General features: G+C 43.7%; 1 protein-coding gene across 1 annotated transcript; it reads right to left on the bottom strand.

The window, feature by feature from the left end:
• Nucleotides 1-25,687: 25,687 nt before the first annotated feature.
• On the bottom strand, nucleotides 25,688-37,227 carry LOC138299472 (glucose-6-phosphatase catalytic subunit 1-like). Its single transcript, XM_069237739.1, has 5 exons — nucleotides 36,934-37,227; nucleotides 30,396-30,505; nucleotides 29,480-29,585; nucleotides 28,176-28,291; nucleotides 25,688-27,987 (listed from the first exon to the last, which is right to left on the bottom strand). The coding sequence occupies exons 1-5, from the start codon at nucleotides 37,161-37,163 to the stop codon at nucleotides 27,476-27,478; spliced, it is 1,074 nt and encodes a 357-aa protein (XP_069093840.1). The 5' UTR covers nucleotides 37,164-37,227; the 3' UTR covers nucleotides 25,688-27,475.
• Between the last annotated feature and the right edge of the window lie 34,862 nt (nucleotides 37,228-72,089).

The following is a 72,089-nucleotide window of genomic DNA, read 5'->3' as shown; positions in this document are numbered from 1 at the left end:
TGGAGGAACACAGCTTTCATGCTCTATACTAGTCAGGCGGGCTCCTGATGAAGCTGAAATGAAGGTTTTACATTTATTAGTGCATAAACGTAGTGCTGCAAAAATCAAGTGTGACTTTAATCGAACTAAATAAGATTGTACGGGGACAAATGTGCCCTCAGAGTAGTTTGCCAACATTTATAAGCGTGCTTCATATAACGTGATGTATTAGAATTGTACTAGTTTGACATAATCGTAAACGTGTGCCATGATTTGCTTGTTAGAAATGCTTTAGCTTAGCATAACTTTAGTGGAGGCTTTGGCCTAACTGCCGTGTCTCACGGTTTAGATGCTTGTATTTTTCCAATGTGCTAATAAACGTGTATTCTTGCTTGAAGCTGTACTTTTCCAGTGAGACCGTTCACATGCTTATCTTTAAGGTTTCGTGCCAGCCTGGCATCTTCTTTTCCACTCCAAGGTCAATCTGCAGGTGCAGACAATGGACGCTCTGAAAGTGAGTTAATTGGTAAAATATGTTGCAACTTACGTTCCCGACTCCAAGGATAATGTATGCTTAAGTAAAAGCTTGAGAACTGTTGTTTTTGATTGGACAATTTGAAGCTAATCTATGAACCCTCCAATGGAAGACCCTACTGGATTTGAACTGTTGTCTATTTAAACCAGGTGCACGAGGAAGAAAACGGCCATTACCTATCGGACATTATTGCCTATCTTCTACGATGCCAATTGATGTTCGACGCCATTTTGAGAGACTTTGATGCTTTCTCTAATCGAGAGAAAGAGACTTTTAGTAATTCTCGCCCTAGAGACTTTAACTTTGATTTGTCCCTTTGCATGAAGTAGTAGTTTTATCTTGCCGCTGTGAGGCAATTGCCCCGTTCACCCTGCCCCTTTACCCCGTCCCATGCTGATCGGAACCGGTACCCATGCTGATCGAAATCGGTACCTGTGAGACGAAGACTTCCTTGAATGCTGATTGAATTTGGTAAATATGAAAGGGAAATTGTACAATTGCATTGTGTTTTCTTTTAGGTAACCAACTGCTGAGATTTTGATAAGAGCCTTAGTTAGGAGTTTTCCAAATTAATGCTGCTAAATTGTTTTTGCATGAAGTCCCACATGCCGATGCTGATTTGAGGTTAGATGAGGATTCATTTGATGCATGATGCAATTTGAGACCTTGTTATGCTGACTAAATGTATGCAATTAGCCCATTACAGATTGTAGTTTTAGTGGTTTGCGTTGCCATCATAGAAGGCATCGTTATTCAAATGCTGCATAGATTGCATCTGTTTCGTCGTTATGGACAGCTATTAATGTTCATTTACATATATCATTTGGTGTTGAGACACATTTACATTGTGCTAGCTTTGTTAATATAGGGAAATAAATTCATTAACTTTGCATAAACTGGTGTGATTATTCATGACCGAAAGGCCATGGTTTCGCCGAAATGTATTCTGGATTAATTGTGAAGTGTTATGTTGATCAGGGTATTGCTTATGTTCGTTATTGATTATTGATTGTTGATTTTGATTGATTACTCCCGAGTAAGGAGAGTCCCACTTGGCCAAAAGATTCATCGACCCAAGAGCGTCCAACTACAGGTAAATTGTTAGGCTGGTAACGCTCTATCAGTAGATGGTAGCAGAGGACGGTTTCGCCCTTTGGGACCCCGTACTTTTAAAATACATGGTGTTGAATTAACGGTTACGCCCTTTGAGACCCCACTCGAGAAGTTGAATTAGATTTTTCTTGGATAAAACAGATTGAGAGAATGATGATGGGCTAAGTCCCCCGCGACTTTCCCGGGATCTCGGAGCTTGCGAATGGAGAGAATGGAAGTGTGGAATCGGCGTTGGTGGTACTAGTGACGGTATGAGAGAAGTTAGGGTTTTGCGCTTGCACAGCTTATTGCCGCAGATTGTGTGAAAAGGTTGCGAGGATCTTAGAGAATAGCGGAGGTGCGACTCCGAGTGTAGAAGTAGGGAAGTCGTCGAACTTCATAGAAATAGCGGAGGTGCGACTCCGAGTGTGAGAGTAGGGAAGTCGTCGAACTTCACGTGTATGTGGCGCTTCGTGCAGAAAAAGGTCCACGTGGTTGTTGTTGTTGAGACGGGCCCTGCGAGGTCAAGAGACTCCGGAGTATGTTGAAAAGTGTATGAGACACTTGATTTATGTTGTGGTCTGGTCGGTTTAGTAGGTTGATCGGGCGTGGTCAACGAGTCGGTACGTGTGTTCAGGGAATGAAAGAAACTTCGACTTCGGGCTTTGACAAATTCTAAGTGCACTAGAATAGATCATTGACAAGTTGAGAGCAGAGTCTGCGGGTCAGATTTGCTTGCGAAAGTGGGGACCGAGAAAGATGGAATAACTGCCGAGGCTAGTGAAAAATCCCTAAGGTCCTGAAGCGACTGTGTTAACCTTCCTGTAGTAAACCGACAGATCTGTTTTATTATTATTTTGGTTGCTCGCGATACATGCTAGAAGTTGTTACGAGAAGAGCTGAGTGAAGGAGGACGAGCCGCGAGGCTTTGTCAGCCGCAGTGTGTGTGAGTGTGACGTCACTAGGAGCCGCGCTGGGATAGGTTGGTTGCAGAGACGGGTCGCGCACGGATTGGACGCAGTCCGTGGGGCTCGATTGGAAGGGGAAAGGCAAGCGAAGAGTATTCCGGGAATTAAAGTCACCCTATTGATTTCAAATTTGTGAAATAAAAGTCGAGAAAATGAAATTCTTTAAAGCATTAAAGAGTGCGATGAAGGGAGAGTCTTACATTAAAGCGAGTGTAGGAGAGGAGACGCCACCTGAAGGTACACCAGCTTACATTGTAATGGAGGAAAAAGGGGTAGCTCCGTGTCTTTGGCTAAAGCAATGGCACAAGCTGACAGAGAAACATGGGAGCGTAGCGTTCCCGATCCATGGGACATTCAATATAAGAATCCTAGAGAATCTGAGATTTGCGATGTACGACATGAAGGTACCTCCAAGGCCAGCACAGTTTGAGGCTCTAGCGATTTGGGAACTAATGGCTAGACAGCAACAGCAAAAGAAGTTCGAGACCAGGATGAGAAAGGTAGAAAAGACACTAGCGGACGCTAGGTGGGACAATGCACAGAAGGTGTGGAGGTCAGATGTATTGCAGGGGATAAAATTGTTCCCCGCAATTGCTAAGGAAGAAGAGGCGACAGGCAAGAAAGCTACCTGTAAGACAAACGGGAGGGGTTCCAAAGATAGAGAAGATTAGTCAGATGATGAGGAGTTCATCATGCAATTGCTGAACGACCGTCCACCGCCTTATGCAGAGAGTGGACAAGGTCCAAGTACCAGTTCTGCCCCTCCGGCACCGGTACAGAATAATGAAACTCCGAATTCAGAAACGCCATCGGGATCTAAGGACCCGAGTTTACTGTTCACCCCGCAGATACCGCAGGTTAGGAGAATATATCCAGATGTGCCTATGTTGAAACCAGCAGAAAATTATCAGCCGCAGGTCCCAAGGTACTACAGCAGTGACAACAGTACGGGAATGATTTTAGATCCAACCGTAATGGGAGTACAGAATGGTTGCAACCCGACATTGGCACAAGCTGAATCAACTCAGTTTTTGATGCCTCAAAAGCAGATGCAGGGGGGAACCGCACATGCTCAGATGACGGGGAGTCAGATGGGCATGCCGGCAATGATGACCCATGGTGTGGGAATGAACATGCCTCAGAACCTGGGGAATGGACAGAACCCAGATGCGATAACCCTACCCATTACTGTAGGTCCTCCGGTACCTTTGTACGTTCAGCCTAACGCAGGTATGAGCGGTCAAGGATCAATGCTGTAGAATGGGACTGAAAGGAGGTGCATAGAAAACACTCCAGAGGCAACTCCGATAGCGGCTCAGCCAACTGGATCTGGGTCCTTGATGGAGTTTAGTCCCATATGTGCTCAGTCAACAGTGGTGAGGTCGAGTCCCCCACTGATAATACCGCTATCATCGAGCACTGAGAAGTTGCCGCAACCATCAATGGCAGTCGATGTGAATGCTACACTAATGGGGTTGAATGCGCAACAGCTAACACAGTGGTTCAACAGTCTGAATTCCACACAAAGCTCAACAAGTGGAAAGGGGGAAGACTACCTGAATAGGGTAAGGTTGAGCATGGAAGCAGAAGAGTTGGTGGAAGGGACTATGGGTGTGAATAGGCTAGAGTCCTACTCGGAAGAAGAGCTGAGGTATCTATGTCCCAGGATTACGAGAGAAGTGAACAAGGTACATAGAAGGTTGCAAGAAATAGCTGACAAAAACGGGATTGAGATAGACAAGACAAAACACTTGAGCAGGAGCTATAGATTGGATTTCGGGACCACAGACTTTGAACACATGAGGTCAGCAGGCATGAAGACGCACCTTAGAGAATTGCTGCAGAGTGCACAAGTGTGGAGGTGCTTAGATAAATGGGAAAGCAGGTGGGCAAAGAAAAAGGAAAAGAAGAAAGACAGTGTCCCAGAGCACAAGGAGAAAGGACCACAGAGTAGTGATGCAGTAACCATGTTACCAATGAGGGAGACAGCAGGGGGAAAATTAATACATGTACCGTGGCACAGAAGCGACATTCATTCTTTTACGGATGATTTTCCCAAACTGAGAGAGAAACCGATTGAATGGTATCAACAGACTGATAGGTTTGTGAAGCTTGCGAAATGTCTTTGGGAAGACCTGAACACCCTTTTTGAGATTGTGGTTCCGGCAGATTTGTGGGAGGAATGCAAAAGGGCTGTAGGTTGGCCGACAAGTGAACCAGAGAGAGACAGGGATACGGGTTCACCATCACCTATGGTAATGAGCTTGTACCACAAGGTGATTGAGCATTTGAAGACGAAGGTCGCCGCGAAAAATGTGGATTGGCAGAAGATTGATCGAACTGCCCAAGAGGCTAAAGAGTCGATTCATGGTTATTATGAGAGGTTGTTGAAGGCGTTCAAGAACTACAGTGGCACGGAAACAATAGAGGCGAAGGACATGCTTCATTTTGTGTTTAGATTTGTGGAAGGGTTGAGACCAGAGATAAGTCAGATAATAAAGACGCATTTGATTTGTTGGCAGTCGAAACCTATTGATGAGGTGTTGACTTATGCGAAATACTGTAGTGACGAGATTGAGGTGAAACAGAAGAGGTTGAAAGAGAAAGTGATGATGATGCAGCTTAAAGCAGCTCAGACAGGTTTGCAAGGGTTGCAAGGGTTCCAACAGCAGATACCGCAGCCGCAGCCGCAGCCGCAGCTGCAGCTGCAGGGAAATATGGTGTTTCAGCCACAGGTGAGAGGCAGAGGCAGAGGAGGTTTTGTGAATAATGGTCCGGATTTGAACACTGTTGTGACTCCGAATGGTATGCAGGCAATGAAAAGGGTGATGCCGTGTCACGTGTGCGGAATAGTCGGACATTGGAAACGCGAGTGCCCAATGGTGATGCAGGAAGGTGCAGGTGTTGGTCAGCAAAACAATGATGTCAATGCATTTCAGACAATGAGGGGACCGAAAATGAGAGGTCCAAACCCAAATTTTCAGACCATAAATCAGCTGCAAGGATTACAGCCTATGCAGCCGCAGCAGATGCAGATGCCCTGTATGCAGATGACGCAAATGCAGCCAATGCAACAGCAGTTACCCATGGTACCTAATCAGCAAATGCAAATACCCTTGGCACCAATGAGTCAGCAGCAAGTGATGGTTCCTCCACAGGTCTCGAGTCAGGTGATGAGTACAAACGGCACAGTACAACAGTTCCCATTACACAGTGAGAGTGGAATAAACAATGTATGGGAGAGTGAAAGTTCAGATGAGGAGGGAAACTGTGTGCTTGCAGCATCCTTGGAAGTTGATCAAAAGGGTCCATATGTGGAGGGAAAAGTTATGGGTCATCGTGTTTCATTTTTGGTGGACACAGGAGCCACACGTTCAACTGTCAGGAGCATTGAAGTCCCAAATTTGCCCCTCTCAGGGAGAACAGTTCAAGTGGTGGGAGTAGCAAACAGGTACCTGACGAACCCAATAACGGATCCAGTACCAATCAGCATTGGTAACTACCAAGGGTTACATAATTTTGTGGTCTGTGACTCAAGCCCGATAGCACTGTTAGGGAGAGACCTATTGTGCAAATTGGGATGTTCGATTATGTGTTCGTACGATGGAATAAGAATTCAGACGAGCAGTGATGGGGAAGAGGAGGACAGTGTAGAAGGGGACGAGATGGAAGTTGTCGATGAAAAATATCCTCTGATTAACCTTCTTCCAGATGTTAACTGAAGAAGATATTCAAGCTGAATTACGGGAAACAGTCGGAAAAGAAGTATGGGATATGACAGGAAAGGAGGTGGGATTGGTGAAAGGAGTGGAACCAGTGAAAGTGACAGTAAAACCCAATGTAACCTTTCCCCAGACCCCACAATACCACATGGCACAAGATACCCTCATGAAAGTCGCCCAACTAATTGACGAGTTCGTAAAACAGGGAGTACTGAAAGAAGTGTTGAGCAGTCCATGTAATTCACCAATCATGGGACTAATAAAGCCGAGTGGAAAGGTCCGAATTGTGCAGGACTTGAGGAAAATAAATGACATCATAGTCAAATGCTGTCCCGTAGTACCGACTCCAGCTGTGATAATGTTCCAAGTCCCTTGCGATGCCGAGTGGTTCTCAGTCATCGACTTGTCACAAGCATTCTTTTCAGTGCCTCTTCATGAGGATAGCCAATTTCTCTTTTGTTTCAAATTCTTAGACAGAGTTTACAGTTGGTGTCGAATTCCTCAAGGGTTTTCTGAGTCACCGTCAATTTTCAATCAGATATTAAAGAAAGACTTGGAAGCGTTAGAATTGTCATTCGAGTCAGTCTTGGTACAGTACATTGATGACTTACTGATTGCAGCTAAGACAGAAAGTGGCTGCACAGCCGATACCATTGCCCTACTGAACCATTTGGGAAGGAATGGACACAAGGTGTCTCCTTCAAAGTTGCAGTTCTGTCAGAAGAAAGTGAAATACTTGGGTCATCAAATAGAGAAAGGGTCACGGAGAATAATGAAGGAAAGAATAACAAGTGTACTTCAAATGAGTCCACCAAAGACAAGGAGGGAGGTGAGGAAGTTTTTGGGGATGGTGAGCTACTGTCGCCAGTGGATTCCCAACTTCTCGACTCTAGCAAAGCCTTTACTGAAACTGACCCAGAAGGATGCCTTGGATGAAATTGAGCTGAAAGGAGATGAGATGGATGCTTTTATTGAATTGAAAGAATGCATGTGTAGGGCTCCAGCTTTAGGTATGCCTGATTACACAAAGCCTTTCACATTGTTTTGTCATGAACGTGATGCATGTTCTCTGTCTGTCTTGACCCAAGCCCATGGTGGCGTAAACAGACCAGTAGCGTATTTTTCAGCTACTTTGGATCCGGTCGCAGCAGCACTTCCAGGGTGTTTGCGCGCCGTAGCAGCAGTTGGTATCAGCCTCACTCAGAGTGAAGGAATAGTGATGGGACATCCATTAACAGTCATGGTCCCTCACTCAGTTGAGATACTTTTGACCCGCTCCCGAACTCAACACATGACTGGAGCCAGACTCACAAGGTATGAAACAATAATTCTGGGCTCACCGAATGTGCAGCTGAAAAGGTGCACTACGTTGAATCCAGCAACCTTGCTTCCCGGTGAAAATGCTGAAATTGAGAACGCTGAAGACGTCGAGCATGACTGCCTTCAGGTGACTGAATTTTGCACAAAACCCCGACCTGACATCAAAGATACTAAGCTTGATGAAAATGACCAAATTATTTTTGTTGATGGGTCATGTTTAAGAGATGCAATGGGAATTTTGAAAGCAGGATATGCTGTGTGTACTGTAACAGGTGTCTTGGAAGCGTCCTGGCTTCAAGGAGTATACTCCGCACAAGTAGCAGAGCTTGTAGCCCTTACCAGAGCATGTCAACTGTCCACATTGATGAAGGTTACCATTTACACTGATAGTCAGTATGGGTTTGGGCAACTATGGTCACAGAGAGGCTTCCTGACTTCTTCAGGGTCCCCAGTGAAAAACGGGGAGAGAATAAGGGAATTGTTACACGCCATTCAAATGCCAGCCGAAATTGCAGTGGTAAAGTGCAGTGCTCATACAAAAGGACAGGACTATGTTTCCTTGGGAAACGCATATGCGGATCAAGTCGCAAGATTTTGTGCCTTGAACTGTATATTGCTCAGGGATGAATGGAATTCAATAAGCGAGCCAGAGCTTGAACCAGCTGAAGCATTTGCTTTAAAGGTCGTGGATACAATGGACGAACTAAAAGCATTACAGAATAGTGTCAGGGAGGATGAAAAGGCTTCCTGGATTAAATCACAATGTACACAGAGACCAGATGAGTTATGGGTTTCAAATGAGGGAAAATATGTTTTACCAAATTGTCTCTTATCGCAGCTAGCGCGGTTCTATCATGGGCAAGCTCACCTAGGGAGAGATGCCATGATAAGATTGTTCAAAACTGATTGGTTTAACCCCAGATTTCGTCAAGCTGCAGAAGCAGTTTGCCATCGTTGTGTCATTTGTCAGCAGCTGAACCCAGGGAAGGGAACGGTTGTGAACGCGAGCCACATTGGCAGGGCGAGTGGCCCGTTCAGCAGGATGCAGATGGACTTTATCGAGATGCCTGTGCATGGAGGTCTGAAGTATGTGTTGGTGATTGTGTGCATTTTTAGTCACTGGATTGAAGCATACCCTACACGTAGAAATGACAGCCTTACAGTTGCAAAACTATTGTTGAGGGAGTTGATACCACGTTTCGGATTCCCGATCTCTTTAGAATCAGATAGGGGAAGTCACTTCAATAACGAGGTGATAAAGTTACTTTGCGCAGCGCTGAACATTGAGCAAAAACTGCATTGTAGCTATCGCCCTGAAGCCTCAGGACTGGTGGAGCAAATGAATGGTACACTGAAATCAAGAATGGCGAAAATATGTGCATCAACAAATTTGAAATGGCCTGACGCATTGCCTTTGGTGTTAATGTCAATGAGAAACACCCCTGACAGAAAGACTGGACTGTCCCCGCACGAGATTCTCATGGGCAGGGCCCTGAGACTTCCTGCAGTTCCCGCAAACGCGCTTTTGAATATTGCAGATGATATGGTGTTAGACTACTGCAAAGGTCTGGCTGACGTGGTTCGCTCTTTCTCTCACCAGGTGGAAGCAACCACCTTGCCACCGATCCAAGGTCCAGGACACACACTGAAAGCAGGTGACTGGGTCGTGATAAAGAAGCACGTGAGGAAGTCGTGTCTGGAACCCCGTTGGAAAGGCCCTTTCCAAGTGATCCTGACGACAACTACCGCTGTGAAGTGTGCGGGGGTTCCAAACTGGATTCACGCCAGTCACACAAAGAAAGTGTTGTGTCCCACAGATGAGGAAGTTGAAGCGCTGAAACTGCCAGTACCTGATAACAAAGTGCCGAGCGCTGAGACAGAGCAAAACAGAACTAGAAGCGAACAGGCAGAAATAGGTGAGAGAGAAATATTCTCTGAGGACGAAACAGATTCACTTGGGGAAGACCAAGGAGAAACCTCAGACAGCGACGAAGCAGCTGAGGGTGACAAAGAGCCTGAAGCAGCTGAGGGTGACAAAGAGCCTGAAGCAGCTGAAGGTAACAAAGAGCCTGAAGCAGCTGAAAGTGACACAGAGCCTGAAGAAAATAACGGTGACAAAGGGCTCGAAAGAAGTGAAGAAGCAGGAGAGCCTGATCAGAAGAGGGCTTTCCCAGAAGCAGACGGTACAGAAAAAGAAAAGCAAAACCTGATTGACTCCCCAGAAGGAGGGGACAAGGCAGAACAAAACGAAACTGTTCAAACTTCTTCAGAAGAGATCGCAGGTCCCTCAAGTGGACACAGTGCAAAGAAAAGACCAAGTATATCACCAGTAAAAGTCAGAGCTAGAGAAAAGTTGAACGACAGTGAAGGGCCAAGAGTGAAAGAGAAAAGAAAGGAAGTGTCTGTCGTGACACCGACATCAAGTGAAGGAAAAGATTTGGCCAAAGAGGAAAGTACCAGTGAGGCAGAGTCAAAGAGAGATGCAAAATTGAAGAGGAAAAGGATACCGAACAGGAGATATTCCGGTCCAGAATGGGCATATGTAGTCCATGACGATTGGACTGACGAATTTGTATCTCTCAGCCTCGAGAACGAAGAAGAAGAGATACCAATAGAAAAGAAAAGTTTTATGGACACTGTTGATTGAAAAGCTGGTAAATGACATTGCTTGCTATAATCTAACGTGATACAACCAGCTGAGACATTGCTAAACCGGATGAGACATTTGCTAACCTGATAAGACTTTTTGAAAACCTGATTGACTCTTAAACACGATTCGAGCCAACTGAAAAAAAAAAAAAAAAAAAAAAAAAGAGAGTGAGTTATTGAACTTTGAAAAAAAAAAAAAATAATAATTTTTGAGTTATTGCCGAATTGAGACTGAGTTATTGCCGAATTGAGACTGAGTTATTGCCGAATTGAGACAAATGCTGCTAACCGATAAGTGACTGGCCTCCTGAAGAAAACTGTGTGAACATTGCGCTCGTTCAGCTTTGTAACTGAATTGCTAAATCATTTCTTTTACAGGTGCTTCTAGCTCTCTGATTCTATACAGATCATGACGCAAAACAGTAGAATGAAATATTGTAAATATGCGTGTATAGGCTTGGTAATTGCATGTGTACTAATAATAATGGCAATAGTGCTTGGAATGCATGGTAAGGGGGAGATTGAGAAAATTGATGCTTCTACTTTTGCTCCTGTTACTGTTACTGAACTAACCGCACTGAAAAGACTAGAATTAGATGAGAGACACTTGCATGATAAAAAGGAGCTTTCGTATAATGTTTTCTATCGCTTGCTAACAGAATATGTTGAGACTATGGATGCGAAAGATTGTTATGTGTGTACACAGATACCGACATCGGTAACGGAAGGGGTGACTTATCATCACATGCCTCTTACATATGGGATTACATGTAGTATAGTAACTTCTAGATTTTATGGTCAAACTAACATACAGTATTTTTACTCAAATTATGATGTTACTTTTGCATATGTTCCTATAATCACGCAGCTTAGCCAGATTGCTAAAGATTGGGATGCTAAAATAATGAGGGAATTTTTCGAGCCAATGCAACCTTTTGAAACAGCTCACGCTCATAGGGAGAACCTTACCTGCTCCCTCTCTGCAGTAGAAATAAGCTTTTTAGATCGCACAGATGATAGAAGGGCACACATGAATGCGAAATTAGAAAAGGAGCTACATAAGAGAACTTCAGTAGACAATTATGCTTTTGCCGCAATAAGAACACAAGGAAGAATAGCTTTAGATGCTTGGCATGTAGGGAAATTTTGTATATATCGAGGTGAATCTTATTATGATAACATTTTCGTAGGAGCGAGTGAGTGCAAACATACGTTTATCTTTAAGGCCAAATGGACATTCATGCTGAACGGACTTGACCCTGTCATACCAGGTGTGTATTACATTTGTGGGCATAATGCCTATTATCGTCTTCCAAAAGGATGGTGGGGGAGATGTTATTTGGGTATAGTGTTCCCAAAGGTTTATCAACTGGATGACCAATCGGTGATTCCAAAGACATCTGGATCTCATCGTATCCAGAAAAGAGAGACCGCAGCTGCTGTGGTAGGAGATATATTTGGAGCCATGATTCCTTCATTAGGAGTTGTGTTGAATTCCATCAAAATAAGAAAGTTGTCTACTATAGTGGATAACATGTTGACAAAGTTTTCAGGTGCTATAATCCTGATAGATGCTGAACTTGCAGCGGAAAGAGCTATGACTCTTCAAAACAGGCTTGCCTTAGACATTCTTTTAGCAAAGGATGGCGGCGTTTGCAAAATGCTTGGTGCACGACACTGTTGCACGTATATTCCAGATAATAGTGTGAAGATTAAAACAATGTTTGCTAATCTAACAAAAGAGAGTGCAGATTTGAAGGAATTGAAAGAACCAGGAGTGTGGGAGAAGGTTGGAAAGGGACTTGCTTCAGTGGGAAATTGGCTTGGTGGCATTTGGAATGGAATCTTGCTAAAAATAATACAGGGAATTCTAATAGTCCTAATTTGCATATTTGGAATTTGGGGAATAAAAAGGGGAATAATAATGATAATGGAAAGAATTAAAAGAAGGAAGGAAGAGAAAATGATGAAAAGAATGGCAGAAGAATACAAAGCAAGAACAAGGGGAACTAAAAGGCAGAGAGAACTGACAGAATTTTAATGGAATAAAATTTGTGGGAATGGTTTTGTGTGATGACAAGTAGTCATCAGAGGAGGGATTGATGAAGCTGAAATGAAGGTTTTACATTTATTAGTGCATAAACGTAGTGCTGCAATAATCAAGTGTGACTTTAATCGAACTAAATAAGATTGTACGGGGACAAATGTGCCCTCAGAGTAGTTTGCCAACATTTATAAGCGTGCTTCATATAACGTGAATGATTAGAATTGTACTAGTTTGACATAATCGTAAACGTGTGCCATGATTTGCTTGTTAGAAATGCTTTAGCTTAGCATATCTTTAGTGGAGGCTTTGGCCTAGCTGCCGTGTCTCACGGTTTAGATGCTCGTATTTTTCCAATGTGCTAATAAACGTGTATTCTTGCTTGAAGCTGTACTTTTCCAGTGAGACCGTTCACATGCTTATCTTTAAGGTTTCGTGCCAGCCTGGCATCTTCTTTTCCACTCCAAGGTCAATCTGCAGGTGCAGACAATGGACGCTCTGAAAGTGAGTTAATTGGTAAAATATGTTGCAACTTACGTTCCCGACTCCAAGGATAATGTATGCTTAAGTAAAAGCTTGAGAACTGTTGTTTTTGATTGGACAATTTGAAGCTAACCTATGAACCCTCCAATGGAAGACCCTAGTGGATTTGAACTGTTGTCTATTTAAACCAGGTGCACGAGGAAGAAAACGGCCATTACCTATCGGACATTATTGCCTATCTTCTACGATGCCAATTGATGTTCGACGCCATTTTGAGAGACTTTGATGCTTTCTCTAATCGAGAGAAAGAGACTTTTAGTAATTCTCGCCCTAGAGACTTTGACTTTGATTTGTCCCTTTGCATGAAGTAGTAGTTTTATCTTGCCGCTGTGAGGCAATTGCCCCGTTCACCCTGCCCCTTTACCCCGTCCCATGCTGATCGGAACCGGTACCCATGCTGATCGAAATCGGTACCTGTGAGACGAAGACTTCCTTGAATGCTGATTGAATTTGGTAAATATGAAAGGGAAATTGTACAATTGCATTGTGTTTTCTTTTAGGTAACCAACTGCTGAGATTTTGATAAGAGCCTTAGTTAGGAGTTTTCCAAATTAATGTTGCTAAATTGTTTTTGCATGAAGTCCCACATGCCGATGCTGATTTGAGGTTAGATGAGGATTCATTTGATGCACGATGCAATTTGAGACCTTGTTATGCTGACTAAATGTATGCAATTAGCCCATTACAGATTGTAGTTTTAGTGGTTTGCGTTGCCATCATAGAAGGCATCGTTATTCAAATGCTGCATAGATTGCATCTGTTTCGTCGTTATGGACAGCTATTAATGTTCATTTACATATATCATTTGGTGTTGAGACACATTTACATTGTGCTAGCTTTGTTAATATAGGGAAATAAATTCATTAACTTTGCATAAACTGGTGTGATTATTCATGACCGAAAGGCCATGGTTTCGCCGAAATGTATTCTGGATTAATTGTGAAGTGTTATGTTGATCAGGGTATTGCTTATGTTCGTTATTGATTATTGATTGTTGATTTTGATTGATTACTCCCGAGTAAGGAGAGTCCCACTTGGCCAAAAGATTCATCGACCCAAGAGCGTCCAACTACAGGTAAATTGTTAGGCTGGTAACGCTCTATCACTCCCAATGGCCAGAACCTGTTGCCTCTTTCCCCATCACATGCGTGTACTGTAGTAACCTCGTGCTCGGGAACAACACAGCACCCCGTGCTGATATCCCAGGACGAAAACACAGGAACTGCTCCAATGAATCTCGTATTGTTCTTACACAATAGGCTTCCTGCAATCAGGCCTGCGACCTTTGTTTTACAGTTATATTCTCACAGCTGAGCTGTTCCTCTGCTCCCAGGCTGCTGCCTTCGTTATGGTGCGGCTTCGGGTTTATCGCTTGGTTTATCGCTTTATTGCTGACAGTCCTTCTTGCTCTCCTGACCTAGCCTTTGCATTTTCATGAGGTTGCTCTCATGTTTTTATGTTGTTTGAACTATGTTCTCTCCAGGAATGGCCTCCTTGAAGTGTTCCGTCACTTCTTCTCCATCTGCAAAACAAACTTGAAGAGGTACCTGTGAGAGAACAGGGCTTATTGCAGAGGCCCCCTAACTTTTTGTCCCCATTTTCTACTTTTTGCTGGTGTTTTCCTGACTCTGATGGTGCCCTGGGTACTGATAACCAGTCCCAGGGCCTGTGCTCTGTGTAAAATCAGTATGCAAATTAGGCTAATAATAATTGGCTAAGTCAACCTACCTATATGTCCCTAGTATATGGTAGGGCATGTAGGTTTAGGGACCCCAGCATAGGTAGCGCACCCATAGGTGCGCTGCTGAGGTGTCCAGTGTCATTTTAAAGGCAGGCCTGCCTTGCTGGCTGCTTTTAAATTAAAGTTGTATGCAAATTCGACTTTGGAATTAAAAGTAGTTCCAAAGTCTTAAACTACCTTATTTTTACATATAAGTCACCCCTATGATGTGCCCTATGTGCCCCTAGGACTGGGTACCATGTAACTATAAGCAGGGACCTTATAAAAATAGTTTTATAAGCCCTGGTGAGGTAAAAACTGCCAAATTAGTTTTTCCCTCATTGTAGTGATTGGCCTTCATAGACTTGAATGGGGAGACTTTTTTTTAATTTTAAAAGTCCCCTTAAGTGACAGATACAAGAGTTTGGTATCAAATTAATTGTTATAATAAATCCTACAACTTCCAGTTGTTGGATTTAATAGAACTTGTTCAGGTTAAGAGTTTTAAACTTTACCTGAAAAGTTGCCAATTTCAGCCCTGCATTGTTTTTGCTGCTGTGCTCTGATGATTGGCCAGCCTCTGGCAGCCTGGCCAGGCTGCCTTGATGAGGTGTGAAGTGGCCTGGCTTCACACAAAGAGATGTGCCTGTGGGAGTGAATCTCCCCTCAGCAGATGGTGAGGCAGGAAGGGGGAGGGCTGCCAAACTGGTCTTCAAAGGCAGAGAAGGACATTTGGAGCAACCCAGCAACACCCCCACATCCTGCAACCCCAGACAACTAGGTGCCCCCTTGATTAGATTAGGAGAGGGCAGGAGAGGGGTGTGCTTATGATTTTTAGCCACACCAGTGGGTGGGCTCAGCCAGATGTAACCTCCAAAAATCATTTTCAGCCATGATGGATTTTTGAAGAATGTTGCCTCCTGGGATTTATTTTTGCCACACTTCCTAGTAAGTGGTCATCACAGGGGGGAGGACCCTGCACCTGATTAGAGAATCAGGACCCCCCTCTTTTTCACACAGGAGCCAGGATAAAACTGGCAGACCTGCACCCACACCTCAGTTCCTTACCAGATCGCTATCAGATTCCAACAAGGAAGAACTACAGGAGAAGAAGGACTGCTCTGCTGGACCCCTGACCTGCACCTGGACACTGCACTCTGGAGGACTTCACCAGCTGCACACTTGGGCTTCACCACTAAAAGGACTTTACCTGTCTTCTAACCCTTCAAGAATGGACTCCCTGTTTGCTACAGGTACAAAGGAGCTACCCAGAGTCCCCTGCATCAAGTCCTGCAAGCAGAGCCCAGCTGACCAGCGTCCAGTGGCCATTTGAGGATTGTGACCAGGTGCATTCTGGGAATTGTAGTCCCAACTCCCAAGGAGCAACTCAGAGCTTCTGAAACCTTGGATCAAGTTGTGGACACTTCAAGGACACAAAAAGGACCTCTGGAAGAAGATCCAGAAGTGTGAAGACGTTTAGAGCAACTCCATAAGTTGAAGAGGTCCATTGTGGGAGTTGTAGTCCCAGACTCCAAGAGGCACACCAGAGCCTCTGAACCCTTGGCTGGTGCTGTGGACCGCTTTCCTGAATCAAACACTTCTGAAAGTAAGTGTGACAGTGTTACCTTGTGGGTGGCCTAAACTCTGGACTTTGTTCCTTTCCAGTGTAACCTTTTTTAACCCTTTGAGAGCTAGTTGCTTCTATGCACTAGAAAGCATTAATTCTTTATAAATTCATATCTCCGGTTCCCCTTATCTGATTTTATTAGTTTTTGTGTTGCTTTAAAGCTAAATATATTTCCTATTTTATTCTGGATTTTAAACTGTTTCCTGCATTTTATTTAATTACTGTTTTGTGATATGTGAATGCTTTACACTCTGGCCCTCATTCTGACCCTGGCGGTGTCTCGCCCGCCGCCCGCCGAGGTCGGAATGACCCCCTCTGTCTCATAAGTTAAGCCTTGCCGCTCGTTGCCAAGCTACCAAGGGTTGAGCTGGGTTTAATTTACTGAGACCTAACTGGACCTAAGTGGAGGTTAGTGGCCTATTGCTAAGTGTAGGTGCCTACCTGCCCTTACCAATAACCCATTTTCCAACAGTACCTCTATACCACACTCTTCCTCTTCGTCTCCCCCATATTTATGGAAAAGTGGTGCAGTGCAGCGCCCCAAGTCACCTTGCTGCATTGCACTGTGTCACTGGAGAAAGGGCAGCCGTGTGCCATATATATAAGGCATACTGCGAATTCCTGCCCTTTCCTCCGTGTGCTGGTGCACAATCGGCTGCCTAGCGCCAATGCAGGCACCCTTGCAGCGGGGTGCAAGGGTGCCTGTGTTGCAAGCAGGATTGCTTTCGTGCACCTTCCTGCACAAAAACAGTCCTTAAAGGCATATGTATTCGTCTATCTATGTGTGCTGCCTAATGAAGCCCACATAGAAAGTAAAAGTAAAGAAGAAGATATTCCTCCTTTATACCTCTACTGGTGAGGCATATCTTTTTGGTGCATTCCAAGGTTTACTAGGTTTGGTAAATCTGAGAATGCGTCAAAAACCATGGGACTTGCATGGGACCATCCACGCAACACTTATGGAGCACCTCTCTTGCACAGAGTAATGGAATGCAGTGATTTGCGCTGCATTGCTTTGCTCCAGATTTTTTAATCCATTCAAAGCCGCACAAAGTGGCTTTACATGACTTCAAAAAATTGACTTAGATGGTTGTGTGACAAATGTACCAAGTTGCAGGGTGCAAGCCTGATGCAAAGCTCTCATAAATATACCCCTGGGTTTCTACCTCCTTCTAGAAGCCCTTGGTGTGGACCTTCTCTGGACACTGCAGAATGCTAAGCACTGGTGCTCCAGGCCGACTGGATCCACATTGACATCAGTCCTTTGCTGGCCTGTTCAGGAACCTGAGAATCTTCTGCATCCTGGCTCTCAACTCTTGCATGTACCAGGAGAGATGCAGAAGGAAACAAGGGACACAGATCACCTTCCACCTCTGCTGTACTGTCTGCAGCCCTTACGTCCTTCACTTCCTTCATTCACCAATGAAAGTGGTGCTGTTGTTCTAAGTTTTGTTTTGCAAAACTCATCAGTGACGCTAGGTGTGACATGGATAATCTATTGCTGTGTGTCTTAGATTTTAACCACCAGGGCAAGGAAGCTTTTGTAAGAAGCATTTTAAGTGTACTCAGTCCTGCTAGAAACCTGCCTGTGCACTGCTTCATGGAGTCTTCCGGCAAAGTGAAAAACTGGGGAACAGGTCCTGTCCTGAAGACAAAGAATATCAGTAGTTTCCATGGATGCCTTTACCATGCATGCCTTTACCACACATGTAGTAGAAAGCGTTGTCAGTTTTAGGGATGGGTCATCTGTTTCCATATGTGTTTTTTTTTTCATTATCAGTTGGCTTTTTGTCAGACCTGTTATAAAGTGTTTCTTTCCTGCCAGCTGCTCAAAGGGCATGATCTCTCCTGTCTGGTATTAGGGTCTTGGAGTAGATCACTCTCTCCACAAGACCCCTTTGTCATTCCCGCATGTAGTTCTTTCTTTTACTCTCTCCTGACCCCACTTTCTTACTCAATGGAGACTGTAGAGTGATATACTATGGAAATCAGCAGTGTAACGTAAGATAGCAAGACATTAAAACCACCTACTTCACCCTTTCTCGTACCAACAATTCGTAATTTCTCAGCATTGAAACCTTTTTAAAGAAGAAAACATCAATCTATCTGCCCTTTTCACTCAGGAACTCTGCCATCACCTCTCCAAAAACCTCAACAATGTCATAATTACAGGGTGTACTACATTTGTGTACATTTGCTTTCATGTAATTACGCAAAGTTACATTAAATTAATTGCAATTATCCGAAATACAAATCTGTCATCCTGCCCCACATTTTAGTGCGAAATGCATCCTCGTTTCAATTTTTCTCGTGAGGACACATTAAATTAAAAGTCCCATGAACATCAGCCTCTTGCCTTCAGTTGATCTTTGGTGTCACCAATAAATGTCAACCATGATCTCCACCATTTGCTGTACATTTAATTTTACAGGGAATTGCACATAATTACGCAAAGTGGTGTAACAGCTTAATTTCGGGAATTTCATGTGGAATGTCTAATTTAAAATTTCCGAAAGTAGGTGAACTATGTCAGTGTGATTTAATTTTTATCCAGGTATAGTCAAAATCAACAAAGTGTTTGCATTATTAAATAGTCCCACAGCTTGCCAACATTCATTCAATCCTCCCACAAATTTGTTCCCTGCTAGACAAACATTCACTTTCACCTAATTTTTGTCCTGCATCCATCCCTCCTGATTGTGTGAAATCCTTGCTTGAATAACTCTGTATCTGATATGGTTGTTGTTCAGAATATCGAGCTCAAGGAAAATTGATTTAAACCAAAATATCGAGGAGGTAAGTGAATGTAGTTAAGTATACATTTACTCTTCCTAACTCCACATCTACTTATCTGGAAGAGATGTATCTCTTGAAAGCCCATATTAAGGATGTGGGAAATTAGTGTAACTATGAAACATTTCAGCAAAATTAAATGATCTACATGCGTAATGCAAACCCATCATTGTGTTCTATATTTCATAAAGAATTGTGTCCTTATGTCAATTTGTAACGCTAGAATGCATTTTTCGGAAAAACATATAGAACAAAAAAGCAAAAAGGTCTGCTTACAACAGCTGTTCGCATTCTATTCCTCTTCTTGTGGATTCGTTGTAAATTGTTAACTGCTAACGGCACGTAATTAAACAAAATGGTATAGTGGTATAATTGTTTTAATTCCCCAAAACTACACCAATTATGTCAGTGTAATTTAAATTTCGATAAGGCCTACTACAGTACTCTACTTAACATTTAGTACCTACTCCATCTGTAAACTCCTCCAATTGCTTGAATGTGCGCCATAGCTCTCAAATGTTCTGTACTAATTCTCTGCCTTAATAATCTCTTTGGGAAGTGCTGTTGTATAACTATTCTCCTGCACCTAACAGATTCATATCAGATTCATACCCTGAGCAAAAATGGGATCAAAAGCCCTCTTACCCATCAGAGAGCATCAACTGTAATGACTTTAGACTGATAATGATGCATTTTTGGTGTTCTTTAGTTAAATTTTACTTTCGGATTTTGCCTTTAAAAAAGTAAAAACTTTTTTGAAGTTTGACAGGCGGCCATGTCTGCTGACGACCACCGTGACAATGGGTCCTGTCAATACCTAGAGATGTCCAAAGGGCTGGTGGATATATCCAGGGGTGGTGAAGGAGCATCTCCCCACTGGGTGAGCTAGAAGTAAAAAAATAAAACAATAGTTTATTATCATTTTATTTTCTGCTTCTGGCACAGCCAGCAGTGCAGGGAGGGGCGGTCTAGGCCACAGGAGGTGAGGGGGGGAGGGGAGAGTTCACCTAAGTACACGTGTATTTGGCTGGCCGTCTGAGGCCGGCTAAGCACACATACGCACTTAGGTTTCTCCAGCCTGGCTGTGTTTAACAGCTGGGTTGGAGAAACTGCACAGACCACAGGGCTGTGTCTGAGGGGCAGTCCGAGCTGCTTAGACCAATCCTGGTGTTGCTTTCATGCTAAGTCTAGCATGAAAGAAGCACCAGGATTGCTGTGGAGCCTGTGCTGGTGTCCCAGCAGTGAATGCTGGGATACCACAAGAGGAGCAACGACTGAGGGGGCAGGGACGAAGGCAAGGTAAGTGTGTTTAAAAAATATATATATTTTAAATTCGACTCTGTCACCTGCCCCTTTAGTTATGCGGCCGCCACCGCTGGATATATCTAACTGTGGAGGATGGGTACTCGGCACACCAGATCGGGCCTGTTCCCTTTCCATCACCCCTATCTCTCTTTCCCCCTAAGCCTGCTGTAATAAACACCGGGGATCTGGAGAGAGTGATGAAGGCAGCCCTAGGCCTTCAGAAACAGGCTCTAGCCCCTTTAGCCCCTTCCTGGGGAAATGCCAGTTGAGATAAATGACCAGTCCACACCTGCTACTACACACAGGAGTGGAGAGTCTGCCCTTATCTCATCAGGAATACCCAGCATCTCTCAGCAGTCCAGCAAAAGGGCCGGCATTAGCGTAACTTAGACAAAGCAAACTTGATCAGCTGAGCAAGGCAAGCACAAAGTAACCCTGATTGGTGTTAACACATAAAGCAATCAGCTGAGAACATACATAATGATGACAAAGGTCAGAACACTTCCTGCGAAGTTGTTTTATAAGCAGAAAAAATACCCCTGGGTGGTTCCACATATCGGGATATCTATACCAAGATACCTCAAGGCGATGACCCAATGGACACTATAGCACAATCCATTAATGGTTTTATAAGTATAGAAATATGAGTCAATTTATGTTTAAAGTGTCTAACTGGGCGGTCAGCTACAGAATTACTATAATGATTGTAGCTATCGGGCTTCAAACTGCCCCCTAACGCCCCTCTCCCCACTGAGTATGTTAGATTGGCTTCTTTGCTGCTGGGAAAGAGGAGGGTCATACTACTTACTTGTCTCCATGAATGATCTAGGGGGGAACAGGAACTGCTAGGAAAAGTGGCATAAGAAAGACCCCCGCAGCCCCGGCTGAGTGGGAGGGGGGCAGCTCCAGGGGGCCCCCTCAGCACAGTTCACTGGCTTGAGAGCTCCTGAGTGATGTACTTTGCAGGGGGCTACCTCAATTTTCATTACGCCACTGGCTAAGAATAGTTCAACTAAACATAGATACTTAGATTCGTAGACAGAGAAGGTGGGTGTTTCGAAGGCAGTGATGGGAAAACTGCAAACATGTAAAAGTAAAACAATACAAACTTAAGGGAGAGACGAAGTCCAAATGCTTCACTTTGATTGGTGTAAAATCATCAGAGTGACAGGAGTTCATGGGTCTGGCATACCATAGAGATGGGGCAGGAACAGAGTACATCATGGGGGAAAGGTCTACGTCAAAGCAATGATGATCAGCAACACAAATTCCTCGCTGGCCCCAACACATATCACCACAAAGCTTTTCTTCCTGTAGTAAACGCAATCAAGTACAATCCTGGGTAGAGAGGAAATCAGATGCAAAGCTCTTCTTGTAGAAATAAGGGTTACCAAGGAAAATAATTATCAAATCAAGATGGAGATACTGTCCGAGCAAGGGAGATGACCCATCTTGTAATGAAGGCCTCAGAACTCTTCATAAATAAAAATGGTACAGTGTACATTAAAAATAACAGGTCTCTTTACTGAGTCCTGCAGTACCAACATTCGTCAACAATAGGCATTCTAGAATGTTCTTTGTTTTGATGATGGCACCTTGGGGTTTGAGATACATTGTGACAAAACGCCATATTTATAGATTGGCGTATGATGGGTTACTCCGTCACAGAAGTGATGGATATACCATCTACCTTGGTATGAGTGCCATAGGATATAATTCACTTGTAATAAGGCAGACGGGATATCAGTCACATTGGTGACAGAGTAACCTGTCCCCTGAACTCTAAATCAGGCCCAAAATTCTCCAAATGGCCTTTTTAAACTGCTGTTGACTTGGTGCCAGTGAATAAAATATTATTCAGTATGCTTTCTGCCAGAGCCGCTGAAATTGCCTTTCTTGAAGCCCTTCGTGGTAGACACAATTTATTATGCCCCTCCAAAATAACACCTCGTGGACTTATCTTAAATGTTTATGCTCACAAACAGTGTCCAGAATCTTGGTTAAATTGGTTTCTTTCCTTACACTGAACCTGAGAGCATCATTAATTGTAAATGCCCAGGTAACAGCTGGAGGATAAATAAGAATCATTTTGTCCCAAGTCTATAAGCCAGGACTAAAGTTCCTGCCACTAACTGGGATGCATTATAAGCTGTAACTATTTCCATTATGGCTTATCATAATAAGGTAGTCAAAATGTCAGCACTCATTCAGTGACTACTCTCACAGAGCTAATGGCTGTTAGGATTAAGTACAATACGATTTTCAATGCAAGCAAGGGGTATCAGGCAGTAAAACATGTAATGTGAAGCCAACAAGATGGCCAAGATGTTGGTGCTTCTTTAAGGTCAGAAAAGGACAGGATAAAGGTTCAATTACTCAGTAGCGAGCACATTGGATTGAAGGTGAGTCACTGAACTAGCAGATGAATTTACAGCTCCCATGTTGAGCTTTTTGAATCCCAAACCCCTTCTCAGAGGCAGTGATCTCAACACTCTATTCAAAGTTGAGAAAGACACTATTAATGTGAGAAAGACATAGCTTAGGGGCCAGAGTTGCAAAAAGGCATCTGTTCCTAAAGCCTCTGGATCTGGCCTCCAGCTGTGAAAGATTGGGAGTCGGGTATTGAGTCTGGATGCAGAGAGGCCTATTTTGAAGGGGCCGCAAGAGGGTTCGATTTACTGAAACACTGGGACACATGACTGGATCTCTAGTCTGCACTATGTTATGGATGTCAGAAATGTAGTCTGCTCTTACTGGTGGATGACGTTGAAGGCAAAATTCCCAGGACTCTTTTGGTAAGTTCTGCAAGAATCTTGAACTATGTCCTTTCCAAGTGATTGAGAACCTCGCTGTGAGGCATTTCATTCTTGCAAGAACTCAGAAGTGTAGATGTTCTTTAGTAAAGGGCTGAACTGTAGAGTTGAGAAACAGGTAGAAAAAGTGTGCCTGCATTCTGTACTCTTTCAGAAACCACACACGGCTAGTGGAACACTCTAATTGGAAATCTGGGAGAGAACTGAAAATTGTTCTGTTCTTCCTGCCTGAAAGTGATAGAAACACCAGAAATCTTCTACTTTTGTACCTGTATTTCAAGCAATCACAAACTAATATATAATATATTTCCTAAAATGGCAAATCTTTGATCTCCAAAGATGTTGATAGTGGAGTAGAGCTGGAAACATCACTTGAATAAACTATGCCAATAGGCCTCTTATACTGGCCAATTGCCTGAGGGACGTTTGAGTTAGTGAGGAATTGTTCAAGATCCGTCCTGATTAGTGACATTCCACTATAAAATTCTAGACTTTTTGTGCAAGAATTAATGTTGATTTGCAGTTTCAGATTTTTCAGAAGGCAGACAGTTGTTTGCTAATGAGAGACCAGAAAGTCACAATTATGAGTCATTAATAAAATGTCAACCAGATACATTACTAAGCAAGTGTCTTGTGCTGGTGTGCTATAGCGCAAGGGTAAACCAAGGTGCTGAAACATAGAAGCAGGCAGCTAGACATCTTTGAGATCCACAGTAACCATCCAGTCTTCTGCACCATAAAATGTGGATAGAGGACAAAAGAGTTGAAATATCTATAATGCATAACTGGTCTCACTTTTTGTTCTTTGTTTTTGATCAGCAACATGCCAATAAATCACTGAGGATGCAGAGAAGAGACATCTACGATGAACTTTGAAAGGAGATCGGCATCTGGAAGAAATATGCCTGCTGTAGCATCTTCATGGTGGAAAGAACATTAGTCTGATTGATTCATTGATTGATTGAGAAAATAGTGCTGCAGATTCGAGAAATGTTGAGACTGGCTGTTTTAGCAATTACTAGGAGAACCACTGCTCCTAACCATCCTACCAGAATCATGGAGGTATCGAAACTTTCTACTGAGGTGAAAGCTGTGACATATTTCAACGTTTCTTTCACGATATTTTCTACAAATAAAATGTCTTGTGCGCTGGTCCAATTTCAATGGAAACTAGAGCATCTGGCTTGCTGTCAATCTTTATTATTAACCCTTTTTTTATTTCAAGTGACAGTGTGGCCCGGCACACTCAGATTTCATTCTATTTCTGAATGCTCTTTCTTAGAGGGCTCATATTCTGACTCTGATATATTTGGAGATGTGAGGCCTGGATGACCGCTCAAAGGAATGAGGGTGCCAAATTAAACATAGATCACCTAAACCTTCTAAAATTTCAAAATTCGATTTTCATCTATACTTTCACTAAGATCTATATTTTTTCTAGTTGGGTAGAAACCAATGTAGATGTATGGCACCATCTGTGTCTGTAAGGTTATCTGGGATACATTATAAATTATCGAATTCAGGTCTATCTTATATTCCACCACCACCAATTTGGCTCTTTTTCTTGCATGAATTCCTTCCTCATGGTGGGATAGTCTCTGCAGTTTATTCCTCTGCTTTACAGTTGTTCTCACTGTCTTCTTTTTTTTTTTAAGTTCATAATATTAAGCAAAAAGTGAAGCATAATTGACACTTTGATCTTGCCATAAAATTGCTCTTTTAGCGCCCTCGCCCGAAAATGCTTTCTGAACACAATAGTAAAGGTACACACAGAATTATGGAATGTGCCCTTCCCCTGCACAAAGTGCCCCCTACATTCACTTTGGTCCACCACAATTACTACTTCTAAGTATGGCTCATTTAACCAAAAATTCTGAAGATATATTGCCATAATGAGTTGTTTCACCCAGCACTACACTAGACTTCTTTCTAAAAACAAAGTAAATTGCCTAATCCCTAAATTGCTAATGCATTCTTTGGGGCAGCTGTTGGAACTATGACAACAGGTTCTGAACCAAAGCATGAGCGTACCAGTCCGGAAACTGTAAGAGTCCCTTGTGACATAAAACAATGAACAATGTGTCAAAGAAACACAACATGGCTGTCATGTCCAACTGAAGTAAGGGATTGCCATCCGAGTAATTTCTCTGCCTCAATGAGACCCCAATTTGTTCTTTGTTGAGCCAATGAGAATAATTAACTTAAGGATGTTGAAAGTATAATTTCATTGGTCAAGGTACCACATGTTATGAGATTCTGTAATTTGGTACCTTTTTGAAACTTTGTCTAGTGGAACAATATCCAAATAATACTTTTTGCAGAGGAATTCTTAAGCTGCAGCCTTGGGGTGGGGTGCCTAAAAAGCTACGTTTTCCAGGGTTTTCTCCTTTCTTTTTTAATCCCAGCAGTAACTGTCCGAAGTTGGCAAAGTTGGTAGATGTCAAGCAAAAACAAATGAGAAGTTGGAAAAAACACCTGTACACATTATGCACACCTCATAATTAGCTATAATAGTAGGAATCATTCTACATTCTTTCAACAATCAGTTTTGGTATTAAGGGAGGCACACAGAGATGATATTTTTAAAGTTTTTTATTACAAAAATATTCTTTTTCAAGAAAATAATACTTTGGTGCACATGTTGTAATGAACTTCTTCTTCAAGATGGGTTGTGCATCCATTCAACAAAATAAATAACATTACAATTTATGCTAACAATCCTACAAGTATGTTTCACAAACTTTTTGTGAGACAAACATCAAAAAGTGTCATTTAGCTGTTGAAAACATGGTGAGTGTTAATACAATTGTAGAAAAGATTGCAGCAACATCAACTAGAGCATGTATCCATTTGTTCTTATCAAAACTATCAAGAGTGGAAACATATTAGCTGGGGTTTTTTCAATTATTCCTCAAATCCTAGACATTCACCTCTTTTTAATACTAGTGGGTTGCTGCATGCATTTGAACAGGAAAACGTTGTTTTCTGTAATGTTTAGAACTGTCATACTAGAGGCTCATTGTAATGAGGACTGATCTACCCAACTCCACATTATTTCAATGTTTTAATTTAAAGTTGGAATGTAGGAATTAAGTAAAGCCCATCCTTCACTAGGGTGACCTGAAGTTTATCACTTCACAGTGCTAAATCACAAAGCACTGGGATGGTTATTGAAACACCATTGCTAACAGCCCATACCACTGACCTTCTCGGAAGGTCAGACTGATCGAATAATACGTGTAGGGTAATTCCAATGTAGTAGCTAGCACATGGAGTGAAAGAAGACTAATGCCAGATAACTTGAGTGGCAAAGACTGTCTAGGCAAATGAGAACAGAAATATCAACACATCTACTAAGAATTCCTGATTCACTTGACTCAGAAGCGTCCAATTCCTAGAGTCATTACAGCACCTTCTCCATGTCTATTTTTCCTATGAGGGTGTATGCTGGTGGTGCTACACATTCACAATGCATCTTCTGGCATACTTTCATGCGAGGTTCTAAAATAACTCACTCTTGATCTATTTTGTTCACAATTGCTGGCATTTGGATCTGTCAATGTTAAGGTTATCACAGTAGTCTTTCATTGATTATTGTTTTGTGAAGAAGAGGTGTGCTGTTGTTTCCTTACAGACCCTCATTCATCTTTTTAACAGACAAAATTCACCTGAGACACTAATTATTGCTGTGTGTCCTCTACTAAGAGTGAGGAACAATTCCAGGGGGGCCCATCCTGTCAACAACAGAAATGGGCTCTCTATCATTTTGTTTCGTTGTCGAAAATAAGTCACTGTTCACTGATAGAATGCATTTGAGTAGACATGTTCAGTCTAAGCTTTGTAAATGACAATAAACCTAAATATGTAAAGGTCTATATCCCATATTGAGAAAAAGGTATAAATATATCCTTAACTTTTACCTTGAGAGTCCAATGAGAGGCTGACCTAAACTTGGCTTCAGAACGCTTAGATTGGCCTGTAGAGTTTACCTCTTGGGAGGAGTCACATTTTGCTTGGGGCAGCATGAACATGTCTGTTGCAAGAGATATAAGCAAAGATGACGTCTTAGACTGAGAGACATGAATACCGATTACATCCAGAGCCTTTGACTTTGGGACTTTACTTATTTGTTTTCACCAGTACCATGTCCAAGACCCCTAATGGACTGCCAGTGTTGTCGATCCCACTCATCACTGGTGCAAGATTAATGGATGGTCTGGATGCACAAAGTTTCCGGTGTCATTAGAATCTGTCAGTGGTCTGTGGCATGCAGTGATAGGATGACTTAGAATAGAGGGCCTGCTCTCAAGTATTTTAAAGTAGTTAGCCCCAGCAAGAATGCACAAGTAAAATTCTGACAACCTCCTATAAAGCTTTCTTGTCCTGGTGGTTCAGAACCTGTGACACACAATAAGGGATGATCCCAACGGCAGCCAGCGGCACAGCAGCACTTTTGCAGAAGGACAACAAATAGAATAGCAGCTCCACCTTCGTTGGTGGCTTGAAGGAATCGAAGAGATGGAGAACGATGAGGGAGAAAATGATACAGCACAAACGGAAATTGAACTGTGCCCCTTTTTTGCCCTGGCAGCTTTCCTGGTACATGCGAGAGTTGAGAGCCAGGCCAAGTCCACAGAAGATTCCCAGATTCCTGAGCAGGCCGGCAAAGGGGGTGGTGTCAATGTGGATCCATTCGGGCTTGGAGCACCAGCGCTTGGCTTTCTCCAGGGTCCAGAGAAGGTCCACACCCAGGGCATTCAGAATAAGATAGAACCCCAGCGCAAAGACAAAGAGGAAGAGGGTGGTGTAGAGGTATCTCTTCAGGCTTGTCCTGTAGATAGAGGGGATGTGGTGGAAAGCTTCAGCAACAGCAATGCCTGGAAATGTCACATAATGAGAGAAACATTAGAGCCTTGGAGAAACTTCACGAAAACCTAAACTCTAAATGTAATCTGAACATAATGCGCGATCTGGGAAAGTTATTACAAAAATAGAAAAACAAATCAGGAAAAAATGTTTATAATAACGATGTATGGAAGGAGGAAAGATTCTTCCTGATACTGACCTGAAATGACCCCACTGATAACTTGGTGCGGAAAGTGAGCCGCGAGGAATACCCGGGACAAACAGACACAGATCTGGACCATCCAGAATCCTGCCCAGAGGACCCCACGCAGGCACCTGGAAGACAAACATAGTTTGAAAGATTGGTATTAATAGAGCGAAATAATTCCGTATTTTGTTTAAAGAGAAGCATAAACTGTTAGAAACTCCCAACTACAATGCCGGGTGTTCTCTGGTTGCTCTAGCTTTCAAGAGGCCGGTGTTTATGTTGAAACAATTGTGTGCAATTTATACTGCTACAAGTCTTATCCAGCCAGATAGGTCTGGTTTAATGTTAGAGTGTGAAGCTAGGCTTTTCCCTTACAACTCCCAAATCCAGGCAAGAACACAGTGAAATGAAATGCATAGCAAAGTAAATTACTGGGACTCAGAGAAGCAAAAATAAATCTTGTGATTCACACGATCTCATCAGGTGATATTTGAACCCATAAGCTAGCCAATAAATGATCTAATTAACCAATGTAATGTAACAATTCATTTCAAGCTATGCATATTTGCTACTTTATATTAAGTTTGGCTAACAAAGTACACACAACCACAACTCATAATGCAGTGAATGGCAAAGAGCAGTTAGATATTCTGGGCTTTTCTGAACCCACCTGCTCAGTGCTCATTGCACTGCACTGTCAAGGAGCCAGGAAGACCATCAGCACCTTCACAGAATTGGAAGTATCACCCAGAATAGGGCACATTGAGACTTCCTGGTGTGCATTAAAATCAAGAACGTCACCTGAGAAGCAAGTTAGCCTTCAGGAAGTCAGCAAGATGGCTCGCTGAAATGCATGTTCACCACTGACATCTGTTGTGACCAGAACCTCACAAGTTGGATCCCAGCGAGGCCAACTCAGTGAAGAGGGTAATTGAGGCACCTGTTATTTACAGCCTCCAGGCTGCAAAAAACTGCATTTTGAAGTGCCACATGGGTTACAAATATTAACCCCAGACAGCACTGCTAATAGTCAAAGAATGGCTCCTGCTGTCCACACACAACAAGCTCAGTCGATGAGCCCCTCACGGTCTCCTAAATACCAGCCTGACCAGCCAAAAAAAGCTCACTCACTTCCAAGTGTGCCCCTGTATGAAATAAAAGGAAGCCCTGGTGAAACTTGTCTAAATGCATGTTATACTAGTTTTGCCAACTCTCTAATGCTACCTCTACAGTTAAGGCCCAAAACACTGTGCTCTAACATAATATCCACAGTTAGACTTTTTGAATGTCACCCTTTGGGGTCACCTATTGCTTACCAGTTCTTTAACGTAGGTGGATTCCGCTTGAGCAAAATGGAGAGAACAGCTGTCACCATCACGTAGTAAACTCCAGCAGCTCCCATAGCGTGACCAGAAGGACTTCCTATGGGAATGAGAAAGGAAATGCCATAAGTGATGGGCTTCCTGGAAGTCATTTATTGAAATGTAACAAGAGCCAACGAAATCACTTGACAGAGCACACAAAATGTTGAAGCATGTGTACCACAAAGTCACCGTTCTGGCTCCCATAGTGTGCCTGCATTAATGCATGACTGGTATTTAAATAAATGCAAAAGGGTGACTCTAAACATATTTCTTGAAAGAAGGGATACTATACTAAGTTGTCAAACTAGCAGCCTCGAGTCCTAATCCTTTCCAATTTGGCCACACATGTTTTTCTCTTTATGCCTCAGTTTCCTTGAGTGGCAGATTGGGGAGTGCTTGGAAACAGCCTCACTAGGTGTCAGTGGATAGCAGTGGGGAAAATATATTTATTTACATTCATCTGGAATATAGTAACAGCTTACTTCAGGTTTCAAAAACAAAACTTTGTCAAATGTTTGTGGGTTATATGTCACAAACTAAAAGGGATCCACCTTTGCTTTCGTGGATATGAATAAATGCGGCTCAATAGGCCACCTTTGGTTTACAATGTTAACAGATGCCTTCTAGGAGCGAACGCTATCTCAGATAGGTGCTGCTTTTGGAGATCTAGGCGGTTGACTAGTTAATTAAGTCATTTTGAGGGGAAAAAAATCTGATTAAAAAAAATATGTGGACTTGAGGTTTTGGAGTGTGGGACTCTGCATGGATCAACTCGGCCTCCAGTGTCTAGAGCGTCTTGGCAGGAGTGTGTACCTAAGAGACAACTAGTCTTCTGAGTCAATGAACACATGAAAAGTCAGATTCTCACCTGGGCCAGTCTCGCAAGTGACTGGATATTGTTCGATGACCGGTGCAGACGTGTTACTGTAGTAATCTGTATCATGGACCCACCAATATGGCCGCTGACCAAATAGGATCCTGCAATTAAGAATAAAAGGGTTATTATCAAATGAAGCACACATGTACTGTACACTTGGCTCCTAAGCCAATCAACATTATAATAAAATACCAATCACTGTTCAGTGTAATACCAGTGTTTCTTCTCATTGGTAATGTGCGCCTTTGCATGCTTACGCTAAAAGGAAATGTCTTCCAAACATATGGGCAGGGTCGGACTGGCCTATAGGGCAATCAGGCAGTGCCCGATGGGCTGGTCTAAAGAGATAGTGGGCGGACGGTTGTTTGGCTATTTGTGGGCCTGTTTCATGGTCTACTGAGCTGCTTCTTACTGTCGATTTCCCTGACACTAAAACAAAATATTGCCTGCAGGAGGCTCAAATCCATGCAGTCTTCAATGCCTTGAAAAACACTTATACCGAGAGCCTTAAAAGTTCAAAACTGCTCCATTTTGCAAGCATGGGCCAATTTGTTTCACTATGTAGTTCACTATTGAGGGCCACTCTTATTTTGGTGCCCGGGGCTGTTTTCTGTCCCATTTCGACCATGCACATGGGTTAGGCCTTCAGCCAGGTTTGCCAGTGGACTGTGCTGGGGTCACCTGATGGGGTCAGGAGCACACACTATGTGATGTTATGCATATTATTTAGTGCTTACTATCCTTTGTATGGTCCTATAGCACTATCAGAATCTTGGAACAGTTTATGGCCTGTGGTACAGGTGGACCGGAGTCACAGTGGTCTGTTGACCTGGTATTTAATTGCGTTTCTTATTGTTGCAAAATGTTTCATAGTGGACTGTGGCCAAGAAGAGAGTAGAATACATCCATGAATTGTTTAATGGCTGATTATATTCATAACTAATTTAAGAGCTTACACAATGGGAAATTTTGGGTCATGTCACGGTCAAATATGGGAAACTGAGATAATGTTTGAGAAATTCTGCACAAACTATTTTAGGGCAGATGCTGAACATTTTAAATTGTGGGGGTTTCCTTATTTTATATGATAACTATGATGTTTCAAGTAGAAAAATCTGTGAAAGTAGTCCGGGAAGAAGTGAATTGGGAGACAGCAAATGACAATTGAAAAGCATTTTTTAATTTTCAGTTTGGTTGACGTAAGTGTACAAGTGTTTATCTGAACAAGAAAACACCTAAACCAGACATGTTTGAGGGCACGCTCTCTGATGCTTACTCAGGAATCCCCAGTACTTAATTTGAGCCGGTGGTTGCAGGTGCGGCCCACAGGCAATAAAGGGGCATGGAGTGTCCGGTAGTGGATGGAATAGGTATAAGGGGGAATCAACACTGTGCAGTTGTGGTATCAGCACCCCCGATGTACGTGCCACTGGCCACAGGCTTCGGAGCAAATCTTTGGACCCTGGTACTTACAGTTTTACAAATTAAATACTGGGGTCTCCATAATTGACAAGAAATTAAGTCTAGCCTTACCCATATTACAGATCCTCTGCCGGAGAAACGTGCAACAGCAATGGTTTTTATGCCCCAGTGCATAGGAATTATTGATCATGTATTGATATAAAGATTATGCTATTCGCATCATCAGTATGTCTCCTTATGGGCAATGTTTTTTATGCCCAGTGCATAGGAATTATTGATCATGTATTGATATATAGATTATGCAATTCGCATCATCAGTATGTCTGCTTATGAGCAATGTTTTTTATGCCCAGTGCATAGGAATTATTGATCATGTATTGATATGTAGATTATGCAAATCGCATACGCAATATGTCTGCTTATGGGAAACAGAAATATTGCCAATGCCTTCAAAAACAGTTACTTTTTGAGTGTGAAACTCGAAGGAGAGATGGGGTCGGAGGGTAATAAGAAACAGAACTTTTTATACAATTCAAAACAACATTTTGGATTAAACTGAAATTATTTGAAACTTGTATACACACAGAGACACACACAAGCACACCCAAACACATAATAAATTCAAACAGAGGATAAAAGGAAACAAATTTATAACACATATCTGGAAATATTTTTCTAAACTGTAGTTGAAATCAATGGAATTTTAAAATAATTATGGGAGCACGTTGGCCAAAAATATCAATTGAGCATTAGAGCGGCTGCCCATGCCCAGTACGGAATAGCTGACTGTGGCGGTCATTCCAACCGCGGCGGGCGGCGGTAGCCAGCCGCCTGGCGGGAACCGCCGAATGACCGCACCGCGGTCCAAAGACCGCGTCGGCCATTCTGGCTTTCCCGCTGGGCCGGCGGGCGACCGCCAAAAGGCCGCCCGCCGGCCCAGCGGGAAAGACCCAGCAACGATGAAGCCGGCTCCGAATAGAGCCGGCGGAGTTGCTGGGGTGCGACGGGTGCAGTGGCACCCGTCGCGATTTTCAGTGTCTGCAAAGCAGACACTGAAAATCATTATGGGGCCCTGTTAGGGGGCCCCTGCACTGCCCATGCCAGTGGCATGGGCAGTGCAGGGGCCCCCAGGGGCCCCACGACACCCGTTCCTGCCATCCTGTTCCTGGCGGTAACAACCACCAGGAACGGGATGGCGGGAAGGGGGTCGGTATCCCCATGGTGGCGCTGCAAGCTGCGCCGCCATGGCGGATTCCCTGGGCCAGGGGAAAACCGTCAGGAAACCGCCGGTTCCCCTTTTCTTACCGCGGCTTTACCGCCCCGGTCAGAATGGCCCAGGAAGCACCGCCAGCCTGTTGGCGGTGCTTCCGCGGTCGTTGGCCCTGGCGGTCGGTGACCGCCAGGATCAGAATGACCCCCTGTGTGTACTGAGCAGCCAGCCACCAATTAGACCACACTGCACATCACAAAGGGTGAAAAGGCAGCAAGAAACATATGGTCTTTAGACAAAAAAAACTGTTGGGAGATTAGCTAACTTTCAAATTAAATATTTTCTTTTTTTTTAAATTGACCCAAAGTATCCTGTGGAAAAGATATTCCCAATCAATAGCTTTCAATTAAAATATCTTATGACAACACATTTAAATACATCATGAAGACAGATCGAGCCACAGAGGAAACGTTTCATATAGGGCACACCGTACTCTCTCGCTTCCAGTCACTTGGCTTTAATCAGATAGTATCAGTGTCAGATGTGGGCGACTTCACCCAAGTGTCAGTTTCGCGTATTTTATAAATAAAGTGATATTTCACTTTCTTTATGCCGCTGTCCAGCCCTGCTCCCATATACAAGCACCATGTCATTGTAAATCATTAAAGGGTTAGGAAGAACGTGTAACCCGAGATAGGTTCGTCCGGCTCACGCCATCAGCCGTTCATGTGTCCTAGTGCTCAGGAAAGGCGACAGACTGGGGATGCAGGAGCCAGGAGAGTTTCACGGCAGTGCAATACCTGTCACTGTTGTTCTGTGTGACTAATGCACCTTACACGGTCTGCCTGTCCACCTGCGCGACCCTCTGACAATGTCTGTCCATGTAGCCCATATCACCCCCCACACTGACTGTCCACGTGCTCAAACGTCGGCTATTGTCTGTCAATACGATCCTCTCCCTCAGACTCTGTCCACGTGCCCAGGCTTCTTCTGCGTGTCTCTACAGCGCAAGTTCCTCACACTGTCTGTGCACGTGCTCAGCCTTCTGATACTGTATGTCCTAGTGACCAGACGTCTCGGGTTTCAGGGGACTGTCCCGGTGCCCTGACGCTTTCCCTAATTTTAAATAAATATCCCAGTTTTTGAAAGAAACGTCTGGTCATTCTGCTAAGCATAATTGAAAGCTAAGCATTCCTTCCCGCAAGCGCTGCTAAGATATAACATTATTTAAGTAATGTTTATGCCAGGCAACACAGCAGGATCCTGCTCCCAGCAGAAAGACAGAGTGGGGAGGAGTGGTGGAGGGCGCAGGTTCTGCCATTGCTGTTAATGTAGTCTTGTAAGAGTGTGTGTGTGTGTACGTATATGTACTTGTAAATGTGTGTACATATGCAAACATTTGCAAGATTTACGTGCGCGCGCGCGCGCACACACACACATTTACACGGCTACGCAAAGAACGGGACAGGCCAGATATAGAAGTAAGGCTAAAGGTTTTAGTCCTACTTTTATGTCTGACCTGTCCTGGTTTTTGCTTATCAAAATCTGGTCACCCTCTCTCCATGCTGGCATCTTTCTCACATGGTTCGATCACATGCCCAACCTTTTGTCTGTCCAGGCAGCCCATCTCACTGTCTGTCCGTGTGCCCATCCTTCTGTATGTGCCTGCAGCCATCTTCCTCACACTGCCCACGCGCCCAGCCATCCTGTGTGTCCAGGCAGCCCATCTCACTGTCTGTCCATGCGCCCAACCTTCTGTCTGTCCCAGCAGCCCATCTCCCTCACACTATCCATGTGCCTGATTTTCTGTCTGTCTCTGCAGCCAGTCTTCCTCACAATGGCTGTCCACGTGCCCAGCCTTATTACTCAGTATAGCCTTATCTTATGTGGTCTGTACAGGGAGACCACGCTCACACAGCCAACACAATCTGTAAGCATGCACAATACTCCCCACAGTGCCTAGGTTACACTTGTTCTTTACATTATTTCTGATGTTCCTCAAGCTCCTCACACTGTGCATCTACTAACCTCTCACAGACCACACCTGTTCCCAAAGCTCCTCACGCTACCTACCAACCTCTGACAGAATGCACCTGTGCCCCAAGCTTCTCATTCTGGCCATCTACTAACCTCTCACAGATCACGCCTGTGCTCCAAGGTCCTCAGTCTGTCCACCTACCAACCTCTCACAGATCACACCTGTACCTCAAGCTCCTCTTCCTGTCAATCTACTAACCTCTCACCGATCACACTTGCGCCCCAAGCTCATCGTGCTGTCCACCTACCAACCTCTCACAGATAACACCTGTGCTCCAAGCTCCTCACACTGTCCATCTGTTAAACTCTCACAGATCACATCTGTGCCCCAAGTTCTTCACACTGTGCATCTACTAAACTCTCACAGACCACACCTGTGCTCCAAGCTCCTCATGCTGTCCACCTACCAACCTCTCACAGATCACACCTGCGCCCCAAGCTCCTCACACTGTGCATCTACTAAGCTCTCACAGACCACACCTGTTCCCCAAGCTCCTCACACTGTCCACCTACCAACCCCTGACAGATTGCACCTGTGCCCCAAGCTTCTCATGCTGCCCATCTAATAACCTCTCACAGATCACGCCTGTGCTCCAAGGTCCTCAGTCTGTCCACCTACCAACCTCTCACAGATCACACCTGTACCTCAAGCTCCTCTTCCTGTCAATCTACTAACCTCTCACCGATCACAATTGCGCCCCAAGCTCCTCGTGCTGTCCACCTACCAACCTCTCACAGATAACACCTGTGCTCCAAGCTCCTCACACTGTCCATCTGTTAAACTCTCACAGATCACATCTGTGCCCCAAGTTCTTCACACTGTGCATCTACTAAACTCTCACAGACCACACCTGTGCTCCAAGGTCCTCATGCTGTCCACCTACCAACCTCTCACAGATCACACCTGCGCCCCAAGCTCCTCACACTGTGCATCTACTAAGCTCTCACAGACCACACCTGTTCCCCAAGCTCCTCACACTGTCCACCTACCAACCCCTGACAGATTGCACCTGTGCCCCAAGCTTCTCATGCTTCCCATCTACTAACCTCTCACAGATCACGCTTGTGCTCCAAGGTCCTCAGTCTGTCCACCTACCAACCTATCACAGATAACACCTGTGCTCCAAGCTCCTCACGCTGTCCATCTGCTAAACTCTCACAGATCACATCTGTGCCCCAAGTTCTTCACTCTGTGCATCTACCAAACTCTCACAGATCACACCTGTGCCCCAAGCTCCTCATTCTGTCCACCTACCAACCTCTCACAGATCACCCCTGCGCCCCAAGCTCTTCACACTGTGCACCTACTAACCTCTCACAGATCACACCTGCGCCCCAAGCGCCTCACGCTGTCCACCTACCAACCTCTCACAGATCACACCTGTGCCCCAAGCCTCTTACACTGTCCATTTGCTAACCTCTCAAATGACACTGGTGCCCCAACTTCTTCAACAAAGCAGCCCTAGTACTCCAGCTCGCTTGGTCAGGTATCTATAAGGGCTTTGTGTTGGGAAATGGAAACATCCCTACCCTTCCCTTCTTGGGGGAAGAGTACTGGAAGCCGGCCCATTCTATCCCGCCCAGGAGAGAACAGTGAAATACATCCTACTCTACACAGCCAACAAGAGAGCAGTGGAACCATGTTACTATCCCTCCCGAGGAAGGAGCAATAGAAGCCACACTGCCCAATAGCTGAATCACCAGAATGTGTAAAATTGTACAGCGTGCACTGTCCCCCAGATGTTTTCCATCACACAGATGCCAGTCTACAGGCAGACTCCAAGCTACTTCTTGGTTTCCCCAGGTGAGAGATGCACCATAAATTGCCCTTCTCTGCAGTAACATTGCTGCCACACTCACCATTTGAAGACAAGGTTGAGCCAGTCTCCGATCACGGCCACCCAGATGAGCTTGATGCCCACCGCCTCGTACAGGTGGAACCAGATGGGGAAGAAGACGAAGAAGGTGTTGCGGAGGTCAGCGGCAAAGGAGACGAACATGAACCAGTCCTGGGAGCTCTTGTAGTTCACCTGGAGGTACTGCACCATCTGGGCCCCGGAGTCGTGGAGGAGGTCCATGCTGGTCGCCATGTTGGTGCTACTGCAGAGTTTGTGGACCTCCCGTGTGATCAGTCTGTGTCTCTCTACCGTTCTGCCTCCGCTCACCTTGCACTGTTCCTGCTCTGCTGCTCCTTTTATATCACACTGACCTCTTGTTTGCTGCTCAGTGATGTCACGGCCAATGATCTTTGGACCCAAAAAATCACTTTAAACAGAATGAAAAAAACAGTCAAACACTGGAACATCGACGTAGGCGACGGGCACGTTCAAAGAAGAGCTTGCGTAAAAAAACACCCTGCTCTGCCACACAATGCACCTGTGGGCCATTAACCCTTTGTGATGGATTTTATTATGTGCATATTTAACAATATTGTAGACTCTAGAGCCCTTAATTAAACAAGTGTTACGCAAAGTGTGATTGCTCTACTGAAGAGGCTCTTGTGCACTCTGGTGTTGCCAATGAACATAATTCCTGTTGAAGATACTTCGCAAATAAATAACTGTAAGTTGTTTATCGCCTTTTTAGGATGCAATTTCTAGTCTAGCCTAGCACATGAAGGTATTTTTTTTTTACAAAGTTCCATACATGCCCTAGTTCCATAAATTGTGGAGCTTTCGACAAAATGCACTTACTCTCTGACATGCAATATGAATGAATTGCCATACGTGAATGTGAATAATATGTATGTCAATCTGTGGGTATTCATAGCTAAACATTCCAGGCTCATTCCAAACTCGAGGATACTCATCAAACCGAACACAGACCAAGGAAAGTCAGACCTGATGCCATTATGATATACAACTTACATGCTCATTAGTGATATAAAGATGTCATTCACTGATGGCGTCGTGGACTTTTATAAGGGTAAGTAAATTGATGGAACACTTTGCAGCACTCTGTGCCATGAGCCAACTCAAAATCCTAGTAAATAAGCCCTTACGTTTGCTAAGTTCAGTCTTTTAGAGTCAACATTTGAGGAAAACCGAAATGTATCAAAAGGTCATTCTGAGACCCTATTGCTAACTATATACGTGATCGACAGGCAAGGTGATATGTATTTTCCACTTCCGGAAACATCATAAGGCAGAGGAGCAGATTGGCTGCAGCTGGGCACAGCTGGTAGTTGCTGTCTTTACCAGGACACAGACAGTTTACAATCTGCAGAGGTTCCTTGTGATACATTGCAGGAACCAGCTATGGCCTTACGTTTGCGGACAGAGGCATGTCCCATGCACTGCTATACATCAAGGACTGTAAATATGTGTGACTGATTCTGCAGAAGTAAACGTGGGATTGGGCATCACTACTAGTCTTTATCTAGCGTTATCATTCACTTTGTGGACCACTTGCCATTGGCCGGCAGACGCAGGGGCATGAACCATCACGGATACTGCTCAGTAACAACTGACTGCACCAAGACTCAGAAGACAGACATCACTGGGGAAGTCCATGATTGGTCTGTCGTGAAATGCTGAAGGTAGGAATGGCGCCCTTAAGTGGGCACCATTTTAGTGAGTGTTTGTCTATATGTTTCCTGACCCTGAACTTCAGGGTCCACACATAATAAAGATCATCTTTTTTTCCTTTGACATGTACCTACAATAGTCTTTTATTAATATCTTTTATAGCACTTCTCAACACAGTTTAGGGTGTCAGAGCCCTTCATAATTTACAGTTGGCATGCATGGTACAAAAAGGTAGCATGAGAATTACAGATTGTGTACCCATCATACAAGAGCTGAAGGAACATGCAAAGCAGACATGGAACAGGAATGATAATATAAGAACAAGTGCAATGTACAAATCGTATACCAGCAATGAGGTATGCAAGAGCCAAGTAAGGCATGTGTTGGTCTGGAGAGGGAGTTTTCCAATAATGTGGACAGATTTCTAGAGAACCCAGAGCAGGCGCGAGTATGCTAAAGATCTAGGTCAGGGTGCCCATCTACCCAGAGAGCTGAGTAGGAACCTTCTCATTTCATTTCTGAGCTGGTAGAAGGCTGGGGCTTTCTGTAGGCTGGCAGAGAGTGAGTTCCGAATTTAAGGGGCATTCCCAGAGAAATCCTGATCCCAGTTGTGATCCCATGATACACAGGGAGGGGCACACCATGAACATCATTTGGGACTATCCCTAAGATATAAGGACCCAGGATAGAATGGGAAGTACCCGGAGGATGGTAATAGAGTAGAGTACAACTGGGGACAAACTTTAGTGGCAGCCATCAGCACTGTGACCACAGAGTCCTTCTACATAGACAATAAATTTCACTGGCAGCCATCAACGCTGATAGCAGAGTCCTTCTGCTGAGACATTGATACCAAACCTCGCTGGCAGCCATCAGTATTGGGACTGGAGAGTCCTTCTACATAGACACAGACTCCAAATTTCACAGGCAGCCATCAGTCCAGAGATCAGAGAGTCCTACGTAGACACCAAACCTCACAGGCAGCCATCACTACTGACACCGGAGAGTCATTCTACGTAGACACTGACACCAAACCTCACCTGCAGCAATCAGTCCTGAAAACTATACTCTGAGGCTATTTTCCCAAATGTTATGACATTGGAAGTCTTTCATTATAGGCACACAATGGAGTTTTTTCATTTTCACTGATCATAAATATCAGCACACCTGGCAATGGTGACTATCCGTGCCATTTGCCGCTACCCTCCACCCCTCAAATGTCAATAGGAGTTGCACAGTACTGTTTTTTTCATCTTCTGGAATCACCAAACAGACACTTTCTAATGTAAATTATTGATCCTGGGCACCCTTGTCTAAGGGATTTGAGCCAACACTTCAGTTGGGATCCTGTGTAACCCAGCATTCTTCTTCAGTGGGGGACCATACCCAGCACTTCTTAACTGATGGGCCTCTATCCCACAGTCAAGAAAGAGGCAACCCATGGTACTGACCTCCTTTTGACATCCTTCTCCCAGTAGGGAATCAAGCAGTGTCAACAAAGTCCTTGTTGGATGATCCTTCTGGGTGATGCTTTAGTTCAGTGCACTAAGACTATTTTTCCATGTAGTAAAACATCTTCATTCATTTTCATTCATTTTTCAATTAATTCATGCACCCACCCCTTATACATTCAACTGCTTATCCATTCACTGTGCCAAGCAGCCAAGTTTCCAGGCTCCTTTAATCCATTCAGTGTTTGGGCAAGATTTTATAATGAAAAAAACTGTTACACACCAGTTGAGCCAAACCTTCTAGTACACCAACACAGAATCTCTCAAATCACCCCAAGACCAGATCTTGCTGTATTTAGTTGGGTTTTTCATCATACATACCTGTAACGAGTTATATTCCACCAGCTTCTACTGGGTTTTCCACTGGGTGCTACTACCTCCTCTATATATAACAGGAGTGTACTGTATGCCTTTATTATTTATTTTGCCTTTAAATGAAAATAAAAATTACTTGAACCAAAAAATGTTGCAAAACGCTCCAGTTCAGCATTTTTTTAGAAAATGTATTTGGGGAGAAACTCCCAAATCCCCATCTGTAGTGCTAATTCTTGGTTACTGCTCGCTCACTGTGTGCAATATGAGGGTTGATCAAAGAAACTTCACCAGGGCTGTTTTTGGAACCCAGTCCAGCCCTAGATGCCATCAGCACCACCTGCTTTGACCTGTTGTAAATATTGTGGGCTTTTAACCACGCCCATCACTTTCACTTGTTTGTGGGCTTGCCTTTCAAAAAACCTTTGTTATCATTGGTAAATTCCTTACATGTGAGATGCCTTGCAGGGGTTTGGACACCGACCCTGTTACATGGATAATTGCAACATTGCCAATATGCTTGACTGTCGGCAAACTTATTTTTCCTTTTGTGTCTCTCCTTCACATTCATTCTCTTGGCATCCATGACTCTTTAAATCAGCTCACTTATGTCAACTATTTTACTTTTCATTTTCAATTTATGTGGCAAGAAAAGTCTAGTTAGGAATTTACAACACCAATAGCTCTAACTGAAAATATGCAAGACCCATTACATTGCAAATGCTTGTTTCATATTGCCTCTATATTTTACAGGATCCAAGGGCTGAGGGTTCTTAAATACAGAATGAAGGGACCCACAAATGAAAAATGTTGCAGTGCTATAACAAAAGATAATACCATCATAACATTCCATGACATAACATAAAATACACATAGCTTAACACAGCCTCATATACAATACTACTGATTTTAACTCATCCATAAGGAGAACATATCGTTGGCCCAAGATCAAACTTTGGAGCGAGTTGTGCGCTGGGATTCGAAGAGCGATTTGCTGACTGTGCGCCAGAGTCTGAGGTATTTCATCAGACGGTGCTGCACGCTTCTTGTCAACAGGTGCGAGGTGTTTTTCAGTAAACACAACCACCAGATAAGAGCACATTTATGGCCACAATAAGAAATAATCATTGACAAGATAGTGGAGCACTTGCCCAATTGTGTGAAGACATGCTCCAACCACGCGGGGCACATGCCATGCTCGGGTCTCGTTAAGAAGTGGACTTTTGCACACTGCATGTCCCTTCAATCACGTCAACGTAATTCTACCAGGCAGCATTTTCTTATCAAATATTGACAAAGCAAATCGTCAAATAATCATCAGGGCAATGCGTGCTACGGTTGGATGGATGGTACATAGAATGCTGTACTCTACAGATCTATGTGCTGAGAGGCGGGTAGGGCTGGGGCAAAGTCAGTCATGCATTGTAGGACGGTGAATTGTAATCTCACCCACCCAGACTGGCATTAGGATTGGTCTAGCCCATTCAGAGCAGATGGTTTCCTCTTTGATAATTTAGAACCTCCCTTTTGGCCTGAGCCAGGAGTTTGTGTTGGCTCTAAGACCCAAGCCATCCAAGGATTAGACAAGTTAAATCAGACAAGTGGCATGTAAAAATATATGCAAGGGAACCTTAGCAAACAAAGGCACACAACACATTTTACCTTAGATATCTACCCGTTTTTCCAATGTTTTTAGTCATGCTGTACATCATCCCCTGAGCTGTGCAGCAGGGCTAAAAAAGAGAACAAAAGCCTATGATTTTGTAGGCATGCACAGAAGGCAAAATAGGTGTACTGCAACTAAAGTGAATGGTGTGATATGGTTATGATGTCACTTCCGATTAAGCCACTTCTGATGTAAGTCGTAAAACACTGAGACTGCTAAGTAGACCCCCATTTATTAATTTTTATCCTTAGGCACTTTATACATGTGCATGAAATCGGAGACTTATGGAATTCATAAACTAAAAGATCTGAACTCTCACTTTTTGCTGTTAATTCAGAGTGGAACCGTAGTTTCAGTTCTATTTTGCTTGGAGTCTCCATGCTGCTTAGTGCTCTGCACATGGCCTATTTTTGACAAAGAACAGTAACTTTCAGTTTGAAAGGCTCTGATAATGGCACAAAGTGCTGCCATTTTTTGCTGGGCAAGGCTTCTAGTGTGATTTTTATGATTAAGAGAGAACCCAAAAAGGCTGACCAACCTGCAATCAGTCAGTTCCCTTCACATGACTTTATGGATGGACGGGTATGAACACAGCAGTATCCAAAGGTGAGTCGAGGAATTACAGAAGCTACATTTCCCACCCCTTAGCACTCTCCATCCCCAGAACCTTCTTGAAGGTAGGACTACCCTATTCCTCAGTGTCACCACCGATATAGAGCCACAGCCCTAATCTTTTATTCAAAACCAAATGTATTTTGGGATTCAACTTGGTGTGCTCTAATTAAACCACTGGGACAGGTGGACCAGATCAAAATGGTGCAGTAGTGTCTTTGGTGAATGTAGAAGAGTGAGTTTCAGTCAGTTCTGATTCTTCAACAACAATAGGCATGCTGGGGCTTGTAGTTTCAGAATTCTGATTACACTTCCCATCATGTACATTGCTGTTGAACATACAGACAAGACTGGAAAGCCCTACTCGGCCTAGCTTGCAGCTATTTTGCTGACATGCAGGCATGTCAGGGGCATACTGGGAAGAGGCCTGGTGGGATACCAGTTGAGCAGCCTATCGGAATATTTCTAGGGATAGGGATAACACAAGTAATTTTGTATAGTGTGATCATATGGAATTACCAAAAAAATCTGCAAAAGTACTGGGAATTTTGCGAGAAGAGTAATTCTGCATTTAGTGATATTTTCTTTGTGCTCACTAAATGTGCAATTGTGGTATGATCTTTTTTTTCCCCAAACTGCTCTTAATTACGTGAGCAGGCTCAATCACATTATTATCAGTAATTCTGTGTCAAAGAGTAACCCGGAATTACCAAAATTACTACGATTTCTCTGGTGCAATTCAAATTCTGCTGAAGCCCTAGATATTTCACGCATCCCCAGAGGGGTGTCCAGCCCAAGGTCCTACACTTTGTAGTTATAAGCAGTGCTTTAAATGGGCCGGTACTCTCCGGTACTGAGTACCGGCACTTTTTTATTTTGAGAGGGAGAGTACCGGCATATCTCACGAAAAACGGAGAGTACCGGCACTTCTCAGAAACAAGCAGGTACTCTGGTACAGAGTACCTGCACTTCTAGTTTTCCATTTAAAGCACTGGTTATAAGGCCTGTCAAACTTTTGTTTATGGTAAATGAGGAGTTAAGATGCATCAGATAAAGAAAAGGCGATTTGCTACATGCGCTTCAGAAACTCTTCTGCAACTTCAGTGCATAGCAAATGTGCCATGAACCTCAATGCAAGCAAAGAAAACGTCTTCCTATGTCCCCAACTATGACACAATTGGGGTGCAGAAGGCGCCTCTCACTCCCCTGAACCGTAGTGCCATTGTACTGCCGCACTAGTGATAGCTACGCGCCTGTGTAGGCGAGGACTGTGAGGCTGAATACTAACCCTGAAGTGGACCAGAAACGGCAGCTAAGCCTTTAAAACAGTCGGCACTTCCGGTACTAGCCAGATTGACTTGATTAGTCCGATGCTGAGGGTCACTCTCCTTGCGAGAAAATGACCCGAGGCTTTTCGAGTTGAAGAAAAGTCAGCAAGTTTTCTAAAAATATTATTAACAAAGTGCATTCACTATAACACTTGCTGTTTGTCAACTTGCTATGGTCCCTGACTTAAACGGAACCCGTGCGGCGTTTCCGTTCTGAAATGGAGCCGGTGACGTCCTGTTTACTACGGAGTCACTGATTCGAGCGTTAAACTTTTATGAAAGGACAAAGATAGGCGCGCGGTTCAGAGAAAGCAACGGTGAAAACATGTTGATGTCTCAGAGAGAGGGAAAATGAGGAAAACAGGGCGAGCGACTGGATTAATGATTCGCAGGCCGGGGAATACTGTCTGACTTATCTGTGAAAGTTTAGAGCGAGGTCCTTGAACCCACACAGGCCCATGGCACTGTGTGACATGTGTCCCTGCATCACGTTGCCGCACTGATAGGAGGCGGGGGCTGCTGTTCTCTCTCGTACCACGGTGGCAGAGATCCTAAACAATGATCAAGCATTTATGTCTCAGAGTCAATTTTTGAAAGTTCTCGCAGCTCAAACTACAAAAGCAACAAATGTATTGGAAAAAATATTAAAATGAATTGGAGTATTTTCCCAAATGTATTTACCTGTGATTATTACAAAGCGCTGTGTCTCCTACTTCAAAGCGCTGTAACGTCTATAAGATGGTGGGAGGGGGTCAGGTAGAGTTTATTTTTGGAACATGTATGCAAATCCATGCACATTCTGAAAAAAACTTGTGGTTGATAGTTCAAATTGGTCCCTCATCGCCTTCCTGTGTTTTTTTCCAGCAATGGGCAATGTTCATTCACCCGATACTTGCAAAATGATCTGTCTCACCATCAACCACAATCTGACAAGTGCTATCTGTAGACATTACAGGGGGAAGTTTACTTGATGATTCCGTTCAGTGCTCCAGTCCTTGGCTTTTCTTTCACAAATGATAGCTTTCATGAGTGAGTTAATTTGCAGTAACTGAAATGAAGGAGAACTGGAACTGTCAAAATGGATGAGGTTGTTAAACAAAGGCACCCAACACAAGAGCAACGCATCCCTGGTGAAACAGAGTCATCTGAGAGCCATAACCAGAGAGCTTTGAGTAGCAGGCCCTCTGGCAATATAAATCAGCAGAAACCTGTACTGTTTTTGTGAAAGACCTCCAGATAGCCACCCAACAACCATTCTATTTTTGTGGCTTTTGGCAGTGCGTACTTTTGCTCTGGTGTAACCTTCTGCTTCTTGAAAGATGGACCAAAGTACAAAAAGCACTCCATTTTATATGCATTCTTCACCAATCCACATGTGTATTGCACAGTCTCTCACACCACTACTTTGCCAACTGAAGTTAACAACTAATGATGGTGGAGTGCAATGGAGTTGAACCTCCTTGGAAACGTAGCCCATCCGAAGTCGTGCCTTGCTACTAGCATATGTGGATGTTCCTTCAGAATATCTGAAGCTGTTGTGGGGTTGAGGGCAAACACTTTTGTGGGGCTCCCCTTACGAGGAGCAGCTCATAACTTAAAAGTCATACTCCATACGTCTATAGACCTGATTCAGACAGGACACTCCCAATTTTCGAAGCCAGAAATAGCTTTATTTTAGGTGCCTTTCGCCTAAAATTGCCCCTGCCTCAATACAAGCCAATGGAGAAAATATATTCCACCGACTTTTTTTTCAAAACTTACCACTTCCCAGTTGAAAGTGTTGCCAAGTATGATTTTCTTTGGTGAAAGCTAAAATACAGTATTTGGTGCCACCTACTGATTATGCCATGTTAGCTGCATTAACAAGGAATATAGTCAGACCATCTATCTATTAGAATTTAAAATAGGTTGTAACAGGAGAGCGAGCTCCAAAAGACAAAGGGACCAAGGTAAAGATCTCCAGCCACCCTCCTCTACTGATGGCCCTGCCTGCAGGCTTAAACCATGTAGCTTAAATTATTAAATTATGCGTTTTTAGAAACCCCTTCTTCATTTAAAAAAAACAGTGGTTTGGATGGCTTAGGTGAGGTTGAGCTGACTAGAGTTCTATCTAGATATCCTCAATAATTTTAGTCACCTCAAAGCTCATTGGGTCCTGCTTCATTGCCCTAATTGATACTTTTTTCCCAGCTTCCACATTTCCCTTTGTAGAAAATCATACAATTGTGGGTGTTTGCAGATAGCAAATCAATGGACGCAGTTTAAAGTTTTGTGAAAATGACTGGTTCACAACACACACGTCTGAATACACAACAAAGTAAGGATGTGTGAAAGTGTAGGAATTGCCTTTGCAACATCTGAGACGAGATCTAGGATTTGTTTGCAAACTTCATTAAATGTTATGAAATGCCCAAAGCTTATATTTAAATAATGGAAGTAGACAAACATTGCAGGAGACAGAATTTGCAGGTGAAAGAATTGGTGAACTGTAATTCTCCAGATTTTCTTCAGCTACGTACATCAGTACTCCTCAAAGATTTTTAACTTGTTAAGTTGACAGAAAAACAAGAAATGTACTTTTTGTGGGGACAAAAGCAATTAATAATTTTGCACTTTAATGAAAGTGCAATATTATGAATTTCACACTCCTACAAGGCCCACATCCTTATCCCATATAATTCAAAGAAGTTAGCCTAATATGACAGCTAAAACATAGAATGTCTCTTCAACTTTCAAACAGTAATGCCATACACTCAATGGTTTAATGAAACCCACTCCAAAGAAACAAGAGGCTCTCCAGAAAACAAACGGTTTCATGCAGTTACCCAGGCCTTGTTTGACTTGGAGTAGGAGCATCGTTAGTAGCATGAAGATATGCCTCCTCAATATCTGATGTACTCGTTGTAATTCTTGTAAATTGTACAAATTACTCAGGAGGTTCTTTGTGCTGAAGAACATGATCATATGACACGAAGCCATAAAAGGCAACAATAGTGGAAAGAAAGACTAAGCAAAATAGAACAAATCTGCATTGGCCTGGAGTATAAAGAAGATTTCTGCATTGTATTTTGCTCCTAGATGCCCTTATTCAGTTTCTGTTGTTTAAGCAGGCATAGTGAATGTGGCTGGAGCGTGAGTTGTGTGAACGCCTTTCACAAGGACATGGTAATGACAGGGAGATCACAACAGTGAGTGGTTCATATCTGATGGCCTCGCGGTGACACTCGTTACACAAGCAGATGGGATCTGCGCACTATGCAGCAGATGGATCAGACATCTCCCGTGCCCAATTAGACAGTGTAACACATACCATGAACACAGAAATAAGAAACTGAAGAGATGTAAATCTGGGTGAGGAAGGATAGTACTGAAAGAGGGAAGGGCACAGCCAGAATTCCTATAATCCAAAGAGAACACTGATGTATTGAAAAGCATGGATAAGCAGATTTGCAGCCATCCGCTGCAGAGAAGTATTGTGAAACACTGGGAGTGGACTGTGATGGGGCTGGATGGTATGTGGATGGAGAAGTAATATTCGAAGATGAGGCTTTTGAAAGGGACTTTAAGATGGTAAGTGTGTGCCCTGTGTAAATAAGAGCATATTTGGCTTTTCCTAGCCTTTAACCTAATAGAACACTGAGGCCCTCATTTTTACCCTGGTGATCTGAAGACCGCCAGGCCCGTGGTGGCAGTCTCACTACCAACGGGCCGGCGGTGAAGACCGCCACAATATGAGTGTGGCAGGTTGGCCTCTGCCAACTGGCACATCCCTGCTTGTACCGCCAGGGCAGTTGGACAGCTGGGCCAGAGATCAGTATCTCCGACCTGCGATACACTGAAGACCGCCAGTAGCATCACAAGTCAGCTTTCCGCAAGGGTTTTCGCAGCAGTAGCTCAGCCTTGAAAACCTTGGTGAAATGGCTACCGGTGACAGTAAGTTTCTTTCCTGTAACCGGCAGACAACTCCCCCAACCCCCCTGCAATCCCAATACCCCCACCCCACTTCCATACCAGTACCCACACCCTCCACCTCACCCTTCCACACCAGCACCCCCAGCCCCCATCCCCCTTCCAGAACAGCACCCCCTCTCCCCGCATTCACGCACACACACCCCGCATACACTCCGCATACACTCATTCATCAACACTAACATACACGCATTCACTTACACGCATCCATACACGCCTCCACACACATGCATCCATACATGCATTCACACAAACATTCCACACAAACATTCCAACACGCACCCACTTCAACAATCATACACGCATTCAAACACTCATACACACATGCATTCAAACACCCATACACATGCATACACACATGCATTCAAACATGCATTCAAACACCCATACACACACGCAGCCGCACACGCATTCAAACACCCATACACACACGCAGCCACACATGCATTCAAACACGCATTCAAACACCCATAAACACATGCATACACACTTGCATATACCCTTACATTCATACATTCTGGCAACACCCACTCACACACACACACACAACACCCCCCACCATCCCACCCCCTCCCCTTTCAGACGATGGACTTACCATGTCTGGCGAGGAGCTTGTCCGGCAGGGAACGGGAACAGGTGCTTCCACCGCCAGCAGCGCCCCGTCATCAGAACACTGCCAGTAATATGGTTGTCGGAATACCGCCAGCACTGGCAGTCTTATGGTGCCTGTGGCTTTGGTGCTCTTGTGAAAAGACTGCCGAAGTCATAATGAAGGCCTGAATGTTGTGGCCTGCAGGCAAAGACATACAATTCTAAAGATAAAACTAAAAATTTTAAAATCCAGAGACATGTTAGCCACATTGACAGGGCAGGCAGAATGTGCTCCTTAAAACATGGGAGTAGTTGGCAATACTTGAAGACAAGGGTCTGACCGATGATGTAAGTGGTTTCATTGATGAGAAACGTGTGATTACATGGGCTTTATAGTATTTGTCAGGAATCAGAGATCTAGTAATCAGGCCTCACACACACACACACGGAGGACAAGAGACATGAACATGATTATAACCAGGAGGATAGATATAGGGCTCAGAATAAAAGAAGAAGGTCACTAATGCATTTCTCAAGAAGATCAGTCAGAAGTAGACTGGGACCTGGGGATTGACAGCTTTGGGGAACAGGCACATGGCACTTGGAGATTGACTAAGACATTGACGTTCCAGGTCATCTAAGAAACTTAGGTCACACAGTAGTTCAAGGTCATGCTATGTAGTAGCAGAATAAAGAACTTGAGACTTTGACCCTGGTGGTTGACAGCACTGAGTTTGGATTCTTGTGGCTCTTGCTACTTATTATAGGTCACCCTTTTCGTTTGTTCACCTTCTTTGTTTTGTTCCTTCTTCGATTCCTTACGCTTCCAGCTTCCCAGCTTTAATCTGTTCCTAATTTACTCATTGTTGGCTGCTTTTTTGTGTGCTGTGTTTATCGCCATCCTTGCAGGAGTGCTCTTGTGATGCACAGAATCAAGGTGGTACCCTGATATTCCAAGGGGTTCATCACAGCCTAACCTTAGCGAACACTGGTAAGTGAATTCATGTCATTGAAAACATTTTTTCATTATTGACCATCAGTGCAATATATCAAAGTCTCCTTGTAAGCTCGAGGATGTACCCATTACCAGTTGAGAGACAGTGAAGGCCTGACTTGATTTAAGAACATACAACATCCTGTAGCAGTCGCTTACAAAGTGTGCCTTCCCTCGCTTTCCTTGTTTTATTCCCTCCTGTTTTCTGGGGTCTACTGTAGTGAGCCGTCAGGTGCTTCAGAATTAGCCTCAATTGGAAGGACAGGGTTTATGCTAAATCTGCCTTCAGTTTCACCCAGGCCTTCCACCTTCCCTTCACACTATGGGGCTTACATTTCACAGTTAAAATGAGGGATCTAATATTTTACTTGGAGTCAGTGGTTCCACCCATTACTAGTACAGACAAAATCCATTGACAAAGTGTTGTTTGACAGTAAACTTTCTTAGTGGTCAGAATCTTCGCTCAGCCAAAGTGAATGGTCATTCAGTCCCAACCAAGGCTTTTCCAGCATATACCGTAGAAGCTTGGAGTACTGGAGTCATCCTTAAAAGCAGTGGCTTCTCTGCTGCTCCTCAACAAATAGATATTTTGTAATAATGTCCTCTCTGTACTACCATAAGTGCTCTGGCGAGGATCCAAATTGTTTTACAAATATACCACATAATCAATGAATAAATAAATAAGCCTAGGGCTTCCCCACTGATACAACAAAAAGTGAAATGATACATTCCAGAAATCTCAGTGATGTCATTCGCAGGAAGTGCGAGCTATTTGCTGAGCAGCAGTTTATTGGCTCTGGGTAATGTTCAAGCTATCGCCAGTGAAAATAAACATTATGATGATAACGTGCAGCAATGTTTTCTTTCCTGCTCCTTTGGTTGGGACCCTTCCCGCAAAACTTCATCAACAGAAGCTGCGCTCAAAAACGGTTCGTGGATTATCAGAGCCACGGACAACAATGCATGTGTCGCTTTGTCTCTTCTCCAGGTTCAGCAGAGGGTCCGATTTTCAGCTCTTTAGTGCACTTTGAGCCACAGATCCTGACATCTCCTTCTAAATCAGTCGGGTTCATCATTGTAGTTATCACTTGTGCCGTAAAGGCAGTGCCCTTGTTACAAGGGGCCCACTATACCCCAATTATGACTGTTTTTCATTACTTAACCGGGGTCAAGGAGCCAATTTACTTTGCTCGCATGACGGCTCATGGCACCTTTGCCACGTCACTAGTCAGCTTAATCACTTTCCGAGGGGTTCTGTTGGCCAATGTCATCTGACCACCATGCTGGAAGGCTGAGGGTCGAGGGCAAAGGGCAAACGACTTCCGCAGACAAACACGTCGCGTGACGCAGTCAGGACAGGGTCATGGCGTCTGCCCGCCTGAAGATTCAATCGAGTTCAGCGCTTCCTGTGTCCCGCCGAGCTACTTATTAATTCCAGCGCCTATATTTGTACATTGTCTGATGTTAAGAAAGTTCACGTTTTTATTTACCACTCAGCTTATCATTGAAACTGCCTCCTGGACAGAAAACGTTATGTTTCTACAGTCTGTTCAGTCAAGGACATTGAGCGACAACATTTCTCATCTACCTCTACCATACCTCTCACTTAACCCTCATTTGGAGGTTGCCACTGATAGAGCGGTCCGTACTAATAATTTACCTGTATTTGGACGCTCTTTAGGCCGATGAATCTTTTGGCTAAGTGGGACCCTCGGCACCCTTAATCAGTCAATTTCATTAAATCAATAATCAATAACGAACATAAGCAATGCCCTGATCCACATAACATTTAACAATCAATCCAGAATACATTTCGGCGAACCCTGACCTTCCAGTCAGGAATAACCACACCAGTTTATTCAAAGTTAGTGAATTTATTTCCCTATATTAACAAAGCTAGCACGATATAGATGTGTCTCAACACCAAATGATAAACATATATGAACATTAATAGCTGTCCATAACGGCGAAACAAGTGCAATCTATGTAGCATTTGAATAACGAGGCATTCAATAATAGCAATGCAAATCACTAATACGATAATCTGTAATGAACTAATTGCATACATTTAGTCAGCATAACAAGATCTCAAATTGCATCGTGCGACAAAAGGAATCCTCGTCTAACCTCAAATTAGCATCGGCATGTGGGGCTTCATGCAAAAACAATTTAGCAACATTAATTTAGAAAACTCCTAACTAGGGCTCTTATAAAAATCAGCAGTTGGTTACCTAAAAGAGACACAATGCAATTGTACAATTTCTTTTCATATTTACCAATTACGATCAGCATTCAAGGAAGTCTTCGTCTCACAGGTACCGTTTCTCGATCAGCATGGGACGGGGCAAAGGGGCAGGGGTGGACGGGGCAGTTGCCTCACGGCGGCAAGATAAACTACTACTTCATGCAAAGGGACAAATCAAAGTTAAAGTCTCTAGGGTAAGAATCATTTAAGTCTCTTTCTCTCGATTAGAGAAAGCATCAAAGTCTCTCAAAATGGCGTCGCAGCAAAGTGGGCCATAATAGCTGCAATGTCCTGTAAAATGGCGGGTATCGGGCGAAGTCCAATAAAATGGCTGCTTTCCTCTCGTGCACCTGGTTTAAATAGACAACAGTTCAAATCCAGTAGGGTCTTCCATTGGAGGGTTCATAGGTTAGCTTCAAATTGTCCAATCAAAAACAACAGTTCTCAAGCTTTTACTTAAGCATACATTATCCTTGGAGACGGGTACGCAAGTTGCAACATTTTATACCAATTAACTCACTTTCAGAGCTTCCATTGTCCGCACCTGAAGATCGACCTTGGAGTAAAAAGAAAATATGCCAGGCTGGCACGAAACCTTAAGATAAGCATGTGAACGATCTCAGTGGAAAAATACAGCTTCTAGCAGAAATACACGTTTAATAGCACATTGGAAAAATACGAGCATCTAAACCCGTGAGACCAGGCAACTAGGCCGAAGCCTGCACTAAAGTAATGCTAAGCTAAAGCATTTCAAACAAGCAAATCATAGCACACGTTTACGATTATGTCGGATTAGTGCAATTCTAATACATCACGTTATATAAGCACGCTTATAAATGTTGGCAAACTACTCTGAGGGCACATTTGTCCCCGTACAATCTTTATTAGTTCGGTTAAAGTCACACATGATTATTTCACACTACGTTTATGCGTTAATAAATGTAAAACCTTCATTTCAGCTTCATCACCACCATCCTTCTACATAACTTCGCCCTCCAACGAAACATAACACATAAGGGGTTATTCATCAAGTATTGCGTGCATGTTTGTGTAGCACTCTGTGATTTTGGGCCAGATGTACCATCACGGCCCATTGCGATTCGGTAATAGCGATTTTTAAGAAATCGCTATTACCGACTCGCAAAGGGCCATGTATCACATTTGCGAATCGGTAATAGCGATTTCTTAAAAATCGCAAAAGCTATTACCGAACCGCAAATTGCGATACCGGCCCCATTCGCAGCTATGGGCCTGTTGGCCCATAGCTGCGAATTTTTTGCATTTCCAAAATTGCGATTTCTGAACCAGAAAGCGCAATTTTGGAAATGCAAAAGGCCAGGGTGCTGGGGGCCTAAGGCCCCCTCTCCTGCACCCCTAAACCTTTTTTTTTTAACATGTAAGGTACACACATGCCAAAAGGGCATGTGTGCTTTACATGTTAAATTTAAAAATGCAGTTTAACTGCATTTTTAAATTTTGCACCAGGTTACCACCTGGTTGCAGATCATGGTATTATGCATGTGCAAAATGGCATTCAGCGAAAAATCGCAATTTGCTATTTTTTGCAGCATTGCCTTGCGACCTGGATTTTGCGAATCGCAAATTGCGATTCGCAAAATCCAGGTCGCAATTTTAGCGATTTCTACTTTGTGGTCTGCGAATGCCTTTCATGCATTGCAGAACACTATTATGCACTCGCAAACGGCCGATTTTACCGTTTGCGAGTGCAAAATATTTTCATACATCTGGCCCTTTGTTCTGTGCTTTCATGCTTTTCAAATAGTAAATCTAAGTGAAGCTTTGTGTAACTTTGCACATCTTCGTGCTGATTTACAACATAAGCAAAACCTCAGCAATTAATAGAATCAAATTGTCGCCCTACCTGTCTTCCACTCATTCATAAAAATGTTCATTTCTATTACTTTCAGTGAATGGTTTCTCGCCCTTGAGAACCAGTACATCTCACCCTCCTTGGAGACACAAATGGTCGAGAGGTACATTTAACCCCAACATCTCACTGTCAAAGAGTCTGAAATGTGGGAAACCTACTCTAGACTGTTGTTTATTGTGACCCTCTCCCACACAATAGTTATCCCATGTGCTCAGTCGCTACTCCTAGAGCACGTGAGTCAAACATTGGTGCACTGGGCAAGTTTTCCGAAGGTCCCGTTTAAATTCACTGTATTTTTTCAAGTGGATTTCCTGAAAACCGGATTTTGCCACAGCCCTTGTGCAGGGGCGTAGGAGACGATAAATTTCTGGGGGGGACAGGGACAGCCTTAGGGACTTTCAATCAACCCTATACAAATCGCTTGTTGTTTGCGAACTGCAGGCTCCGATAAATATACACAATCATATACATTGGAAGTGAAATAGGGAGAAAGGAAGGCATGTTTTTACAGTCTGAAAGTATCTTTTATTGTTATTTACATTCACAAAGTAATTAGCTCAAATGTGAAAATAACATGTTGATTAACCTTGCATCTTCATGCACCAAGAAATAAAGGTAGGAGGGTAAAAAGGAAGAACATACCCTTTGTGCCCCACACCCATCATGCCCTTCGCCTCATGCTAATTGGAACCGCACTGGAGATATCGAAAGCGATTAGGTACAACAGTTGTAAACTGTGCTCAGAAACCATAGTTCTAATAACACTTCTACTCCTGTGTGTGACCTTGGGCAGCTCAGCTCCACATCAGTCATAACTAGAAGCATTTCAACTGAAGGCATCAGAAAATGACTATGATAGGGTTATTACAGTCGAGTTCTGACATTACAATGCCTTCTGCCAAAGCTAGCAGCCAAGGTGAAAGGCAGATCAGGTCACAGAGCATAATTAATGCAGGTGTTTAAAGCAAAAAATGGAATGTTGCTTTTCTTTCTTCTGCTCTACTTTAATAGCTTGGAATGACAGAAGCTATGCACTAAGGTTTTAAGTGGTTTGTGGGAAAGCTGGAGGTGTGACCATGTATTATATGGGGTAAAATACCCCCTGCGTACATAAGGATATTGCAAGTCACCTTGAAGTTCATACCTTATAAACCAGCATTGGCAACGCCAATAGGTCTCGCCTATGCAAGTTCTATTGCCTTTGCCAATGTGTTTTAGCCATGCTGTACACTAGTAAGACTACATAAAGGAAAATGATGTGTCATCGACGGGTGTGGCGTAGTGTCATGGAGTAAGTAGAATGTCCTAGAATGGAGCAGTAAACTAACTTTAAAGAAACAGGGGTCCCTTGAATAAAATGCAACACCACTCCCATAAACAATGATATTAAAGTAGTATGCAAATGGAATGTTTCATGCATTTATTCAATCAAAATATAAATGACCAAATGTAGTGAGCAAACATCAACATGGGAAATTGAGAAAGACTAGTATTCGGGCATTACACAAATTATCTGGATGACGCAAAGTCACCAATTACAAGAAAAATAGTACAGTGGTTTGGAGGAGGCTGGCCTGGTTTGTAGTGGGTACCTATGGTACTTATACCTTATACCAGGTCCAGTTATCCCTTATTAGTGAAATGTAGGCAGTTTCTAGAAGCCAGGCTCTCTAGGGGCAGCTGTAGCCAAGGCTTATCTAGGAGACATGCAAAGCTCATGCAATACCACTGTAGTCACACAGTACACACACACATGAAAGAAAATACTCAGTGTTACAAAAATAAAGGTACTTTATTTTAGTGATACAAATGCCAAAAATACCATAGAGACTATACTCCCTTAGGAGCTAAGTAATATAGCAATTTAATACACTAGTATGCAGCAATAGCAATAAAAACAGTTAGAAAACAGTGCAATTAGTGAAAATCACAATGGTTAGAAATGGGCGTGGGGGAAACACAAACCATATACAAAGAAAGTGGAATGCGAATGTCAGTTTCCCACCTAGGCAAGTGTGGTGTGTAGAGGGGCGCTGGGAGTGTTAGAAAACACCAAAGCTAAGTAATAGAACCCACCTCAGAGCCTAGGAAAGCAGGAGTAAATCACAGTAACTTTCCTAGAACACACAAGAACACGAGAAAGAAGATAATACAAGAACCAGAAGAGACTTCAAGACACAAAGGGTGGATTCCTGGACCTAAAGACCTGTGGAAGAATGGGACTAAGTCCAAAAAGCACAGAAGAGTCCAGGGAGGACAGGAGCCCCTGCTAACCTGAATCAAGGTGCAAAAGAAGAACCACTGGTGAAGAACAACAGTCTGCACTGCACGCAAGAAGATGAATGCCGGTTACTGGTTGGTGCAGATGATATCCCACACCAGATGGATGATTGCAGTCCGGTTTGCGTCGCTGGATTCCGCTAGCAAGCCTTGGCACACGCAAAGCTCACGGTTAGCAGAAAATGGCACTGCCCGGGACCAGGAGGGACCTGGTGGACTCTACCCAGGAGGGGAAGTAAGAGGGGGCTCTCAGCAACTCAGAGGGCCCACAGAAGACCAGGCAGCACACACAGAAGTCCCCCAGCACAGGGACAAAGGAGTTGCAAAAAGAGGCCCACGCAGCACAAAAACATAGGATCCCACGCCGCCAGAGAACCACTCAGGAAGCTGTGCATCGCAGGAAGGAGTGCTGGGGACCGGAGCTACATTGTGCACAAAGAATTTCGTAGAAGGATGTCAACAAGCCTTGGCAACTGAAAAACACGTGGTGCACAGGGGTACTGTCTTGGGTGGGAAGGCAAGCTCTTACCTCCACCAAAGTTGGACAGTAGGACGTCAGGACCATCGGGACCACTTCAGTCCACCACTTGTGATGCAGGATCCATGCAACTCATCAGGAGAGGGGACCCACGCAGATGGCCGTCATTGCAGAGAGGTGCCTGCTGAAGCAGGGGAGTGACTCCTTCACTCCAAGGGAGATTCCTTCATTCTTCTGGTGCAGGCTGAAGACAGGTTGTCCTCTGAGGATGCACGACTGGGAAACAGTTGCATTTGCTGGCAAGAGCTGAAGATACAATGTTGCAGAAGTCGTCTTTTCTTCCTTGTTACAGTTTGTGGAGTTCCTGGAGGGTCCAGATGCAATTTCTTCAGTGAGAAGGTGAAGTTAAGGATGCAGAGGATTCCTACTGGAGTCTTGCAATCCGAATCTGATGAACCTCCCAAAGGAGAGACCCTAAATAGCCCTGAAAGGGGGATTGGTCAGCTAAACAGGTAAGCACCTATCAGGGGATGGCTCTGACACCACCTGCTGGCACTGGCCACTCAGATGCTCCCTGCCAACTTGGAATCCAAGATGGCAAAACCCAGGGACCCTCTGGAGGAGCTCTGAGCACCACACCTGGGGTGGTGATGGACAGGGGAGTGGTCACTCCCCTTTCCTTTGTCCAGTTTCGAGCAGGGACTTGGGGGTACCTGAACCGGTGTAGACTGGATTATGCAAGGAGGGCACCAAATGTGCCCTTCAAAGCATTTCCAGTGGCCTGGGGAAGGAAGCTACCCCTCCCAAGCCTGGAACATTTATTTCCAAAGAGAGAAGGTGTAACACCCCTCTCCCAAAGGAAATCCTTTGTTCTGCCTTCCTGGGCTTGAGCTTCTCAAGCAACAGTAGGGCAGAAACCTGTCTGAGAGGTGGCAGCAGCTGGGGCTGCCTGGAAAACCTCAGAAGGCTGGAATGGCAATACTAGGGGTCCTCTAAGGAGCCCCCAGAGTGCATGAAATCATGCAACCAATGTTTGCAAAAGCCTTGGGGTATGATTCCAACATGTTTGATACCAAACATACCTATGTTCGGAGTTACCATTATGTAGCTGGGCATAGGTAGTGACCTATTTCCAGTACACGTGTAAAATGGCATCCCTGCACTCACAAAGTCTGGTAAAATAGTCCTGGAGGTCAAGGGGGCACCTCTACTAGTGCAGGGGTGCCCTCACACACAGGTGCTCTGCACCCTGCCCTCAGGGCTAGAGTGCCTGCTATAGGGGTGACTTATAAGTGACCTGGTGCAGTGTGACTGGCAGTGAAAGTGTGCATGCACCTTTTCACGCGGGCTGCAATGGCAGTCCTGCAGAAGGCTTTGCATGGGCTCCCTATGGGTGGCAAAAGAAATGCTGCAGCCCATCGGGATCTCCTGGAACCCCAATGCCCTGGGTACCTAAGTACCACATACTAGGGACTTATAAGGGGGCACCAGTATGCCAATTTTGGGTGAAATACTGGGTTACCAGTATGCAACAACCATATTTTAAGGGAGAGAGCATAAATACCGGGGTCCTGATTAGCAGGATCTCAGTAGACACACTAGAACACACTGGCAAACAGACCAAAAGTGGGGGTAACCAAGCTAGAAAGAGGCTACTTTCCTACAAGGTTAGCATCCACAATAATGATTTACAAGCTTTTATACACCGACTTTTACATGAATGACTCAAATAGTGAATCACGAGGTCATTAGCTCATAGTACCTATGCTTATGCCAACTTATGTACAATATCACAAATTCAAGTTAAGGTACTTTGGCTGACAATATTTCAATACCCTAGACAAGTATCAGGATCATTGTAAGCCTTCGTTAAGCTTGAGTTAAAAGGGTTACAGAGCGCTTGTAACCAAAACGGCGAAGATAAATCTGACTCACACCTCATATGAGTGAGAAGGCAATCAATGGAGATCTGAATCTCTAATCAAGCGCCAATGTCATAAAGTAGTAGTGTAGTGGAGTAGTGTCACAGTGTAATAGAGTGTCACAGAGTGGAGTGGCAGAGTGTCGTAGAGTGGAAAGGCATAAAGAAGAGTGAACTGGAGTAGAGTGAAGTAAAGTAACGTGAAGTGGCATAGAGAAAGTTGGGTAGAGTGTTACAGTGAGCATAGTACATTGTTGTATAGGGGAGTGGCATAGAGGGTTGTGCATAGGCGTTGAGTAGAGTATCGTAGATTGAAGTGGCATAGAGTGGTGTGGAGTGGCATAGAGTGGAGTAAAGTGGAATGGAGTGGCGTATAGGGAGTTGTGTAGGGAGTTACAGAGTGGAGAAAGTGTTAGAACTTAATGGAATAGAGTGTCAGAGTCTAGTATCATGGAGTGTAATGTCAGAGTGAAGTGTCATAGAGTGGAGTTGGGTGGTCTAGAGTGAAGTGGCATAGAGTACAGTTGTGCAAAGTAGATTGGTGTAGAGTGTAGTGGTATAGAGTGCATTGGTTTTGAGTAAAGTGGTGTAGAGTGCATTGGCGAAGACTGCACTGTTTAGTGTACAGTGCAGTAGCGTAGAGTGGTGAAGAGTAGAGGGGAGCAGAGTGGAGTGGCACAGCATAGATTACAGTGGTTCAGAGTGCTGTGTCATAGAGTGATGCGTTGCGTGGTAGAGTGGAGTGGTGCAAGGTAGAGTAGACTGGTGTAGAGTACAGTGGTGGAGTGCAGTGATGCAGAGTAGAGTGACATCGAGTGTAGTGGCACATAGTACATTGGTGTAGAGTGCAGTGGAGTGGCATATAGTTGAATGGTGCAGAGTAGAGTGCCGTGGTGCAGAGTAGAGAGGAGTATAGTTCAGTGGCAGAGTGCAGTGTTGCAGAGTAGAGTGTCATAAAGGGCAGTGGTGTAGAGTAGGGTGGCACAGAATACACTGGTGTAGAGTGCAGTGATGTAGAGTGATGCAGAGTAGAGAAGAGTGGCTTAGAGTACAGTGGTGCAGAGTAGATTAGAGTTGCATAGAGTGCCGTGGCATAGAGTAGATTGCTGCAGAGTACAGTATAGTGGTGAAGAGTAGATTGTTGCAGAGTGGAGCATAGTGATGTAGAGTGCAGTAGCATAGAGCAGTGCAGAGCAGATTGGAGTGGCACAGGGTACATTGGAGTGGTACAGGGTAGATTGGACTGGCACAACATAGAGTGGAGTTGCGTAGATTATAGTGGCATAGAGGAGATGATTTCAAAGTAGAGTGAAGCTCCCTACAGTGGAGTGGTGTAGAGTAGATTAGAGTGCAGTGGTGCAGAAAAGAGTGCAGTGGGACAGAGTACAGTGGCATTGAGTGCAGTGGTGCAGAGTAGAGTGGCGTGGAGCTCAGTGGCAGAGAGTGCAAAGTTGCAGATTAGAGGGTCGCAGAGTACAGTGGTCTATTGTATAGTGGCATAGAGTGCTGTGGCATAGAGTGCTGTGACGCAGAGTACAGTGGCACTGAAAGCAGTAGAATAGAGTGCTGTGGTGCAGAGTAGATTGGCATAGAGTATAGTGGCATAGAGTGCATTGGTTGTGAGTAAAGTGGTGAAGAGTGCAATGGCAGAGTGCAGGGGTGTAGTGTGCAATGGTTAGAGTAGAATAGCAGAGATTGCAGTGGCATAGTGTAGAGTGCTGAAGAGTAGTGTGGAGTGGTACAGCATAGATTGCAATGGCGTAGAGTAGCACAGAGTGGAGAAAAGGGGTGTAGGGTGCAGTGGCATAGGGTAGATTGTTTCAGAGTAGAGTGAAGAAAAGATAGAGAAAAGATAATACACTTCAATATGCTTAAGTATGTAACGATAACAACAACATAAATAATAACACTAGGCACAATGGCCCAAAATGAAATATGGCTTCTCCCTGTTAGCCACGCTGTAATCAAGCCCTTCATTACCTAGATAACAAAACATTAAACATAAATGTTAGAACAATATACCCTTCTAATAGCTAAATTGTTGTGTGAAAAGGTAAAATCTGGGCTCAATCTCGACTTCACTGTTTCACCAACTGGTGTGATCTTAGTCAAATACAAATATTGTGTTTCACAGAGTCTCCTTTCTAGCCTGGGGGCATCAGGTTGAGTGGGATTCTGTTTCCTCTTTAGATCTTCCTCATTGTCTTGCAGCTCCTCTTGAAGGCGTCCTGCAGTGCTCCTCTTCAAGGGGGCAGGTGACGCCAACAGTAATCATCCAAAACTCTTTTCTCCTCCTCGTGCCCTTTGTCCTTATGAGCACCCATAATGCCCACAGCTGTGAACAGGACAAACAAAAGGGCAGAGAGCGCAGGGGGCCTCCGGACTCACCTTCATTCTGTTCCCATCAGATTGGAGGATGGTCGGTACATGGCTATTATAAGTAGGGCTTTTGCGCGCTAATGGCCCTCTGAATAATAGATGTCAGAGGGGAAATTATTTTGTTCACTTGTCCCCCCCACTATCTTCCCCGTGTCCCCCACCATCCAAAATCTAGGGGAATACATCCCCTGCGTCCCCCACACTTCCTACGCCCATGCCCTTGTGGACCAATGTTAGCCCACTCTACAAACACAACCACCCTCCCGCCAGCTGAACCATAGACCTCCTTGTTTCTTTTTATTCCGACCATATTTTGATTGTTATTTACAGCAATAGAAATTAAACATTTTACTGTGGTATCACATAGATAAGGGGCAGCAAAAAGAACTGGAGTCACCAGGAGCAGGGGCATGATGGGAAGAGTCACGTGGAGCAGGGCCTCTGAACGAGAGACTATGCATTATTTTTAGACAAATTATACCCACAAACAATTGGCAGCATTGAAAATGTAGGAGCAACTCTTTCACTTATTTGGGCACAAACAATCCTCATGTTAAGATAGCCTGCAGGGTCAAGCAATGCCTTATTGAAGTGGGTGGGAAAAGGTGGGGCTCTCTAAAGGGTGTTTCAACAAAGAATAATAACTAAGAATAGTTTTTAAGAGAGGTGGACTCAGTAACTCTGTAACATTGGACCTCGAGTCCCACTTCCTTCTTCCTTTCTCCATTTGGCCCTTCTCTGTCTGGTGCTCATCCATCTCATGGCCTTTCTGCTGTTCTTCATCAATCTCTTCCTGGGTATTCCGCTGTTTTAGTTGTCTTCCTCCTCCTTCTGGTCCTGCCTTTTCTCCTGATCTGCTCCCCCCTACTCCTGCTGGTTCTCCTCATCATCTTGGCTTTCTTCTTGGTGCACCACCTGGCCCTAGTCTTCAGTGGGGACCTGACCATGTCCCTCTCCCCTTTTTTTCTGACTGCCTTCATAATCCTGGTCCTCTTCTGGACCCTAATCTTGTTCCTCCCAGTCCAGATATTCATTCTCCGTGTTCTACCCATCCTCTGTACCTCTATGCTCATCTCATTCCTCCTTGTGATACTCCTGCTCCTCCCTTCCTGGACCTACTCCTAAGCATCATTGTCCTGCACTGGCTCTCCAGATCATCCTGCTCCTCTTGGCCTTGATCACACAGGGCCAGGCCCGCCTGATCCTGATTCTCCCTCTTTTCTTGTCCCTGGTCCTTCTGGCATTTGCCTCTTTTAAGTCCTGCTCCTTTTTGGTCCTGCTTCTTTCTCCTGGGACTGGGTCTTCCTGGTTCCTCTTGATCTCGTCCACATGGTCCATTGTTTCTCTTGGCCCTTCTTATGGTTGGTTCTCCAGTCCCTCCTTGCCCTTCGGGTTCCATCAGTCCAATTACTTATAATCACCTGGTCCCAGTACTCCAGGATTCCCTGTCCCTCCTAGTCTTGATTCTCCTGGGTGCTGATTTTCTCCAGGACTTGGTCTTGCTTCAGACCTCCTGCACTCCACTTTGCTGTCTCTCCCCTGTGTTTCTCCCTTGCACTTGACTCCAGGCGATGCTGAGGATATTTGTATCTGCTTTTCCAGGGAGCAAAAGACCTGCATGACGTTTTGATCAACTTTGCTGAGGAAATAATAACTGCACCGCCACACCTAAAGGGATGTGATGGCACCAAGAGCCTGAGACCTACAAGCAGAGCCTGGGAGTTACAGTCAAGGAAGTCTGGTCCTCGTCTGTGTTTTACTGAAGTGCACAATTCCCCCATCATCAGCTTGCTCCTTCCTTCCAAGAGGTGCTGCAGAGTGAATTCTGCAGAAGAGCAAAGTGGTCACAGCTTGTAACGGCTCCACAAGTTTTAGATTTGACTTTAATGACTCCACGGTTTTACAACATCACAACGTTTGATCTCACATTCAAGACAGCTTATAGCTGTCTGTAGGCAAAAGCATATTGTGGACCACAGTGCTGTGGGCGGGCTGAAAGATGTAGTGGCAGATCTGTAATAGGGGGATGGTTGAGGGATTAGGAGTGGCTTAAAACATGTGAACCACAATCCTGTGTTTAGACAGCATGCTGCCTAACTGGAATTTAGCTGCCTCTTTGTGAGTTTTCTGCTATTGCATCCATACATACTACACAACAACAAACAAATGCCTAAAACAAGCCATTACCATTGGCTCTGTGAGTCTCCTTAGCAGTAACAATAATTACTTTTTTGTAAATAATTAGACTTGGCAATCATAAATAGGACATGTGTGACCATCACTATGTGCACACTGGAGAGAAGCCAAGAATTGGATGACCATGTATTCTGAACACTGTTGTGGCCCATTGAGACACTGCTTTTAGCCTCAGATTTAAAGCTCTTAGTCATGCCCCACAATGGACACCCTCCCACAATCAGAACTTACCTTGTTTACATGTACCATACAAGCACTGAAAAATCCCAATAGCTCAGGCTTTTAGAGCAGATACCTCTTGACTTTGGCACTAGGTAATAAAGTTAATTCCAATAAAAAACATTGCACTAAAGTAAAGAGAGTTTACAAATGTAAAAAATTGAAACTCTTTACTTATGAGAAGTATGCAAAGTATATATAGTAACATATTGCTAAAGCCACTGAACTCGAAGTTGGGAAGCTTGTTTTAACATGTTATCCCATAATAAAACTGGAGAGCTAAATCAGGGGCACCCTTTGAGATGGTGAAATCCAGGGCTACCCTGCCCCCAACATAGCAGGGGACTATGGGGACTTTTATTACTCTCCTGAACTTACTGTATCAAGGGTCGGCACACTTTTCTTTTTGCACCTCAAATATCACCTTTTCAGGAAGGCTTTCAGTTCCTCTTTAAATAGGTTCACAGGAGGAATTTTGAGTTTGAAAGTTTTGAGGCAGACATAGAGATCGCCTCCTAAACGATGCTCTGTTTTTGAGCTTTTGGGGTCCTCTCTTTCTTGAGGTGGCGCATGTTTTTCTAGAGATCATAATATTATGTGCCAAGTATTTAAGAGTGTTTAACTGAACAGCTTTGTAAGTGATTCCCAAAAGTTAAAATTAATTCCTTGCTTCCAGAGGGAGGCACTCTAGGACATGTCTTAAAGTCATTACACTCCCTGTCATTAATGCTTTTAAATCTTTAAGTTTGAAAGTGCTCTGTGTGCACTCTAATCCCTTCCTTCACATCTTTATATTATCCAAAATTGGACACTATATTCTGAACAGAACACTTGAGGTTCATGCATAATGCCAGCCTGCGCGCCTTTTAATGTCTGGGACCAGGTTTTCCTCAGTACCAGGGCCCTCTGCTCTTTGGTTTTTCCTCACACCTCCTTTTCAGTACAACAATGAACGCTTCTTTTCTAACTGCTCGAGGTCTAAATTTCACTCAATATTGAAAGATGCCTAGAGAGGATCCACTTCATGGAATGCACATCATAAATGAAGCGACTAAATAAAACAAAAACAGCACTCCTTTAAATGTCACCTCTGGAAACAATTCAGACTTTTGTGTTTCTCCCTGAATTTTGAGCAAGCAGAATTGTTTGCATATTCGATTGAATCAATATTAAGTGCCTGATTAAAAGTTTGGCAAATGGATAAATATCCGTCAAGGCAACGGAGTACTTTACTTCGTCGTCCTGACAGACATACCATCCACCAAATTAAGAAATCTCTGTTGGCCCCATAGATGTCTCTATACACTCGCAAAAACCACCAACGTTGGAAAGGTTTGATGGATGGCTCCATCAAACACAATAGCCATCCATCAAACTTTTCCAAAGTTTTACATTTTTTAACAGCAAACTCCCAAGGGAGTAGATTTTTTAAAAATGTAAAAGGGATGGCCCCCACACAATGGGAGTTGTCTCCCTTGGTGTGAGGGCCTTTTTTTTATTTTTACTTTCCCTCACCACCAGGTTGTACCTGGCAGTGATGGACATCCCAAAAAAAAGCCATTCCACCGCCCACTCTAAATTGGGCAGATGGTTGGATGGCTTAGCTTTGACGGCCTGTACTCGTCAGGTCATCACAGGACTATATCGCTGAAAGAGCCAGAGTAGGCTCATTGTCGACTTATTGTTGGTTAGGCCTGGGCGGAGATGACGGAGTCCGACTCTGCGGAAGTGAGCAGAGGTGGAATTCTGTGACTCGCAAAGTCCTCCTGAATGTGCCTGATCTCGGAAGTGCTAATCAGGGTCAGGCTTGGTCAGCCAGATCAGGTGCATTGAGGAGGGCTGTAGGCAGAGAAAGCTGCCATTTCAGGCCTCATATGCACCGGCCTGTTGGCCTTAGGACTCTGAGCACTGCTAACCAAAAAGTGTTAAAGTACAACTGCTTCTCCCTTAAAACATGGCAACATTGGTGTATCTACAACTGGGATATTTCATTTACATGAAAGACACTTGTAAAGTGGTATACCGTATATCCAGGGCCTGTAAATTGAATGCTACCAGTGCGCCTGCAGCACTGATTGTAAATATGTCTCAGGCCTGCCACTGCAGAGCCTGTGTGTGCAGTCTCACTACCACTCCGACTTGACATTTAAAACCTCTTGCCAAGCCTTAAACTCCCATTTTCTTACATTTAAGTCACCCCTAAGGTAGGCCCTAGGTAGCCCATAGGGTAGGGTGCCATGTAAGCAAAAGGCAGGACACATACTTTTAAGTTTTCCTGTCCTGGTAATGGAAAACTCCTAAAAGTATTTTTACATTACTGTGAGGCCTACCCCTTTCCTAGGCCAGCACTGGGAATTCCTCATATTACCTTTAAGCTGTAATTCCTGATCTGAGAGGACTAGCTGCATCATGTTTAGTATCATTGGAATGGTGATAATAAATCCTCTCTCCTGGTAAGGTCGGATTTATTATTACTATTATAGGATTGGCACTTTTAGAAAGTAGGCATTTTTCTGCACTCAATGCCCTGTGTGCCCAAAGCCTGTCTCCTCTACACTCAGTGACGGTTCCTTTTCAAGAGTGGGGGAGCATCGCTCCCACCTCCTGCTGTGGGCAAAAATAAAATGGCAATTAAAAGATTTGCGAGCAGCGAAGCTTGGTAGAAGCCGCTCAGGTGAAAGTTGAAGAGTTGCAAGCAGTGAGATGTCTGGGGGTTTCACATGACCCATTTTATCCCCTCAAGAGGGATGACTTCAGGGGGTACACTGACTGTGTGTCACCTTTTTGTGGCACACTGTCAGTGCGTCTCCTACGGTCATGTTTGCTTCTGTACAGCTTGGGCACAGTGGCACAGTGATTACCTCACTTTCCCATAAAAATGAGGGAACACCCTCTCCTGATAGCACTAAATGTGTGTCAGCGCTATTAGTATTACAAAAGGGGCCGCACAAGTGTCTACGGCCCCTTCTGTAATACCATAGGACTGCAGAGTTGCGAAAAGTGACACACATCGCCCATTGCACCACCAGGGCATGATGTGTAATACGGCCTTTGTTGTACTACTTTCTGTACTCATAAATGTCTTTGTGAACTGTCCCCTAAAGGACAGCTTGTAGATGGATGCGGAAGGCATTGAGATGAGACGTTACTGAGGTGAGGAATGGACCCAGTCCATCCTCAAGCTGCAGGACGGCACAGTGATTTCTGCTGACATATTGTCTGGCTTTCATATCAATAATTCCATTGGAACACTAACAACTTAAGGTCCAATTCACAAAAAACACTGTAGTAAATCTGCACTCATAGCAGTCCTACTAGAAAACACTGCAAATTTACTATTTGTGGTTATTCACAGATGCAGCCTGGATACTTGCTCCAGTTGCAGGTTCCCTGGCATACTATTGGCAATGTTATGTGTTATTTTATGACTTGCTACATATGCAGGGTAAAGGCTGTCCCAGCTGTGCATTTGCACATATTTTTCTTTATGTGTTGTTTTTCTCCACTGTGAATAAAAATGTTCTCCGTGGCAGAACCTCTCCCTTATATTCCCACTGAGTCATAGTTATTCCGTTCCTATGTCTTCCCATCTTGGAAGAAGAGTAACCCCAGACCTTTACAAGCACAAATCTTCACCCATTCTAGGGTGAGACAGGGTCAGAGAGAACATCTGAATATCCACAGTCTCACAAAGCTGTGGCCATTCGCAAGCTCTCAAGGCAAACCATGTCTTACTACATCTACATTCCGCCACTTGCAGTGTAATCGTACACAGTTGGGTATTAGGGTTTAGGGTGGGCGTGGGGTTTTGAGAAGCAAGGATATTATATACCCTCCTTGCCACGCCCCCAATAAATGTTTATATATATATATATATATATATTTTTTTTTTAAACAATGCTTCACGATCGCATTTTAGTCTGCGCCCAACACGGCAGACTTCGAAAGGGTTGCGAACCCTTAAATCATTCACCAAAATTGTTTCTTTAAAAGAAGAAACGTTGCAGTCACTTACTTCAGTCCAAGGTTTAATCAGGCAAATAAACAAAAACCGGCATGAATACACTCCAACGCGTTTCAGGAGACTCGGCTCCCCTGTTCATAGAGATATTCTAATCCCTACTTCCATTTCCATTTTAACTTAACACATAAACAAGAACATAAAACACGGACTACAATTGTTTCAAAATAATGGCAGCCATCCTGGAATATGTTACTACAACTGAAATTACTGTACTACATTTGGGACAACAATTGGAAAATACCAAATTGAGTTATACAAGCATTACTTATTATCAAAAAAGTTTTTATACATTGGTTTTATCTCCTCAGTCAAATAGTATTAACCTATTATCATATATTTATATATTATATATTCCATATACGTATCCTCACTCACAATGTTTGCGGCCCTTCTTCTTATGGTTCAACCATTGAGTAGTCCTAAATTTCTTGTAGATATAATAGCTCCTTTGCTTCTTATTGTTCCTTAAACAATCGTGCCTCCTATCAACACTGGAAATGAAAGAAAGAACATTTCAACAAAGAAAACTAAGCAAATTTTATCAAATTTTATAAAATAAATTCCAAATGGATGTTTCACAACATTAGTTCTTGGGTTAGTTGTAATATGTTATCAATTAATACAAATGAACTGTTAATTCTTCATCCTTATTCATTCCCACGGCTCCATTGTGTTGCACCTATTAATTAATCGTGATTCTAGTTTTCTTAAATCTAGCGTCCTGTTGCCTCCTCTCACATTCATTGTGACCCTATCCAGGACCACAAATTGTAATTTATTCACATTTTTATCATGATACTCCTTAAAGTGTCTTGCCACTGGGTATGATTTATCTTCATTCTTAATTGCTCTCATGTGTTCCAAAATTCTCTTCTTTGCCATGTGTATTGTACTACCAATGTAGAATTTATTACAAGGGCATTTTATAGCACAGACACAATAATCCGAAGAGCAAGATACATGTTTCCTTGTTATAAACGTTTTTTTTATCCCTGGAAAATGTATCTCTTTGCAATTGATACTGTGTCTACAAGCTTTATATATACCACAAGTGAAGAAACCTTGAATGGGTTTCACCTTTTCAGTGCTTGATATTAAACTATGACTCAGCATGTCTTTCAGGGATTGACTTCTCCTGAAAGTAAAAGCAGGATAATCATTCATTAATTTACCTATATTTTCATCAGTTTTGAGAGCTGGCCAAAATTTTGAAAAAGCTTTAGTAATTTCCACTATTTTATCATGAAATGAAGTGATAAATCTTATTTGTGTGCTTTTATTCTTATTCTCATCCATGTTATCCACCAAAAGATTATCTCTTTTAATCTGTCTAACCCTCCTCAAGGCTTTTTTAATTACAGCCTGAGAGTAACCCCTTTCACTAAATCTCTTGATCATAACTTTGACTTCATTCTCAAATGTGGCATCCAAACTACAGTTTCTTCTAGCCCACAGAAGCTGTCCATAGGGGACACTCTGGATTAAATTTCTTGGGTGACTGCTCCTGGCATGAAGTAAACTGTTACCTGCAGTATCTTTCCTGTTTAATTCACATTCCAATCTCTTATTGACCACCTTAATTTTTTCATCCAAAAATTCCAGCTCAGATGAATGCATCACACAGCTAAATTTCAAATTTAATTGATTATCATTCAAATTTTCAACAAAATTCATAGCTGATTCCTTGTTACCTTTCCAAATACAAAAAATGTCATCAATATACCTCACCCACAGGACAGCTTGGTCTTCAAAACCCGAGATGTTCCAGACAACCTGTTCCTCCCACCAACCCAGGTATAAACCTGCATAGCTGGGAGCAAAACAAGTCCCCATTGCAGTCCCCTGGCGTTGACGGTATAGTGTATTATTGAAGATGAAAAAATTATAAGTCAAACACATCTGCACCATATCTAATAACATTTTAGTGTGCAAAAGATATGACAATCACCTCACCCTCAAAAAAATGTCTCACTGCCTTAATGCCATTCTCATGAGGTATACATGTGTAAAGACTATTAACGTCCACATTTAGTAGAATATAATCCTCCTCCCATCCTATTCCATTGATCATTCGCAAAACAAAATCTCTAGTATCCTTTATATATGAGGGTAAGGCTTCCACAAAAGGACGCAAAAAGTAGTCCACAGACTTAGAAACATTTTCCAACAGGCTCCCTATGGAAGACACAATAGGTGGATTGCTGGCATTCTTATGAATCTTAGGTAGAAAATAGATTGCAGCTGTTTTAGGAAATTCTACCTTTAAAAACTGATATTCCTCCCATTCAATTAGTCCTAATTCTTTCCATTCATCCAATTTATCAAATACTTTCTTTTTTGCTGTTAATATTTCATTTCTATCAACTAATGAATAGCTTTCGCTATCTTGCAGTTGCCTCAACACTTCCTTTAGATAATTTTCTCTTGATAAAATTACCACATTTCCTCCTTTATCAGACTTTGTTATTATTATACTTTTGTCATTCCGTAAAGACTCAATCGCTTTTCTGTGTTTGAATTGTAAATTGTCATACTTCGACCTTCTAATATACCTCAAAGATTTAAAAATTCCAATTAAACCCTTCTCAAAAACATTAATTGCATCACAATTCACTGGTGGTGAGAAGGTTGATTTTGGTTTAAAATTACTTGGACATCTTTCATCAATTTCAATTCCTAATTGGGTTAAATTCAAAATTGGATCTTGTTCAGCTACTACATTTTCATCCAGTTCACACAAAGTTTATATATATATATATATATATATATATATATATATATATATATATATATATATATATATATATATATATACATATATACTATAGATATTTATAGTTAGGACTATATTTCCATAGAAAAACTGTTTTTTGACTTGCCTATATCTTTGGCACCCTTTGACGAATTGTCACAAAATTTTCCAAAACAAGGGGCTCTATATTTCTTGTTGTGTATGGAAAGTTTTGGGGTGATCTGTCAAGGCTGTGGAAAAGGGGGGTAAAAAAACATTGCATTTGCCATGTTAATTCCCATAGGACCTTTAGCACAACTACAGCCCAAACCGCTGGACTGATTTACACCATATTTGGCAGAAAACTAGCTTGCAGTTTGGTTATTTGGTGGAAATCCGTTCAGTAGTTTTGGAGATTTTAAAGGGAAAAAAATGTGTATATTGAGGGTCTGGATCCTTTAAGATGATTCCCAAAAAAAGATGAGCTTGTACAGGAAAATACACAGCTCTGACTAGCTGCCAACACTTCAAACCAGGAAGTGTTGGCAGCTATTGTAGGACTCGGTTTCAGCCGAGTCCCCCAAAAAAAGCTAGAAAAAAAGAAAAGGGGCCAGGGCAGAGACAGCCTGACCCCTTAGCTCTGGTGCTGGGGTTTCAGAGGGATCCACCAAGTGCTAAAAAACATGTATTTAAATCTTCTGCCACAAATGTGCGGCAAAAAGAAACAAGAACGGCCTCCCACACTTGTTTTTTTTTAAAGGATCCGGGTGGTCCTTTGGGCATTTGTAATTTTAAAGGTGGGCTGCCTCCTGGCCCCCCCACAGTCCCAGGGACCACCACCTCCCCAGGGTAAAATGCTTTTTATGTGTGGGGGATCCCCGACGGCCTACCCCACAGCCCCTAAGACCACCACCTCCCCAGGGCTATACATCAAATATGTGCGGGGGCCGCCATCCCCGTGACATTCAGTATAAATAATACAGGGGGACCGCCACCTCTTCAGGGGTCAAACGTGCGGGGGAGGGGGTGCAGGGACTACCGCAGCCCCTGGGACCACCACCTCCCTAGGTCAAATAGTAAAAAAAAATGTAAAAGGGGTCTGTTTTCAGATCCCCAAGCCCCAGGGACCCCCACTTCCCCAGGGCAAATAGTAAATGAAAATGTAAAGGGGGGCAGTTTTGGACCCCAAAGCCCTGGGGACCACCACCTCCCAGGGCTATGCACATTGGAGGGGGGGACTCGTGGCCCCCCTCGAGGAGCTACTGATGGCCCTGGGGACCGCCATCCCCCCAGGTCCGGCTCCTGCTATGTCCAGAGTTGCCCACTTTCCAGAGATAGTTGTTTGCTTTTGCTTTGCTTGCTTTTCCTTGGCGGGAGGTGTGACAGCTCCCACCACGTAAAAGGAAACATTCTGCTTCCAGCAAGCAGGAGCTGTCAAAATGCTTCCGCTTGCTGGAAAAGTACTTTTCATCTAGAGATGAAGGCATTGCTCCCGCATTTCCAGAAGCTCCCTGGGTGCAGGAGCAATACCGGCTCCTGCAGGAGGCGGTGAGCTGGCTGGGACAATGACTGTGCCAAGTGAGTTCTTTCTTGTCATCTGTTGCTGAGACCAGAGATCGTGTTCCCTCTTTTAGAAACTACTAATATTTAAAATGGCCTAGAAGCCCCGCACTTTTGGCCCCATCCCATACAGATTAGTGGTATGCAACCTCTTCCTGACATTTTCCCAGGACGATGGACAGCTTACTAAAAGGACCCCCCAACAAATTTTGGGGACACGTTCTTGATGCACAGGAATATGATAACATCTCCACCAAACAAAGAAGCACTTCATGAGTGGCCTGGGGTTGGGGATTTATAGGGGATAGGCTCTGCGGCCAAACCCCGCCATGCATGGCTAAAGGCCATGCGTGGTGCGGGCTTGGGTGGTTATTGGAGATAGGCTGCAGGGTCTGGCCAGAAAAGGCCCCGCATTCAATCCTTGCTCACTCAGCCGAAGGCTATGTGTGGCACAGGGTTGGGTGGCAATAAGGGGTAGGCCGTGTGTGGGGTGAGGTTGGTTGGATATAGGGGTGGCCCACAGGGCCTAGTTGCAGGCCAGGCCCTGCAGCCAACCCCACCTCATACAACCTAATGCCGTAT

The sequence above is a fragment of the Pleurodeles waltl genome, chromosome 6, assembly GCF_031143425.1.
Source record: "Pleurodeles waltl isolate 20211129_DDA chromosome 6, aPleWal1.hap1.20221129, whole genome shotgun sequence".
Classification (NCBI taxonomy): Eukaryota; Metazoa; Chordata; class Amphibia; order Caudata; family Salamandridae; genus Pleurodeles; species Pleurodeles waltl.
Note: the sequence above shows the minus strand (reverse complement) of the source record. Positions and strands in the feature narration are given on the sequence as shown.

Coding starts and splice junctions, on each gene's coding strand:
- LOC138299472 (XM_069237739.1), bottom strand. CDS start 37,163: ATGGCGACCAGCATGGACCTCCTCCACGACTCCGGGGCCCAGATGGTG. Junction 28,292..29,479: donor CCACCTACGTTAAAGAACTG/GTAAGCAATAGG, acceptor TTTGTCTTCCAG/GTGCCTGCGTGGGGTCCTCT. Junction 27,988..28,175: donor TATCAGTGGGGTCATTTCAG/GTCAGTATCAGG, acceptor TGACATTTCCAG/GCATTGCTGTTGCTGAAGCT.